The 72,089-nt window shown below is 30.0% G+C and overlaps 5 protein-coding genes, 1 long non-coding RNA gene and 1 pseudogene across 10 annotated transcripts; 4 read left to right on the forward strand and 3 right to left on the reverse strand.

The window, feature by feature from the left end:
* Positions 1–15,537: 15,537 nt before the first annotated feature.
* LOC130817420 (uncharacterized) lies at positions 15,538–16,043 on the reverse strand. The gene has a single exon (XM_057683113.1). The coding sequence runs from the start codon at positions 15,797–15,799 to the stop codon at positions 15,677–15,679; it is 123 nt and encodes a 40-aa protein (XP_057539096.1). The 5' UTR covers positions 15,800–16,043; the 3' UTR covers positions 15,538–15,676.
* Positions 16,044–21,113: 5,070 nt separating this feature from the next.
* On the reverse strand, positions 21,114–28,563 carry LOC130817421 (uncharacterized). 3 transcript variants are annotated; one of them, XM_057683114.1, is made up of 12 exons: positions 28,454–28,546; positions 28,331–28,377; positions 27,648–28,050; positions 26,981–27,055; positions 26,812–26,865; positions 26,613–26,691; positions 26,359–26,486; positions 26,109–26,192; positions 24,875–24,958; positions 23,786–23,937; positions 22,980–23,130; positions 21,116–22,285 (listed from the first exon to the last, which is right to left on the reverse strand). In XM_057683114.1, the coding sequence occupies exons 3-12, from the start codon at positions 28,020–28,022 to the stop codon at positions 21,854–21,856; spliced, it is 1,614 nt and encodes a 537-aa protein (XP_057539097.1). In that variant the 5' UTR covers positions 28,023–28,050; positions 28,331–28,377; positions 28,454–28,546; the 3' UTR covers positions 21,116–21,853. The 3 variants fall into 3 exon arrangements, with proteins under 3 accessions (XP_057539099.1, XP_057539097.1, XP_057539098.1); XM_057683115.1 differs by having other exon boundaries at positions 28,250–28,377; positions 28,454–28,517; XM_057683116.1 differs by lacking the exon at positions 28,331–28,377 and having other exon boundaries at positions 21,114–22,285; positions 28,454–28,563.
* Positions 28,564–30,518: 1,955 nt separating this feature from the next.
* On the forward strand, positions 30,519–32,171 carry LOC130818648 (extensin-2-like). Its single transcript, XM_057684808.1, has 3 exons — positions 30,519–30,598; positions 30,703–30,770; positions 31,225–32,171. The coding sequence occupies exons 1-3, from the start codon at positions 30,519–30,521 to the stop codon at positions 32,169–32,171; spliced, it is 1,095 nt and encodes a 364-aa protein (XP_057540791.1).
* A 1,577-nt stretch (positions 32,172–33,748) lies between these two features.
* Positions 33,749–38,237, forward strand: LOC130817423 (protein FLX-like 1). Of its 2 annotated transcripts, none has more exons than XM_057683118.1 (5): positions 33,749–34,003; positions 36,076–36,682; positions 36,791–36,954; positions 37,112–37,197; positions 37,823–38,237. In XM_057683118.1, exons 2-5 carry the CDS (start codon positions 36,102–36,104, stop codon positions 37,913–37,915), a joined length of 924 nt encoding a protein of 307 aa, XP_057539101.1. In that variant the 5' UTR covers positions 33,749–34,003; positions 36,076–36,101; the 3' UTR covers positions 37,916–38,237. The 2 variants fall into 2 exon arrangements, with proteins under 2 accessions (XP_057539101.1, XP_057539100.1); XM_057683117.1 differs by having other exon boundaries at positions 33,750–34,003; positions 36,064–36,682.
* Positions 38,238–39,396: 1,159 nt separating this feature from the next.
* Positions 39,397–41,654, forward strand: LOC130818649 (chaperonin-like RbcX protein 2, chloroplastic; annotated as a pseudogene).
* A 2,790-nt stretch (positions 41,655–44,444) lies between these two features.
* Positions 44,445–46,872, reverse strand: LOC130817424 (uncharacterized). The gene is made up of 3 exons (XR_009043782.1): positions 46,623–46,872; positions 45,350–45,416; positions 44,445–44,930 (listed from the first exon to the last, which is right to left on the reverse strand). It is a non-coding gene; the product is annotated as an uncharacterized LOC130817424 (long non-coding RNA).
* An 8,389-nt stretch (positions 46,873–55,261) lies between these two features.
* LOC130817425 (cyclin-dependent protein kinase inhibitor SMR2-like) lies at positions 55,262–62,356 on the forward strand. 2 transcript variants are annotated; one of them, XM_057683121.1, is made up of 3 exons: positions 55,262–55,552; positions 55,725–56,108; positions 62,219–62,356. In XM_057683121.1, the coding sequence occupies exons 2-3, from the start codon at positions 55,737–55,739 to the stop codon at positions 62,249–62,251; spliced, it is 405 nt and encodes a 134-aa protein (XP_057539104.1). In that variant the 5' UTR covers positions 55,262–55,552; positions 55,725–55,736; the 3' UTR covers positions 62,252–62,356. The 2 variants fall into 2 exon arrangements, with proteins under 2 accessions (XP_057539104.1, XP_057539102.1); XM_057683119.1 differs by lacking the exon at positions 62,219–62,356 and adding an exon at positions 56,189–56,967 and having other exon boundaries at positions 55,264–55,552.
* Positions 62,357–72,089: the final 9,733 nt, after the last annotated feature.

Raw genomic sequence — 72,089 nt, forward strand, 5'->3', positions numbered from 1 at the left:
TGGTTGTTTTTGGGTCCTAGTGTCTGCATATGCTTTGTAGAGCTTTGAGTCACGGTCGCGTAGCCACTTGAAACGTCCCATTTGATTTTCGTATGATTGAGTTAAGCCTGTTTTAGTAAGAGGTGTCCTGAAATCATACGGAATTTGTGAATTGGAATTACAAGCTTTAGATTTTAATGGGTGACCTACTAATCTGGTTTTTTTAGCTCATCTAAGCTTTTGATTGGGTTTTTTGGATGGATTAAAGTGGAGGTTCAAGTTTGTTTGAGTCAAAAGTAAACCAAATTGAAGAGGAAGTCATCCATAGTCACTTTCAAGTACATGCTTATGGCTTTCTTCTCAAAGCTTTTGTTAGAGTTGCTTGAAGTAGAACTTTAACCAAAGATTATCTTTAAAGTATTTAAAAGGCGTGGTGTAACTTGATTGAAAGTCCAAATGGGAGTTTTGATCAAGTTATATCATAATGTTGTGATTGCAATGTTTGATTAAAGATTATTCAAACAAAACTATTTGATATCAAGTATTTGATTGAGTTTAAATGTATGTCTAAGTTTGAATTATGATTGGGATTGTTGTGTTCTTTATTGAATTTGGATTTAGTTTTGTGTTGATTAAATTGTGAAATTTGAGTGATTTATGATTCAAATTTAGAGTGCACATAAGGTGTTTGTTGAAAGTACAATCAAGTTTGGAATTGTGTTGTTGTGTTCTTTAGTATTGATGGAAATTGAGTATGAGCAATGTTATGTATTAATCCAAATTAATTATATTTTAGCATATATTATATTGTTATAAGTAGGATAATTTATTTAAATGGTCATATGTTGAATTAGATAAAACTTTCGATTGAATTGGGTAAAATCGAAGAAGATTCGCGAGTCGAGAGTCATCTCGCGGGTTGCGACTTACGTGTCAGCCAAATTTTCCGTTCTTGTGTCAGCTCGTATTTTGAGCATAACTTCTTCCGAATTTAAAATTTAACAAATGACCAATCGTTACGACCGTATAGAAGTCCTTAACAACCTCAAATTAAAATTTCATTAAAATGTTTAGTAGAACTTGAGTTATAGGTCCATAAGTGGACAAAGGTCTAAATGAAAATCAATAAAATAAACCAAACATATAAATAACTTTGTTAAGGTCATAATTAGTAAAGTTAAGCCTTAATTAAGTTAGGAGTGTCACTTAAATTCATAAATATGATTATATGAGTAAGTTTAATTAAGTGTTTGAATGTGTGTTTATATAACCAAGTCATAGTTTGATTGATTAGTATATGTATGTAATAATATAGTTATATAAGGTATTATATATGATTGAGTTTGTTCATTTAATTGTGAATGTTAATTATTGAAAGGTATGTTATGTGATATTGTAATGTTGCATTTAGCTGAAAACAATAACATGATAATAAAAAGGCTTGATACTAAGGGAACGCCGAATCATGCTTCCGGCATGTAAAAAACGTGGAACGTGTTTTTGGGCACGTCAAATACGGCGAACACAGTAAGGTTATTTAACCTGACTTGTGGCTCGAGCAACATTGTACTGGAGGAGTGACGACTCCCACTAAGTTAGGGGTTTTGGTTTACCTCACCCTAACAGGCCCTTACATATATCAAACAAAGGTCATATGTGTTGCATTCATTAAATAAGTAATCAGATTCCATGCCCTAACACTCAAAGCAGAAGTGTTAGTAAATCACGCCCTGGTATTCAAGCAGAAGGACCAGAAGTTTAATATATATAAATAAATCTAATATAAAAATGAATTCCCTATACTACAGAGTAGCGTAGCGAATCATGGTCGAAACTTCTCTCTCGAGATGAATTGCGCTTTTTGTTTTCATTATAAACAATAACTATATTTAAGAAATTTATTTGTAACTTAATTGAAAAAAAACATTGTGTAAATTTTGTTTTTTCATAAAATTAAATAATTTATTGAAGTATATAAAACTCTGATTGGTTTGCTTAAACCTTAGGTCTAAGGTTGAAATAATCCAAGTAATTAGTCAAAAGTTTTCCGTGTGTCAGAAAAGTATTTTATTAAAAGTAATTAAGACTCGAGCTGTTTCATTAATAATATAATATAGATGATGAGGATGTTGCTCTAATTTTACTTGTTATATTACCTATTTTTAATGAGAACTTTTTTAAATCTTTAGAGGTGAAGAAAAAACTTTGACTCTAGAGGAGTGAAGTCAACATTACATACTAGAGAATTGCCTCATAAGGTGACTGTTGGTGGTAGTGATAATTTTTGTAGTGAGATATTTGTTAAATACAAAAATTCAAAGAAGAGGTGAGTTAACAATAACAACACCAACATCGCTAAATTTAATGGTACAAAACTTAATTTATTATAACTGTCGGGAACTTGGTCACAAAAAGCAATATTATTTAAAATAGAAGTCTCTAGCTGTTGTAACAGAAAAAATTCCTAAAATATTCAAATTTATATTGAATATCTTATAGGTGATGTGATTGATGTAACCACACAATAAATGCATTGTTTTGTGGATTTAACCATCCCTTGCAATAGTACTACTTTTGTTCCTTTTCCCTTTCCTAGTGCTATATATATGTGTAAGGTAGTGTAGTACTGAGATATAACAGATAATGAAATACAAGAGAAACTGATATAAGTTTATCTCTTATACTACTTTTCTCATTATATTCTCCCAACCTTCTTAACACGTTATCAGCACCATTTTTCGCTCTCAAAACCCAAGAAGGTAATATTTTTACGAACCTAATTAAGCATTTTTTTTCATCGGTACCCACAAATGGACCAACAATCAAATTGTGTCAACATCATCATCCAAGGTGTTTCTAACACATTTTTATATTTTATAATTGAGCATAATTCCATACCCTTTACTACAAACCCAGCAAGGACTGATTTAATCAGCTCCGACATAATAATCTCAATAATACTAATGGTCCACCTGTACCACCAACTCGTAATTCACATATACGACCAACTAATAATCCACCAGTTCCACCGACTAATATTCCACCGGTACGACCAACAAATAATCCATCAACGCAACCAACTAATAATGCTCCAACAACAACAGTTGAAAATAAACTCTCACCAAGTAATAAAAGAACCAAAGATGATGAGGGAGGAACAAGTACTAAACGTTGCAAGATAAATTTAAATGACCCATAAAATAATTTATTAATGTCATTAAATCTTTATGTTCGTTTTTACTTTTCCAGCCACCTATATGGACTGGCTAATATTATTTTGTAATGACGTCTTTATAGACTGGCTAATTTAGCATTGTTATCGCCTTTATGGACGGTTTTATCTCTATTTATCTGATCATGTCATCATATTATGTGCATATGCATTTAGTTATTTTAGTCTATAAATTATATAATCACTTAATAAACTCATAAAATTTAATTTCACCTTCAAATAATAATAAATAACGATTATAATTTAAGTAATATTTGATTCTATTTTGATTAACATTATAATAATAAATTGTCTTAATTTACCTATAACACAGATTATTAGCAGACATGACCACATTATTTCTACACAACATAAAATCCTTTTCTAAGTGTAAAAATATCACCTTGGGATGAATGCCATAGTGGTCCGAAAATTATAATTTAAGTAAATCGTCAAGGGTTCGATTCTGAAAAAAAAATAATAATAATAATAAATAAATAAATAAATAAATAAAGTTTACCTTTTTACCCCTATAAATAGGGACTTCTACCGTCACAAACTCACACACACCACTCACACCTTATCCCAAACACAATAAATTTTTTGTCTACATAAACCTATAATAAATTTTTTTTTTCCTTCATCTTCTTCTTCCTTCAACCATCCATGGCAAATAATACATCTACAAACACCTACATCAATCCAATTGCCGACAATATAAGTAAAATACTAGACGCATTTCTTATTACTATGGGTTTAATTGTATTACTCGTAGCAATTCAATTATTTGGTACGCAAGATTGGTTCGAGACATATGTTAACTTCAGGGGGAGAAATATGCTCACTGTACTCTTTTTCCTTTGACCAGTTTTTTTTTCCACTGGGTTTTTCCTGATAAAGGTTTTTAATGAGACAGTTTTAAGATTATGAATGTCATAATAAAATTTCCACATATATATAATGCATTCAAGGGGGAGTGATGTGATTGATGTAAGCACACAATGAATGCATTGTTTTGTGGATTTATCCATCCCTTGCAATAGTACTACTTTTGTTCCTTTTCCCTTTCCTAGTGCTACATATATGTGTAAGGTAGTGTAGTACTGAGATATAACAGATAATGAAATACAAGAGAAACTGATATAAGTTTATCTCTTATACTACTTTTCTCCTTATATTCTCCCTACCTTCTTAACAATAGGAGTATTGTATTCAAAGTCTATGATTATAACATTGAAGGATATATAGTGATTCTAAGAATAAAAGTTATGCCATAGAATTTGTACTTCACCCTTCTTTTATATACATAATGTTTTTAATTGTATATAACATCTAATATACTAAAAATAATATATTTAAATTCTTAATCAAGATCAAGCTCTCAAATAATAAAAACCAAAAATTGTAAAGAAAAATATTAGACCAATAAAACAAGAAGAAAAGAACAAACAAAAATGACAATAATTTTACGCGATATCGAGTGAGCGCATAAACCACTAATTCAATAATGATGGAGACCATTCAATTATGAAAAGTCTATTTTTATTAATTTAAAACATTTACAGGCAGCTATTAAATTTTATTTCTAATGTTGATCATCAATTAAATTTGCTCTTTAGTTATTATTATAATTAAGTATAATTTTTCCACTAAGTTGAATGATAAGTTCCAAAAGTGTTGCTCAATAATGCACCAACCTTTTTCTACACACTTAAATATATAATAATACAATACAATAATTTCATGACATTAATTTTCTTTTGTTTGAAAAGCTTAATCTCTTTATAAATTTTATATATAGATTTGTTTGGTTTACTTTCTTTTTCAAGTACATATGTTACTACATGATAATATAAGATCAATTTCATTAGTTTTTGAAGGATGGTAGTACGTTACTCCCTCTAATTCAGCGCAAATATTTAATTTTCTTTTTATATTAGTTCACCTTAATTGTCTCATTACTATTTAAGTAATGATTTTTTACATATATGGACACCTTCTTATTGGGTCACCTTCGTAAGGAGCGTTTGGTATGGGAATATAAAATGTAATGGAAAGGAAAATGATAAAGAGGAGTAAGGGTAAGGGTATGAGTATGGGTTGTAGTTATATGTTGTTTGGTATGAAAATATAAAGGAAACACTTAATTGATCATAGAAAGTGAATTTGTTACTTGACATAAATGTGTGGTAACAAAGTAAAGGTATCCATTACCCTCAAGAAAATGATTGAGTCAACCTAATATCATACCAAACAAATATGTGGAGTAATAGTAATTGAATCATTTACTTAGTATTAAAAAATTCATACCAAACACCCCCTTAAGTTTTAAATGTGGACACTTTTTGGTAGTGATCTTTTTATTAATTTGTACATATAGAAATATTTTTATTGTGGCCACCTCCTAATTTGTAGATGATCAAGAAGCTTTTTTTTTTATTATAGTCTCCTTCTTACCTTAATATTTGTGCTAATATATCATACTACTATTAGACATTTACGCTGAATCAGAGGGAATATTCGATATCTATGCCTATTATCAAGTATAACAAATAATAAGTTTCAAAAGGTGGAATATAATCATCCATGATTGTTCATATTGTAAATTATATTGAATGCTAGCTTTGTAATTTAATTATGATTTAAGTTGACACGCAAGGTTATTTTTAAAATAACATGGCCATGTTCAAATTCATGCCAATAGAAAATAAAAATTTGATCTTTTTTCATTTGACTGGTCAACCATTTACATATTTAAAATACAAACACACAATATTAACTAATTAAAATTAAATTTATTATTTTACACCCTTTTCAAGCTTCCAACTATATTTATAGAACACAATTGCCACAGTCTAAGAGCAACACTACCAAACAATTGAAATCAGCTTTATAGAAGCATTAAAAGCAATCCCTTCATTCCACTTTCAACTTACATAATCCAAACATTCCTTTTAAGATGGATATTGTAACATTTTTTACATTCTTTTCGATGTTAAATATGGATATTTTAAGTCTGTACCGCAATACGGGCCCAAAATGTATGGGGGCCTCTAATTTCGGTGTTAAATATGCGTAAATTATAGAAAAAATTAACATCAATAATATAATTGTTGTTAATTTCTCTATAATAATACCAACTATTGATTAACTATGAATAATACCAATTTAGGAGTATTTTTTTTAGAATAATAGTAACTTTAGTTTATTAAAACTAATTTATTAGTTTTTTTGTTTTATAATCACCTATAGTTTAATATTTAACATGTTAGAGATTTTCTAGAAAAATAACTCTTTAAATTAGTATTATTTATGATTAACCAAAAATTAGTATTATTGTAAGAAAATAAATAATAAATTTATATTATTCCTCATAATTCTTCCAAATTACAGAAAACCCTTATAATTTTCTTAATAATGTCCTTTGGTTCAGACTTCACTGGTTAATTGGTATGCACGATAGCGGTATGCAAGCAGTAGTTTAATACTTGAAAGTTTCAATTCATTTTTATTTGCTTTTTCATCTTTTTCCTTTTTTTCTGAAACTTTTACCCTTTTTTAACTCTTGTCCTATTCTCCATAATTTTACTCGATCATCATTCTACCCGGTATATCATGCTCATAGAAAACTAAGACTAGGGTTTGGGGAGGGAAAAATAGCGACAACTCATACCCATAAAAGAATGCGCGGCTAAAGGAGTCCCCTGGCTCAAGATAATTTTACTCATATTAATATTAATATTAATATTGACGTGAATTACAAACATAGGCGAAGCCACACTGGGGCAGGCGGTGGTCCAATCCCCCTTGCCGAAAATGCCATTTTTTGTAATTTTGACTTTGGCCCCCTTATTAATATATTATGTAATTTAAATAGTGCATAATAATTTTAACAAAAATTACCATAGGTTAATGGTTGAGATAACATATTTGTAATCTAAGGTTAATGGATAAAACCCCAATTCGAACTATTATTTTTTAGTAGATTATAATAAATTTAATTTATACTATAATGTTATTACTCATTACTATTTATTTCCATAATTTCACATTTATCTTTTTTTAATATGTGTGTTTATATTTTTGTTATTTTATTTTTAATAATTTTTTTTTTTACTTAAAACACAAATATATAGAATGAAAAATACTTAGTTTTTTTTCAAAAGGATATGACATGATCTTGCCACCCACAATACTTCACTTTCAAGTTAATTTTGGTAATAATCCTGCACTTGCATACGCTAGCTTGACTAGTGCAAGGCCTAATTTCCAAACGACTACCAATTCTATTTTTCCAAATTACTCACAAACAGAAATTGTCAAGAAGATCACTTTGTTAAATGATGGATAAATCAAGGAATTGAAAAGGGTCTTTGGTGGTACTAATTGAGAGTGAGAGCTTATTAGGTGAAATGAGTCTATACATATAAAAGGTTTATTATGCTAAAAAAATACTATTATTGGGCAATTAACCCAAATATAGGCACGATAAAACTGTCTCATACAAAAAATGTGTAAATTTAAAAGTTTTATGAAATTCTGATGATGAGTGTGAATTGTTGTTAAATGTACTAATCCCATCGTTCTTAATTGATATTTTCATTTTTTATTTTTAGATATATTCATTTTTTGTTCTCTTAAAAAATTTTCTATGTACTATAATATACAATAGCGGACGTAGGTTGAGGCCTACGGGAATACGTGCCCCTAGGCATTTTTTAAAAAACACTTAAAGTAGATTTTTCTATTGGTAAGAGTAGAAGTGTAAAATTAATACTGAAGTCTTTTAATGATAAATACTCCCTCATTTTAGTAATTTGTCTTATTTATTTATTCTCTCCTGCTTTTTTATTAGGTCAGTTGATTTATTTTGTTCTATTTTCTTTTATGGTATATCGTATTTAAAATTTAGCAAGTCTTGTATGTGATTATCTCACCGTGAGACGGGCCATAAAAACTAAATTTACACTTGTACAAGAAGCTGTTTTTTTAAAAATAATTTAGACTGACCTAGTTGAGGCCGGTTCACGATGAAAAGACCTCAATAAAGAAAGTGCACTATAATAGATCAATCTGCTATTTATTTACAGCATACACATTATTTCTAAAGTATATTTAATTTTTTTCTCTAATTACATTATTTTGAATAAAGAGGATTGAATTTAATAAATAAGTTCAAATTGTTTTTAATTCAAGTAATGCATCATATGATTAAGATAGATCTTATTACTAGCATTCTTTTATTCGAAAACACTACTTAATATGAGAAACTCTTTGAAGAATAAGATCATAATTTGATAAATTTATTGTGCTTCTACTTGTCATTTTGCAGAAATAAAAAAATTAGTTGTTAATTTTACAAACGAAACGCTGTCGAAATTTCGTCCACTAGTTGGTGCTTTCTGGGACTCCAAACACTGGATCCGCCACTGATAATATATACAACATACATCATCTGTTTGGATCACATTATGTGTTCCAATGATCTCTGTCATACTTTCTATGTTCCTTTATACTTTATACTTGCTACGTTTGACTTTTTATGCACTTTAATGTGTTATTTTAATCATCTATGTATTGAACTATATACAACTAAAATGTATAAAGGGTTAATATTATAAAGGGAAATTTCACATGGTAGCATCGAACTTTCATAAAATGCCAGTGGTAGAACTTTTGTAAGATTTTTCCACATGGTAGCATCCAGTTTATACCTTATCTAACTGTTGTAGCATGTTCCGTTAAATTTTTAGCAATTTCCGTTTAATTCACCATTTTGAAGTTTCTACCTTTATCAAGTGTTGGTTGTTGTATTTATAATTTGCCTAAACCATTTTTATGCTCTCAAATGTTTAATCACCTTTTAATTTATCAATACTCTCAAATGTTTAGGGCAAATTATAAAGACAAGAACCAACACTTAGTGGGGGTAGAAACATCAAAATAGTGAATTAAATGGAAATTGATAAGAATTTAATGGAAAATGCTACGATAGTTGGATAAGGTATAAATTGGATGCTACCATGTGGAAAAATCTTACAAAAGTGCTACCACTGGCGTTTTATGAAAGTTCAATACTACCATATTAAAATTTTCTATTATAAAAGTATGTGATTAGGTGATTCAAACAAGATCTTATTTAACTATATTCTTTCCGTCACGTTAACTACAATATACTCCCTCCGAACCAATTTAGTTGTCTCATTTCCTTATTTGACAAAGTCTTTTTAGTTGTCCCATTTTTATTTTTTTCAATCTTTTTTTACCTAAATATCCTTAGTTCACACAAGTAATTACGAATATACCCTCATATACCTTACTTACCCAACTACCCTTCACTACTTACCCTTTACTACTTACGCTTTTTCATGGATCCCGCCCCATCCTTAATAACCGTGCCCAAGCAAATGAGACATCTATATTGGTTCGGAGGGAGTATAAAATAAGTTGTTCGATGAATAGTATCAATAATAGTAATATAACAAGTATTTCAGACTAAAGAAAGTACTATACATGAATCCATGATCACATTAAGAAGAAAATTTTTTTTCATTCAACATGAACAGTGTGGCTTGGAGGAGTAGGAATTTAGCTATTTTAAGGATTATTGAAAAACGAATTCAATTTGTTAAGCCCTCCTATTCCTGATGAGATATCCCATTATAATTTACACTATTTTAATTCTAAATATTTTTAATTGAACTTGCTTAAAAATTATGAAAAAATATTATTAAAATTTATATTGAGATGAATCTAATAAAATTCTATTTGACTATATTTCAAATAATAAATTGTGAATAATTTTACAAACTCAATGTGATTGGTGTATAATGGTAAAAAAAACAAATTGGACATTTGATTAAAATATGAGAGAATATTAGAGAAAGGATTAGACATATAGTAAAGAAATAGTATTTTGTAAGGGTTGTTTGGCAAAATGGTTGTTGGCATTCCGCATATAGTTTTTTTTGTTAACTTGTTTGACCAACTAAAGGTATAATTACTTTTATCAGCTTTTAAGCTAGCTGGAATAGGTAACTATTTAAAAATTAATTTTGGTAAGATTAGGTATTGATTTTCGATTAATTATTAGAAGAAAAAGTGAATCAATAAGTCAAAAGTCATTTAAATATTATTTTTTTTGTTTTAACCAATCAATAAACTAGACAAAAAATATCAAATAAAAAAGTCAGTTACCAAATAACCCATAGTATGGCTAGATTTCCTCAAGGATCATTCGTGTTTGCCCATTTGTTATGGGCTTTATGGCGGTATGGTTTTGTTTCTTAGCATTTAGGGCTTGGTTATATGGCCCGATTAGTAAATGATTCGTTTTATTTCTTTTACCTAGATCACAAATTCTTACTCGAGACCGTTTATATAAGAGAAGTCTCAAGTTTGGGCTGGCCCAATTTATAAATTAAAAAAAATAATAACTAAATTTTGTGATTGTCACGCACTCCTCTTAACTTTTCAACTTCCATCTTCAGTTTTCATTTTACTTTTTCCTAACATAAACCACTAATGGTCCTCTCTCAAACTCCATTTGTGGTTTTCAATTTCTATTTTTCTCTCTCAAACTCCATTTGTGGCTTTCAATTTCAATTTTTCTCTCTCAAACTCCATTGTCGTTTATTCTCTGTTTATCTTCTTAAACATTTGCAAGACCATTAAAGGTATGTATTTATGCTTCATCTTCATCCATTTTTGTTTTCAAAGCTTTTATTTTCTTTTTTTTTTTTGGAAAAATTACCTAGAATAATCCAACCTATTCATGATTTTTTTTACAATAATTTCACCTATTGATTAACCATGAATAATCCCAACTTTGAGGGGTATTTTCCTAGAGTAAACCCGGTGACCGGATGACTTGTTATAGCAAGTTTTATTTTTTAAAAAAAAAGAGAAATTAAAATAAAATGTTGAAAAAAAATTTTTAAAAATGTTCAACAAAAATTTATGATTTTTTATTATTTAGGATTTTTATGTAAATTTTCAAAAGTTTTCTCTAATTTTGAATTAATTTACCATGTTTACTTTTTTGGTGAATTACCTACTATAGCAGGTCATCAGGTTACCCAAGTTTACTCTAGGCAAATACCCCTTAAAGTTGATATTATTCATCGTTGATCAATAGGTGAGATTATTGTAGGAAAATCATGAAAAGTTTGGATTATTCTAGGTAATTTTTCCCTTTTTTTAAGTTAATTGTGTTATATATTAGTTGGAATTACAATCTTCTTTTTTTTAAAAAAAAAATTAAGCTTCATCAATGATGGAAATAGTGATGTTGAAGAAGACAACAATGGTGGAATTAGTGATGTTGAAGAAGGAAAGTAAGTTGGTGTTTTAACCTAATTAAAGTTTGTAGTATAATATTTTATTATTTTAAATTTGTTTGTTTTTTGATTTTACTTGTTCTTGATTTTAGGGTTTAAAAATTGGAAAAGATAAGTGATGGTGCTGTCTTGGCTTTGGTATTCGCAAAGAAGATCAAAAAGATTCGTTCTAAGGATCAAAATAACAATTCTCAACAGTCAAAAGTGGCTGATTAAGTGCCCAAACAAAGGGCTTGTTGTAGCTAGAATTATAACATTATGTATTTGGATTTATAATATTGTGTATTTGGGTTTATAATAGTGGTATTTGTCGTATTGTTATATATTCATATTTGGGATTATGTTGGAATTATAATAGTGTGTATCTGGATTTATAATAGTGTGTATCTGGATTTATAATATTGTATATATGGGTTTATAATAGATTGTATTTGTGTTTATAATTGTGTATAGTTTATAATATTTTGGATTTATAAAGTAATGTATAATCCCAACTAAATAATGTTATACCCCCAACTAAAACAATGTTATAATCACAATTAAACTATGTTATAACCCCTAATAAACTATGTTGTATCCCCAATTAAACTATGTTATAACCCAATTAGACAATGTTATAACCCAATTAAACAATGTTATACCCAACTACATTATGTTATAAAACCAACTAAAAATGATATAACCCACACTACACAATGTTATACTCTCAACTACATCATGTCAATTATTCACAGTTATAATACCAATTATATTATTGCATAACTACAAATATATATTCTTATAACACAAAATATATTATATTATAACCCCAAATATATGTTGTTATAATCCAAAAGTATATTACGCTATAAACCCAAATATATTATATTATAACCCTAAAACTAAGTTATTATAACCCCAAATATACTATGTTGTAACCAATATATTATGTTATAACGCCAAATATGTTATATTATAACTCCAAATATATTGTTACTACACAATGTTTACTCTCAACTACATCAACCTATGTCAAATGTTCACAATTATAATACTAATCATATTTTGGTTATATCTCCAAATATATGAATATATAACCACAAATTCATTTATTACAATTCTCCAAAAATTAGTCATAATTGTCTTCTTCAACATCACTATTTTCCACCATTGATGAAGCTTTATTTTTTAAAAAAAATCACAATCGAATTCAAGCATCATTTCTTCCATTGTTAGACAATATTTTCAGGTTGTAGAAGATGTATATGTTCGATAATTGAAAAAGGGAGATAAAAAAATCTGATTTATTAATAAATGATGTTTTATTTTGGTTGGAAATAGGTAGTAAATCAGAAAACTTTTCATCTTTCAAAAAGACAACTGTTTTCTTCTCTTAGAAATGACACGGGCGTGGTTTTTTAAAAACAACAATTTTTTTTAATTAAAAAATATTTTCTAAATATAGTAAGTTGAAAATATGAGCTGGGCTTTTTTAAAAAGTATCTATACTATAAACGGTTTAGAGAGGGTCTGTAACTAGATTTGATTTCTTGGTGAATGAAATTCTTTCATACATGATGAAAATTAAATGTGATGTCATTGAATTAATAAAGTGAGTGTTTATAAAATTGATATATACCACAATTTTGCATCCTGTAGAGTTGGTTAGTAGTACGTACTATTCATTGCAAAATAGTTGTGAGATAACTATTTGTAGTCTAAATAAATGTGTTTATTATTAGATGCTATCTAAATGTTAGTAATCAACCTTTCTTATCAAAACTATTACTGTTTGCAAAACAAGTTGTTAGAATAGTGTTATACTTAATTTTAAATATTTTACTTTTATTTTATTAAATTTAAATTTATTTAATCAAATTTATTTATTAATATAAATATAAATATCAGTCAAAAATAACCTACATAAAAATCACTAATTAAATTTCAAATCAAAATAAAAGTCCATTGCAGAATACTAAAAGATCAAGAAAAAACATAACACCTAAATTTTTTTTAACATACCTAGTAATAGAAATAAAATGTAGTCGTTGAATTATAAAGCAAAGTAATGAATCGTGTGCAAGTCAAAATGAAAGGTATCCACAAATTAAGGAGTTTTAATGTAAAATTAATTTTCATGAGTTGTCTAGAAAATTATGAATTATTATTATTATTATTATTATTATTATTATTATTATTATTATTATTATTATTATTATTATTATATATATATATATATGTATATATATATTAATATGAAATTATATTTAAATGTTTGATACAAATATTGTCTACTAAATTAAGAAATATTTTCCTTGAAAAAATATAGTTAATTAGGCTTATGTTTCAAAAATATTTAATACTTGTATAAAAACCCGTGCAATGCACGAAATTTTTAGTATGAAGATATATAATAAAATTTTTAAATTTATGTAATATTCAAATCATTTAGTTTATAAAGATCGTAAATTTACAATATATAATAAATTCAAATCAATAATTTATCTAATCTAGCTCAATCTAAGTCATAATAATTCTATTTATTTTGTTTTTAAAAATGGTAAAATTACTCAAATCTTATTAATTTTTGAAAATAGCTAAAAATGTCAAGTTGATTGATTTCATATAAGCATGACACAAGGAAATTTTCAGTCTTTTTATTAGATTGCATAATAAGAACAAATAAAAAAAAGATTATGTTGAAATGAGTCTAATAAAAAATACTTAATTAAAAGATCATGTTAATAATTATGCCTAAAATTATATTTTGATATTTATTACAAGAATAAAATTGATTGCAATAAAAGATTTTCTGATCATATTTTTCTAACAAATATATTTTTAAGATAAAATTAAGCCTTAGATACAATTGTTATATAAGGAATTTATTTGGTAATAGTACAATCTAACATTTTTTTAAATACATGTTTTTAATATATTTGGAATTAGTGTTGTCACGTCAAATTCATTTAACCATAAGATTGCTGCATTTGACAAATGACTGTTAGACTACCATTTGTCATTTAGCACCGAAATTATTAATCAGTATGATTACAATAATTATCTATCTACACTCTATACTAAAACAAAACGCAACTGACATAAGCAACTCAAAAAATTGATGAGTTGTCATCTTCCCATGAGATTGTTTCCCTCATTTAAGTAAAGATGATGTCATTGAATAAAAATGACTATAGAAATCTTAAATGTTAAGGATGATTATAAGATGATTAATTTGACCATTATTAAAAATTTTAGTTGGGACTATAACATATAGTATTAAAATTTGAAAAACAATATAATAAATAGTAGTATGTAATAAAAATGCCCAAATTATTATCTTTGATATTTAATTTACAAAGCACCATTAATCTATATTTATTTAAAAAAAAACATTCATTCATTTACAAATTAATTATATTATTTTTAAATATACTTCTAAAAAATAGTTCATTAAAATGCTAATTATATTATACATACAATTTATAATAGCCCACTGCTTTATCATTATTATAATGATAACTATAAAAAAAAAGTTTGAATTCCAATTTTCATAAATGTAATAAAATGTGAATTAAGAAATAATTAAAATTAATGTAATATTATGCCAAACTTATTCAATTTATTAATATTTTATATCAAAACAACAAAAAAAAAAACGTACATCGTATAGGGATTATTAGTTCACTACTAAAATAATCCCTTAGACTCTAATACTCTAATTTATTAAATAGTAACGTTTTAACCAAAACAACGCCCTAAATGATGAGACGCCCGACAAACCCTCAATGAACTCTTCTGCCGTACTATCCGGACAATTACGCCTTACGTTATCAACTTTTCATCACCATCGTAATCATTAATCAATAAAACATCATAAGCATTAGCATCAACAAACTTGAATGGATCATACACAACTGTAGAAGTATAATCACAATTCACAATGATAACTATTGTAAATATTGAAAAGTGAATAATGAATCAATCAATCTTGTTTCAACAATCGAGAGAGAAATAATTCTAATCGCATACTCATTCGATCTAAGAAATCCATTCAACAAAGAAAAAACAAATTAACATAGGATTTGAAGATCTAAATTAGAAAATGATGAGCAATGTAATTGCAATTAAAATTGAAATCGGCAATCAAAAGCTGAGAAACATGAAATTAATCCTTCAATTTGTGGAAGCCATTCTTGAAAACGCCGAAACCAAAGAGAAATCCAATGGCGATAACAACCAGAATGAGACAAATGCAGAGCATGCAAACCTTACTCGGACAGCAACACATCTTGTGAATTTCAATATAAATGGCGATCGAATTACTGATTACTGATTACGGATTACTGATTATGACTTAAATCGAGTTTCTCGGTACGAAGGAGATGGAATATGGAGTAATTTTGAAATTTTATAATGAGAGAGAAGTGATGAAGAAGCGAAACCCAGAAAGCCAGTAGTTTGTAATTATGATGAATTGTTAATATAGTGGTGACTGGTGGGTGTTTCATTTTCTCAATTACACGTTATCTAAATCTATTGATAACTTCCCACTTCTCAGCGGTTCTACTTCCTTTTCTAACTGCTACCTACCGGCTACCGGTGTGTCAAGAATCCTACCTGTTTATTTGACCATTGATGACCTGCCTTTTTTTAATTGAATCAGCATATAAAAAAAATTGTAGAAGTGTAAAAATATGCATTAAATTTTGTTGGGTTTGGTTTCAAATATTTCTCAAAGAAATGATCTCTTAAAAGACTGACTGTTATATATTAAGGCAAATTCAAACTATTAAGCTGAATCATATGTATTTAGTGAGTTAAAGTGATTATTTATAATGATCGAGAAATACTTGACTAATAACTTATCTTTCGTGCTAAAGAAATAACCTCATATAAAAATGAGGTGAAAGTAAAAGAAAGTGAATAAATATAATATAAAAATATAGTTTATGAAATGTAATAGTAGAAATATAGAATCTTTTTCTTATATATTGCTTTTTTACAATATATTTTCAAGTTTACGTGGGTCAGAAAAATATTTCTCACATTACTGTTCACGTTGCATTGATTTTTTTTTAAAAAAACTGCTCTACAAAACCACCACCTGTAGTAGCGGTTTGATGCAAAGCATAAATCGCCACCTAAAGCAGCGGTTCATGAGAGTTTTAATTTTTTTTTTTAAAAAAAAAAAAGAAAACCGCCACTTCAAACGACGGTTTGGTCTGAGGATAAAATTTTTTGATAATATCCATCATTTATTCTTGAAAATCTGCAGGTGAAATGTCCATCATTTATAAATAGTTCAAGGACTGTTAGTATTTAGATAATTTTTGCCATCATTTATAATATATACACGCAATTATTAGAATTTTAAGATGATAAATTTTGTTAAGTGAATCTCTAAATAAATACATTTATAGTGTATTCAACGTTTTTTGAAAGAGCATGATAGTTATATAAACTATGTTCTTGATCAAGTAAAATGTCTACCAGTTGAAAAGTGATCAACATTTTAGATAAGTCATAAACATAATAGTAATAAAAACATCATTTACCTTATGAAAAGAATCATAACCATGTAATTTTTCATTATTCATGTAATTAAGAAAATTATTTTACTACTTTGGTTGAATGATAACACTTAATGTCAAATAAAAGTATAATTGTTATGTAAATATCACTTTGTTTTATGATCTTTATGTACTAGAAAAAACAATCAAATGTTTCATAATATTTTAAAATTACTTTTCCTTACAAAGAACTTTCCAAGTCACGATTAATTGCTACATTGTTGGCAAAAGACTTACATCGAAAAAAGAGCAAATTCAAAAGACAACAATGTGATTTTTATGGAGTAACATAGAAGATGAAAACCTCCACATGCAATAGGCCTCATCTACAATGATAGCATTCAGATAAATTGCGCAAATTTATGCCATTAATAATATGAAATTGCCAAATTCTATGAAGACCTTTGCAATATTAAAAATTATAATATTTTTTTTAACAATTTTGTATCTTTAAACACGTAATATATACTAAGTAATAAAATATTAAAATTCAAAAAAATTCAAGACCCTTTACAATCGAACATATTGAACATGCTCAAAACCTCCTATGTTAATTAGAGAAATAAAGAACTGATAAAGAAATGTAAAAGGGATCTTATATTAATTCCATTCGTGACTTAACAAGAAGTAGCTGCATTAAATTTATAGACAAACTGACAACAAAATCCTATACAAGCTGTCTAGGATAAGACTAATACCCTAAAGCTATACACGTGCTAATAAACTAAAAAACACATGTTGTAGAATAAAAAGACACGTTTTGATTAAGTCTTGAGTGTAGCCTTCAATCTGCTTCACAAAACTGCAACATTGGTCTTCAATCTGGTTCACTATCTTCAACAGGTATCCATTCATTTGATTTCATTACTAGCATTTACCATCCCTCACTTATTCTGCTATTTTATGTCTCATCTAAAACACTTTTTTGTGTTTTCTTTTGGGGATGGGGTGATTGATGAGGTGCATGTTGGTAGTTTTTAAAGATTGAAACATCGTTGAACCTCAACCCATCGTATTCAAGGAGATAATTGCAATGAAGTTGATTAGTCAAATGAATTTACCATTCCAAATAACGGTTTGATTTAATTTTTAAATAAATTCGCTTCGTCAAATAATGGCGCTTTACGAAAAAAAGGAAAAACAATTTGGCGCTTTACTTAAAAATAGGGGAAAAAAATTTTCACTGTAGGACAGTATGTCAGGAAATAATTTCCTGAATAACATAAAGTTGGAAATATTTCTTATAAAAGCTATATTTAGGAAAAAGGTCCTAGAATATATATATATATATATATATATATATATATATATATATATATATATATATATATATATATATATATATATATATATAATGAAATGTAAATTAAATGTGTGCATGAGATTAAAAAAAAGTGTGTTAGTCATAACTAAAATAAAAATGCGTCAATTTTAATAGGGCGAACTAAAATGAGAAAAAGGCTAATTTTTTGAGATAAGTATTTAACTATCACTTTGAATTGTTAAAAAAAACTATCATTTTTACCAGCAAATTCAAACAACAATATAACATTGTTCCAATTTACTTGCGACGTTTGCTTTTTTACGCAGTCCAATGCACTAATTCAATTCTTAATATCTCTAATTATACTTCCTCTGTTCCGTTTTAGTTGCAACATATGGATTTTTCACGCGGTCCAATGCACTAATTCCATCCTTAATATCTCTATTTATGTATAATAAAAAATTATAAAAACTTGATATTAATAATCTTTACACCGAGACGAGCTAAGTGAATAGTGTATATACTTCCAATGTCGCAACTAAATTGGAACGGAGGTAGTGTATAATAAAAAAATTATAAAAATTTAATATTAATAATCTTTGCAATGAGGCGAATCAAACAAGATTTCACTTGACTATGTTTTAACTTAGATTAAAAATTAATCACAAATAGTGTTGAATAAATAGTATCATTTTGCCTAAGCCCTAATGTTGCAACTACTACGAAACGGAAGAAGTATAAAAGAAAATTTGTCAAACACTGATTACAAAAACTCCACTCCAAAACTACCTAATATTTTTTGTCAAAAACTTTTTTTTAATAATACCTGATTTATTAATAAAGAGTCATACGACATCTATGTCAGAGATCAAAATTAACAAGTACATAACAATTTTAACCAAAGATAATTCAAAATTAACAAAACTACGATCATTGTATATGAGATCTGAAATTCTTAATATCCTCTTTCACATTGTTGTTTGACAGCCTTCTACGAGGGGGTCTTTCGATCTGTAGTAGTCTTGAGATAGAATTGAATTTGATGTAATTGATAATAATTGCAATTTTGATGTCTGCTGCATTATCGTATTAATCTCTACCAACAAATTAATTACGAACCAAACTTTATAACTCCAAACTCTCATGAAGAGAGAGATTAAAACCCAATATATGGGTAGAATCAACATAATAAATGGGTAGAACAACTCTTCTGTAGGGAGAGAACAAAAATTTATTCTAATCATAGTCAAAAAGCTTAAAACGGACAAATTTAGGGGCTTACCATCAACCAAACGGTTCTAAAAAGTTAGTGATAGCCCAAACCGATTACAGAGATTAGAGTTTTTCTAGAGAGAAGAGAAAAAAGGGAAGGGAGGCGGTTTTTGAAAATAGTAAGAGACAGATTTAACTTTTTTTTTTTGTCAAAAACTTTATGCTAAAATTTATTTGTTTATTTTTTTTATAAAACAAACTTATTTTATATATTGCGACTATTATGTTAAAAACATTTAAGCAAATGAGATCTTATTTGAATCGTCTAATCACATATTTTCATAATATTAAGTTTTTATAATTTTTTAATATGTATAATTTAATATATAAATAATTAAAACAATATATTAAATTACGTAAAAAGTATTTATTTGAAAGGCCAAAGCTACCAACTAAAAAAATTTCAGAAAGCATCTTTTATATAAAGGACAACATATGGATTTAAGGCTATAATTAAAAATTAATTAAATGAAAAAATTAAAATAAAAAAAATAATAAATTAGTTCAAATTCCACCTTTTTTATTTTTTTGTTGGTCATTTTTTATTTTCAGCTTTAACGCAACGCAATCCAGTCATATAGCAAAGGAATAACCACGGCAGTTATAGAGAGAACGAACCACCCACAACTACCACTAACCAATAACTTCACTATTATAACGGCGTACTACTTCATCACTTTCACTACAAAAATTCAGAATTACTCCATCTTCCACAGAAACAAACCATCGCTGAAAGTCAAAATCAATAATCAGTAATCAGATCTCCAGCCAAATTGAATTCGCAAGATGTGTTGCTGTCCAAGTAAGGTTTGCATGTTCTGCACTTGTCTCATTCTGGTTGTTATCGCCATTGGATTTCTCTTTGGATTTGGTGTTTTCAAGAATGGATTTCACAAATTGAACCATTCGCTCGATGTTTCTCAACCTTTGACTTCCAATTTCAATCGCAATTACAATTATTATAATGCTCCTCCTCCTCTTTTTTAGATCTCCCTTTCGTAGCGTAATTTGTTTTTTTCTTTGTTGAATTGATTTTCGTAAAATAAATTTGTATGTTATTAGGATGAATTCTCTTTCTCTCGAGTATTGAAACAAGATTGATTCATTATTTACTTTTCAGTATTTTGCATTGAATTTAGTTGATTGTATTTGTGAGGCTTATGATGATCATGACGCTGATAATAACTGGATAGGACGACAGGAGATTTAATTGAGCGGTTTTATCACGACTCTGGTTTTTTCTTGGAAAGCGAATTTCAGACATTATTATTGGATCAACATGGTTACAATATTTTGCTGCGGAATTACTTTGGTTAGGGGACTGTTGAGAAAAACGATGTCGTTTCGTCTTTGATTTAGCGGTAGAGGCCATCATCATATAAGTGTGTGCAGAAGAGACGGGCGGTCATCCGATTAAATAAATTGCCTGATTGTGTGTGGCAAAGTTTAAAACTTCGAAACCTTGTGACCTGACTTTATTCTATTATTTCCACCGGTTTTCAAAGTTTTAATTACTATCAAGCCGCTTAATGCTAGTTAAAAATCCTAAAATGCCGAATACAAATATTTTTAATTAAGTAGTGTTTTGGTCATAAACTGCTAAACACTACTTAAAACGACACCCCAAACAAACCATACTCTCAATTTAGGGTCTACTTTCCACACACACCCACTAACTTTTGCTTTCTAATCTCTAGTTCTCATTTTTCTTCCTTGATCTACATGGACAATGTATATTAGGATTTAGGACTTGTTTAGGGTGGACCAAGGCATACTAATTGCTGCAAGGGAGTTATTTTGATGAAGTTGCTATTAGCAGTTTCTGTTCACCCATTTCAATCCATCTGCACCCAATTCAATCTCACTTAGGTAGGGTTCAATGGAATTTTGTATGCACAAAGTTATTCAATTTCACACAAATATGAAGCATAAATAATAATTAGTCATTTTAATATTATTCACTATAATGGAACTAAAAAAAACTACCATAATTTTTAAATCCAAGAATGGACAACTAACATCTTCAATGTATGTATGTTGAATCAACATCTTTTTAAATATATCCACTGAGGTGAGGATCAAAATTCAAGATCTAAAATATAAATGTATTTATAAATCGTGCAAATACAACTACCATTTTAAACACACTGCTGATGCCTGTGGAACCTGCTACAATTTATAAGAACAGATATAGATATACTAGATACACAAAAGCTGGTAGGCCAATCTAAGAGAACTAAAACAACTGCAAAATTTTACGCTTGAGCGATTGCACCCAATTAGGTGATAAGCTAGTAGTAGTCTGCTGTTCAGCTTCCACTTTTTCAATGGTCATGCCTAATGAATCGACAGTAACGGGCTTCTCAATGGCACCCACAGGAGAACTTTCTGGTTTAACCTTGATTTTGACTGGTTTTCCTAGCTTTGACTTGTCTTCCATTCTAGCAATTTCAAGAGCCTTCTCGCAAACTGGGAAACCTTCATCATCCCAGGATTCGAGTATTATACCAGAGCCAATGCATGTTCTTCTTTGGTAGAAAGCTGCAAACTGCCCAGCTGCTAAACCTTGATCATCTTCTGATAGATGAACAACTGCAACATCTCCATTGCAATTATCACTAGGTTCCATTGTTAAACTGCAGTTATAAAAGTTAGGGCCATGTCGAACCTGAAAAGAAGGAATGATAGAAGGTAAGTAGAGTTGATCAACCCAGTCAGCCCGGCCTGCAGGCCCAAAGTTTGGGGTTTTGGCCAAGCGTTATTTTATTTTTTATGTGCAACCTTGTTTGGGCTGGCCAATTTAGACCAAGTCAATTTGATCACCTATTCACCTCCATAGGTAAGGTGACTTGTGATGTAAGAATAATGAAATATACTCAACAATATATCCTGAATGACCCCTCTGTTTAACAATACTGAAAACTCTTTTGATTACCATATGTAGAGGAGGAAGAAAGAAGGAAAATGTGAAAAATAAGATGACAGTAGGCACTATGACTTGAACTTAACTGCCTAAGATGAAGAATAAGGTAAATATTTATCATTTTCCCAGATCAAATGATCTTGATTCTTGAATAAACGAACCATTTTGAACTATTTTGCCCACTCAAGATGCAAACTTAATGTATTTCAATGTAAAGAAACAGTACAGCGGTCGCAAAGTAACCATGCAGCACAGAGGCTTCAGCAAATGGCAGGATCTGAGGAAGTTAGAACAGCATCACAGAAACATGTGTGTGTCCCTATCTAGTTACAAATAGACATTTTTAAGGACCCATTTGATTCCTTAAAAAAGTGAAAAAAAAAACATGAAACATGAAAATGATTGATTCAAATATACATTTTTTGCTCAGGGCCTTTACCTTGCACTGAAGCTCACTCACGTTGTTCAGAAGCAGCCCACTAAGCCATTTCAGAGACCCAACACGAAAGACTCGTCTTCTTTTATCAACCGAGTAATAGTTTCTTGAAACAAACACTACATTGTTTTTGGTGTCCTTCTGAACTACATACCTACACAGCCCAAAAGACTTATGGTTGGCAAAGATGCAATAATGGAATAATACACTTGAGAACACTAATAAGGATAAAGGCAAATAAACGAGGAAACAAATGTGCATCCTTTATGCTCTATTTTAAGCATGTCCATCAAAAGGATTTCCCTCATCATGAAAGGATAAAAGTCATAACTCGTAACAATTAACACAGCTCATAAACAAAGTTGAGGTACAAAATCTTTACATTCTGAAGGAATGTTTACACATTGATACCAACCAAACAACTACAATACCAATTCCATCCCAAAAATTGAAAGTCAGGTTGCATCAACTGATAAATCAGTACCAGTGATCATCCACATGAATTCTCCATCATTCATTTCATTATCTACAATCTCAATTTGTAACTCTACATTCTTCATATCATTTTCCATTAATGCCCCAAGGCCGTGTTCAGTCTTGTTCACCCTCTTTTTAAATCTCCCGAGTTTCAAATTTTTATCTTCCTTATCAGCTCCCAAACCACCTTAAATGATTCTCATTCATAATATCCCCAATATTTGCGACGCCAAAAGATTTTATCATGTCTTATCTTTGTTTTTTAGCCTTCAAAGTATGGTCTCAACAAAAGATAAGAGAAATTCATCAATCAAATTTTGATAAGGGAATACCATGGTCCCCCAGGGAGACGTAGACCTTGACGTTGACCAATGGTGTAGAACCAAAAACCACGGTGCTTCCCAAGGAAATCTCCAGTTTCAGCTTCCAGTATGACACCTTCCTTCTCCCCAATATGCCGTGCAACAAAGTCACTAAATTTAATCTAACATGTAAAAACCAACTTGATAAGTAGTCATTTTCAGATATAAAACATGGGGTAGCAAAGCAATGATGGTTCAAACTTCAACCTTTCCATCATCACATGTAGTGAATGCTTAAAGTCCAATTACACTAGTCAAGACAGCCAGAACTTGGAATATGAATACAGTCAAACCAATCATGCAGTAAAATCACAAGACTTTTCTCTTGACCTTATTTATGTTGAAGTAAGCTTTAATCTTTGCCAATCATCAAAAAATTATATCAACAAGGAGGATTTTTACTTTTCTAAATAAAAATTCAGCAATTGAAGATATAAAATTAGGGATCCAAAGACATGAGGGTGTAAGCATAGAAGTTATCTGGTGACAAACAAGATTTTCTGCCTCTTCCAAAATCCAAGGCCCTAAGGATCGTTATAGCCTAGGCTCTATGTACCAGATGGAGGCGCTAGCTTTTGGGTGTGAGGAGTCCCAAAATCTAGTAAAAAATAAATTAAGAAATTCTAAACAAAACCCAAAAAGATCCACAAAAGAAGGGAACTAAAATAGAAGAGAAAAGAAATAAAGAAAAGAAAGCATATGTGATAGGTGTTTGCATCAAATAATCTTCTTCAAAGACTAAGACCAATAAGCATTTTAAGGCCCTTTGGGGTGCTTGCCTTTAGCGCTCCATAGTACTCTACTTAAGCAATCAGATCGCCTAGCCTATTAGGTGTCTAACCCATCGCCAGCAAGGCACTAGTCTTAAGTGAGGCTTGCTTGAGTTTGTCAAAACTAAGTTTGCACAATAATCACATAACTCAATACTAGATAATTTTCATCTTGAAATGAAAATAAAAAAGCTACTAGCAGACATCTAAAATTTCATTATTTCGTTGACGAATAGAAAGACATAAGTCCTCAAACAACGAAATGTAAATCAACAAATGATAAAATTACTTTTCCAAGAAAACATATCCCTTGTGAATCCTTCCTATCTTTGTTTGGTAGAACAAAGTCAGTGGCAAGTTTACGAACTTCATCCTGAAAGAAAAGTAACAATATCATTGATGAGAAAATCCATATCACAACATAATTCAAGAATGACAATAGATCAAGACGTGAATTAAGAAGTGTTAAATCAATGGCTTTTAGGTATAGCATTTTCTCTCATTAGTAATAAGAAATACACTTTGAGGAGACATAATAAAGAAAGGAATGAAGAAACCAATTACGTTTGAACAACTTAAGTGATAAACATGGCACATAAATTAAACTTGACTTACATAATAATACTTAAATCACTTTGTAATCTTGTTTTCCGACTCCAAAGAGATAGCCATCAAATCTTAGTTCACTTGTTGCAATTTAGTATCACTTATTACAGAATGATCAGAGTAATTACATTTAGTTCAGATATGGAATAACAGAAAGTCATAACCTTTTCAATATCACTTATACAAGCTAGGTTCAAAAATTCATATTTGCATGCCACTTTGTTAACATTCTAGTATCGATCATTGAATGAGTACTTGAGTAGTGTTGTTATTGGTATACAAAATAAATTAAAGTGTCATCATTTATCATTATTAAACTTTCATCAACCCAAGATGCGTTTATTGAACCAGGTTGCTTAGTTGAGAACACACATTTTGTGACCCTCAGTCATCACATCCAATATAACAGTAATATAAGTGTTATCACTACTTGATTTTCATCAGCCCATTATGTGTTTTAATGAACCAGCATATTGGTTGCATAATCTGCTAAACATATCTTGGCCATCAGTCATCATATCCAATGTACGGTTCACATGTTATTATCAAGGAAGAGAGCCATAAGATTATGTTTTAGAAGAGCTGAAGAGACCCACAATGCAACAGCTTGGGAGAATTAACGAGAAAGAACAAAACAATCTCCAAATCTAAATCTAAATGGATAAACATGCAAATGATGTTGAGATTTAGTGAACATTAATCATTTTCTTCAATGATAAAAAGTTTGGGTGACTAATACTGGGAGCAAGCAGTATCCCCATGGCCACTTGAACCCATGCAAAAAGCTCTCACAATATGTTTCAGCCTCAACATTTTGTTTCAAGTTACTAAAGATGAAAGAAATCCTATTTAACTATTAAGAGATATTAAGAAATCTTACCCTACGCAAACAAGTAAAAACATGATTAATATCCCACCTTTGATAGACGGCCTAAAGGAAAAATCAGACGCTTAAGCTGACTTTGATCGAGATGTGACAGGAAGTAAGTTTGATCTTTAACCTGACATACCAAAAGTTCAAATAGTCCAATTAGCTTAAAATTTCCAAGGAGGTTCAATATAAGTGAAAGTAACACACAATGAAGCACTAGAGTGGTAGCTACTGCTAAAAAAATATAAGTCATAAGTAAGCAGATGAAACACTTCCATCTGGTATAAAATAATTACCATATCACTTGAAAGCTCTAGAACAGAAGCCTTATTTACTTCACCACCTGATGGATGAATTACATTTGCATAATGTCCTGAGGCAACATAATCAAAATCCATACCGCTGATTGCATCCATGAATGCACCTGATAGAGAAAATTTGATGAATGGTTAAGATGAGATAACCTTCAACAACATTAAACTCATCCTAATCCCGAAAACCGAAGAACCCTTTACATAGAAATTTTCTCAGGCACTGTCAAACCACTAACCAAATTTTATTCGTGTATTGCAGAGAACATCAGGATTAGGAGTACGACCATTTCGATACTCTTCAATGATGTAAGAGACCTATTAGAGAGTCCCATGAGTCTCAAGCCTTAGAGCACATGAAAAGAAAAGGACAGCTAAGAAATGTGTACAAAGCATATGGCAATTAAAATTATCCCTATGATCCACAAAATATAATACCACTTTTTCCCAGTACTCATCGGTGAGATGGACAACTTCCAACGGAACATCAACCTGTAAAGAAAAAGTACCTTTCGAATTCAGTTGTAATGCAATAATGAGTGAAAGCAAGGATTAAAAAACCTACAAACATTCCCTTGCCATAACAAAGACTTGAGAGAACAATCACCTGATCACAAACAGCCTTAGCGTAACCCAAATCATCTTCCCAAGGGCATTCTGACCAAAAGTTTTCAAAATCCTCCTGCAACAATCAAAATTCAAGTCAAGTGCATGTCATTAAGCGTGGTGAAATAAGCAAAGACAATGTAGATGCCAACTTTGATTGTTGAGCCTTTTCATAAAGCACGTGTGTGATTCAAACCCCTCAACAAGAAGTGAAAAAATCCAAAACCAATGAAGTCTTTGATCTCTTAAAGATCGAAAACAACCTCTTTTTAAACAAGGCGCGGTAGTATACATCCAAACCCCAAACTCCTCCAAAGTGGGAGAAGCTTGATGGGTATTCTGCATCTTAGTAAAGGACAATTGACCAACGATCGAAACCAATGGGCATCTAAGTAAAGGATTCAATTAACCAAATATATACATTGTTTGGTAAGAATTTGAGTTACCATAATCAATTACGCGCAATTCACCAATATCCATCAACAAAATGCAGGTCCATTATCAAAAAACAATTGAAAAAACACATAATCCTGCTTTCTAACCACCATTAACTTTAGTCCAGCCATATGAAAAACACATCATATGACACCAATACATACAGGCATCATATAAAGACATTACTTCAATAAAAATGGAGAAGAAATACTAGTTAGAGAGAAAAAGAAAACCTGGAACCAAATTTTGAGATAAAAAGCGGTGCAAGAGTGACCAGCTTCATGAAGAAGCCTCAAAGCGACGCTACTATCAACACCACCGCTAACAAGAACAGCGACTTTAAGGCGCTTACCAGGCATAGAACATGACAAATAGGGTTCCAAATCCGAAACTAGGGTTTGGGTTTGAAAATTTGTTGAAGAAATTGGGGAAATTGCGGAGGAGATAGAAAATGATTTGCAATTGACGGTTAGGTTGAGAGGTTTTAGGTTAAAAGGATAAGGTTTTGGGGAGGAAAAGAAGAAAACGAAAGAGGAAGAAAGGGAAGGGAGGAGAGAAATCGGAGACACTGCTCTGACGGTGGTTTTCAGTAGCATTGCTCGGGACATGCGGTGGTTTGGTCAGTGCTCGGGATACCTGCAACGCAAAGGAAAATGTGAACCAGAATCCAAGCCCGCATTTTAAACAACACACCAGTAAAATACAATCATTCAAAAATGATGGGAAAGAATAGAAATTGAACAGCAACAAATTATAGAAGAAAAATCAAAAATAAAATTAGTGGAAAGCAAACCAGAAAATTATCAATTTCAATTATAATTGTGAAAAGAATGACCTTGGAGACACCAGACGGGAACGAAATGCTTGATAAATACTCACAGTAACCTTCAACACTAATGGCGTGGGAAGAACTTACCGAAGATGAAGGATTCAAAGCAAAAAACCGAGAAAAACAAAGAGAACCTAAAAATGTCCAAACACTTCCAATGAAATAAAGGAAAAAAAAAAAACAAAAAAAAAAAAGCAGAAAAAAACTCACGAAAGAGAGAGACAGTGATGGCCGGTGAGTAGAAGGCTGCGGCCGGCGATGAGGAAGAAGGAGGGTAGAGGCCAGCGGTAGGAAATTGAAAGTTAGAAGTTCTCTATAAAAAAAAAAAAATAAATAAGAAAAATTTAATTTTAAAAATTACACCTTTTATTTTACTCGTTGTCTTTCAAAAATTTTACATTTAATTATTTTTTAAAAATTCGACTTTATACTGCATTTTCTTTTAAAAATCCAACTTTTATACTGCATTTTTTCTTTTAAAAATCTCATCTTTCGATTATTCAAAGCAAACAAACAAGAATTTTCCTATAATAAAAGAGTAAATATTACTGATTTTTCAAAAATAAATCCAACTTTTTGGTTAACCATGAGTAATATCAACTATAAGGGCTCCTTGATAAGAATACACTAAGGTAACCTCTTACCAATATAACAAGTCATTTTGCATAAAAAAAAATAATAAATACAAATTAAATTATAAAGAAATTTGATAAATTTTAAAAATTCGAGTAAGTTTATTTTTTTTGATTTTAACTTCTAATTTTTAAAATTTTTTATTTTATTTTTCTTTTTTTTTTTGTAATAATTAACCTATAAAAATCGGTCTAAATAATTCAACATTTGTATGTTTTTTGCTTACATAATCTTTTTTTCACATTTTAATCGGCTACTGTAAGTATCTACTAGCCGTTATATTCACTTCTAAACCCTCACCTGAGATAGAATTTGGGAGGTTAAATGTACGTAACATTACCCTTGTTAGTATTATAAATAATAATGTGCAAATTACAATTTGGAGGAACTTGTATTTCCCCTTAGTTGATGACTAAAACAAATAAGCTTACAAATTACACTAAAAGTATTTGAAGATGATTTTGTAACGAAGAACGTTATTCAAAAACTTGATATTAGTTGTAGGCGTGTGCTCGTTTTCCTTTTGTGATATTTCCCCTACAAGAGTACTTAAATTTGAACTTAAAAATTCACAACGAAATACAACAACTCAATATACCCTTAGTACTCAGGGTATATCACTTAATAAAAAAGTATTCAAATGATTATAAACTTTGAAAGTTTTAACAAAAGTTTATAACTCTTTTGAAAGAACACAAGAGAGAAAGTAAAGGTAGAATAGAATTCAGAAATTGGTGTATTTTACATCCTTTTCTAAGACCCTTATTTATACTAGTTTTAGTATACTAAAGCGTCAAGGCTCACTTAATTTCCATTGATCAAACATAATGACCATCCATCAAAACCATTCAAATTAAGGTATTACTGGAGCATATTCCTCCACATATATAAAGCCATTGTAACATCAGAATTAAGATGGAACAAAAGAAGGATTTCAATGCTCATAATTTAAAAAAGACGAAAAGGCAAAAAAGCTGGTTAGAACTTAAAGCCGACTCGGCTTTTTTGTGGACTCGGTTCCTGTTTTGCCTTTTTGTCTTTCCTTTTGAACCCCTTTGGACCATGTATTTTTTATACTATTTGTCTCACTACTATTTGTAGTACTTGGTGATATTTTTTAGGATTAATATACACTAAATATCCAACAATCAGTGACATCAATAATAAAGAAAATGTTTTTGATCAGACCCTTAACCTAAATAATAAACAACATCTCATTGTCCTAACGTTATTGACGACCTCTGCATACGCCGAAAGAAATTATCCGACAAGAATTAATATAGCCAAAATGTACCCAAACCTAAGGAGTACAGTAGAAGAGATACAATAAGTATTAAAAAAATGGCAAATGAATAAGTCTATAACGTTGTCGAATGAAGAGAAGCTATGCTTAATACTTGATAGTTTATAATTACAAATGACCTGCCACTTTTACCGGTTCTCGGAATTTATTCTAATATTTCGCATTCAATTAAGTAATGTTTTCCCAAGAGGCCTACTCATTCGTGTTGATTTCGAGTTAAACGTTTGATTTCGAGTTAAACGTTTCTAGTCGGTTTAAAATTAAGTTTTTTGTCCATATTGATTTTTACATAACTGTAAATCTATTTTTAAGTCGGGTTAAATTGGTTATGTCACAAAGATGGGTGGAAATCGGATCGTTGGGTCTATTCATAGAGTAAAAATAAGGCCGCATCACATCGCATCGGCCGCGCTGCAAAGGTTTTCAAAATAACCAAACCAATATTTCCCGCGTTATGAAGGCGTAAAAAAATCGCGTTTTGGGCTGCATCAAGGGATATCTTATAGTTTCGACGGATTTTTAGGCAATATGATAACCGCATCACTCCCATTTCCATATCAGTGTTCCGTTACCGTGATCGCGACTGTTACTGTATTTTTACACTATGAATTTATTTTAAACACCTTGTAAATTAATAAATAGTCAAGTTTAAGAGTCACGATCAATATGACAAATTAGCTAAAAGACATGGACCCATTCATATGTTACTACCAATTCGATCTTCTTATTAGTTGAACCTAATTAGTAAAATAAAATGAAATATTAATTTGATCATCTTTTGAGTTAGTCTTGGGTAATTTTTGACAATTTCTACAAGTAGTAGTTGCTAAAGAACAATCAGCTATGATGTTTCTCAAGGTAGAAAATTTCTACAATTATAAAACAATTCACCAAGTTGGACTCAAAGTAAGCTATATAAACTGTAACAAATCTTCCCATATTCATAAACAACCCACAAAAAACAAAAAAAAACAGACAACACAAAAAACCTTTATGCACACCCAAATGGCTACTAATTTAAGGCCTGCTCTTTTTTGTGTTCTAGCATTGCTTCCACTACTCACAAATGTAGTGGCCAACTCCTACGTGTACTCGCCGTACTACTCGTCTTCATCGTACGACTATAAATCTCCTTCTCCATATTACTCACCCCCGTTATACGATAAATCTCCATCATACAGTTATAAATCTCCTTCTCCATACTACTCACCCCCATTATATGACTACAAATCCCCTACTCCATACTACTCACCTCTATCATACGATAAGTCTCCATCATACAGCTACAAATCTCCTTCTCCATACTACTCACCCCCATCATATGATTACAAATCCCCATCTCTATACTATTCGCCTCCATCATACACTAAATCTCCATCGTACAGCTACAAATCTCCTCTTTACTACTCACCTCCATCATACGACTATAAATCTCCATCTCCATACTACTCACCTCCATCATACGACTATAAATCTCCATCATACAGCTATAAATCTCCTTCTCCATACTACTCACCTCCATCATACGACTATAAATCTCCATCATACAGCTATAAATCTCCATCTCCATACTACTCACCTCCATCATACGACTATAAATCTCCATCATACAGCTATAAATCTCCTTCTCCATACTACTCACCTCCATCATACGACTATAAATCTCCATCATACAGCTATAAATCTCCATCTCCATACTACTCACCTCCATCATACGACTATAAATCTCCATCATACAGCTATAAATCTCCTTCTCCATACTACTCACCCCCATCATATGACTATAAATCTCCATCTCCATACTATAAGTCTCCTTCATATGACTACAAATCTCCATCATATGACTATAAGTCTCCATTTCCATACTACTCGCCTTCATCATATTCTTACAACTACAAATCTCCATTACCATACTACTCACCTCCATCCGACTATAAATCCCCATCTCCATACTACTCACCTCCGTACTCCTACAAGTCTCCACCATACTAAAATTTGCAAACTACTACATTACCATGACTCACTATTATTCCCATATGACTACAAGTCTCTTTTGTACCACAAAAAATGTATTATACTTCAATAAAATGCTTCCACACACAATTGTTAATTCTTGTAATTTATGTTGCTTATACGTGTATTTAAAAACTCCAATAAACTGATGTAATAAATTTGTTTTGCATGAATTTATAATAAAATCAAATATAAGTTGGTTAAAATTTTATCATTGATTTAATTACTACAACTAGTTTTCAATTTTTTCTATTTACGACAGAGTTGCTTTATGTTTCATATGGATTCTAACTTAAATACTAAGGGTATCAATTTTGCTATATACACACTTGTCATCGACTAGATTCATTTTGAATTCAATTGACATTTAAGATGTTTCTCCGATCACAAAGTGAAATATTGCAGCTACAATGTTTGTTAGTTATGCGTTGTTAGAAACATGAGATGGGTTTATGAAGTTCACATATGCTTGATTTGTGAAGAAGAGACATAAAACCTGAGTGAAAATGTTTGTTACTACATCGGCCAATTTGTTTTAAATGAAATTAGGTCTACTTAGCTTTCTTTTCTTAGTCGATTTTAATTGGTTGGGAGTTTTATAAAACTATCTTCATAAATTCATCAATCAGAAATCAGAATTTACATTTTGTATTTTATGTATGTATAAGAAAAAATCATTATCAAGTAAATTTTTCCTAATTTGTCTGAATATAACTATTTTCATAGCATTAACTTTTTACAAATGTATAATAATATACAATTAAAGAAATTAAGGGACATTGCAATATATAAATATAAATACTTTAAAATTCAAGAGAATTCAACTATTAAAATGTAAAGGAAGTATCAAACCCACCATTAGCTCAGTGTACTTTGCTTGATGCAAAGTAACTAGACTTGTTAATATTGTATGTGATCTAACATTGACCTAAAAATCAACCAAGTATTGATGGGTTATGATTTACTGATTAAATAAGTCAAAATATCAAGTCAAACTAAATGATAAACCAAAACCGTACATTTAGCACATTTTTCAAATTTGTCAATATTTTTCCGGTTCCACGCATCATGTTTCGATTGAGACCCAATATATTTCTAATAAGTTTTTGTATTTGAGCTTATAAAAGTTCTTTTAAGCCCTAAAAGATATATTGATCTAATTTTTAATATTTTTAGAAATTTTGTTAGTGGTACGAAATCTTTTGAATTCGATTGTACAAATTCGAGTAAATATTAAGTCGAATCTATTTTGAACTTCTCATTCTAGTATTAGATATTAGCTCATCTTGTATGAGATCGTCTCACCATGAGACGAACCCATATATTAGCCCATTTCTTTATTTGATCATTTTAAAATCGTAAGTGATCATTTTAAGGTTATAAGTAATCACTCTAAAACTATAAAAAATGATTTTCTTAAAATTATAAGGGATTACTCTAACATTATAAGTAATCACTTTAAGACAGAAAATAAGTATTGTGTCAGCCTACTAAAAATGATCTCTGAGACCGTCTCATTTAAAAATGAGCGATAGATTTAAGTCTTAATTTTTAAACTCGGGTCAGACACCATACCAGCCCGAGTTCTACCCGGAACCTTGAAGTCCGAATTTTTTCCGGACAAACCACGAATCCAACCAATTGCACAATTTTCCAATTCCTTTCTGAGAGACTCTTCCTCCACCATCATTAGGTCGCCGGCGCAATATTCAGGCAGCGCCGCCCATAATCGGAGCAGCTAACTGCTAACAATCAGCACGACTTTCGACTCTCACTTCTTCACCTTCTCTGTATTTTAAACTATTTTCGAGGTAACTCCTGCACTCCATCTATATACGTTTCTTCAATTGTTAGAATTATTTACATAAATAATTATATATTATTCTTCAATTAGATTTTTTTTTTTTCGGGGGGGGGGGGGGGGGGGGGGGGGGGGGGGGTTGGGGGAGAGGGGGGGGATTCCATAAAATCGGGGGGAAGAGACGAGAGAGGAAAGAAGGAAAAAAATTGTTGGAATACCAGAAAACTGCAAAACAGATGTTGGTATGAAGAACATTGAGAAAGAAAACAAAGGATTATTGAAACCCTGAAAACAATTTGATTTGTTATTGTTGAAACTTGTTGTTTGGGTAGAATTGCATAGCCTTTTGGCTGTAAATGAAATATCAAGGCTGAATAATCTATCTTGAATTCCACAAGGATCAGTGGTAAATAAGTGCCATGATTGGGTGAAAACACAAAACCTGAAAATTAAGGAATTAATTCAAAACAATGAAAATCAATCCAATTAATTAAAACGATGAGAGTTAATGAGATTCACCCAATGTGGCTCCATCTTCCCTAGGCCTGATATGTGTTGTTGATGGATGAAAAAGAGGAGTTATTGAAGAAATGAATTGACGTCTACAAATACAATGGAGGTTCTGGCTAGAGTTTAGGATTACAATTGAGAGATAAAGTAAATGCTTAGAGTAAGATTAGTATAGCTCCAAGTGTATTGAGGATTATTCATAGATCTAATCCCTAAATACAAGTACATTAGACTTAAAATAAAAGATAGAGCAAAACCCAACTCCCAAGCTGGCTTTCTGGTGGCCAATCTAGAATGCCTACTCAGCTTTTTGCTGCTACCTCAATACTGTACTTCCAAAACCCTAAAGCCGACTCGAGTTGAAGGACACTTGAAGGAACTTCTACCTCCTAAACTTCCACTCTTGCTTCCCTTCAACTAATGCTCCTTTTGACTTCTCAAGCCATTCCTCATATATAGCCAACATAAACTGGACACTTAGATTTGATGCTCTCAGTCACCAACTCAAAGGCATATATAACACTTTTTTGGCAAGTAGTACTTTATTGTCGTGTGTGGTTATTGGTATTAAATGGTGAAGATGAGAATGAATTTTTATGTTAATTGATAAAATGTGCTATTTTATTCCCATGATAATGAGCTCTCATCATCAATTTTTTTTCATTACAAATTTGCTTTACCATCTAATACCTCCACATTTCCATGTTGTAATTGATGGACATGAATTTTGTAAAGAAAAAATATGATTGGGTTAGGAAAAACGTAATTGTAAACTTTGTCAAGTAATTTTTCTAACTAATTCATATTATATCTTCATTACCTTTCCCTTAATATAAGGGAAATATAATATAGATAATCAAAGGGGCATTATATATAATGAAGAGGCACAAAGTTATGCACATATGTGTGTAAATCAACTAAGACGCAGAACGAAAAGCACCAAACAACCCAAGTTATCCCTAAAACTCCCAGTGAACTACACTACAAGATTTAGCTAAGTATCACACTATTAACGATCATCTTCGTTGTAGTAGCTTTCTTTTCACAATATAACTGCTTTTGCTGTCTCCATATGACATAAATTATCTAATCCAACAATCAGAAAAAGCATAACCTTTTTGCTGTACTTTTCTTTTATCACTTGACTTCTTGAAAACTTGTATTTTCCAGCTTTAATATCAAGAAACTGAAGACTTTGGATTTAATCTCAATTGCATTTTCAAAAAAATGAACATAGTTGAATGACTGTTTCCTTTCTCGAAAACAACTTTAATTTTTCACAACTTATTGAAGAAATTATATTATACTCATTGCTGCATTATGTTTTTATTAATTTTGATTTTTTACTATGGAATTGTTTCTTTCTTAGTCCATTTAGTCATATTATTGGGATTCATTTTCTTACTAATGCAACTATATATTAGATACATCTATATAGAACACCTAAAGTGAAACAACTAACGTTTATTCACTATCAGTGTGTTGCTCATTGATGATATGTGGTTATTGTTATCTCTCTGATGACTTTTATGTTTGGATATGACAAATTGGAATCATCAGTTACAATGGCAGGCCGAAATCCAGGTCCACCATTGCCGATGAAGAACTTACCACGTGGCAGAGTTCCATTTATGCCTCATGAAGTTCCATTTGGTCGAAACCTGGGTCCAATGCCTCACCCTGCACTTATTGAGGAAATGAGGGAGAGAGAGCGGGAATCTCAGTTTGGAATGGCCCCTAGACCACGTCCCCCTCATCCTGCAATCCTTGAGGATCGTCTAGCAATTCAGCTTCAAGAAATTCAAGCCTTACTAGTTGATAACCAGAAGGCAGCTGCTACACATGTTGCTTTGAAGCAGGAGTTGGAAGCTCAGCGTTTTGAGTTGCAACGTATGACTCATTATGCTGATACATTTCACATGGAGAAGGATAAAGAGATGAGGGAATTGCTCGAGAGGTCTGCTAAATTGGAGACGGATCTTCAAGCAGCGGACGCAATGAAGGGCGAACTAATGCGGGTTCAAGCAGATATTAAGGAGCTTTCTGCTGCTAGGCACGATCTGATGGCTCGAATCCAAGCAATGAACCAGGATTTGGCTAGAGCATCTTCTGATTTACAGCAAGTTCCCGCGTTAAAAGCTGAAATTGAGCTCATGAGACAGGAAGTTGACAACGCTAAGTAAGAGGAGAATTCGAGTCATAGAGTCATTTAAAATGCTTTATTTACTTTGTCTTGAATGCTAGTTTCCAATCTCTTTTTTTCAAATTTATGTTTTAAACCTTGCAGGGCTGCTATTGAGTATGAGAAGAAAGTTTATGCTGATAGTTATGAGCAAGGGCAACAGATGCAGAGCAATTTGGTCTCAATGGCCAGAGAACTAGAGAAGCTTCGCGCGGAAGTTGCTAATGCAGAGAAGAGAGCTCGTGCTGCCGCTGCGGTTGGCAATCCTGGTATGATTATTTTGCAGGCTTTCTCATTTTTTTAGCGTTGCTTTCTGGCGTTTTGCGCATTTCGAAAGGGGCTTGCTGCCGCTGCAGTTGGCATTCCTTGTTTCTTAATCCTGAATCCTGATTCCTCTCTAATTATACTTGGTTAATTTTTTTGCAGCTGCGGCTGGTTATAATACTAATTATGGCACACCTGAAACTGGATATGCTGGAAATCCGTACCCTACTGGCTATGGTGTAAACCCGGTAAGTTCTCTTGTGAAGTTTTCTGTGCTGGCGTGCTTCTTGTTTGATGAGTCCGATTTTTATTATGTTATGATTTTAACTCATTTTTTACATTAATTATTATAGTCTAGTTTTTACATTAACTTATAATCCTAAATAATGAAGTAAATGTTGTTTATTCATTTTCAAATACTCCTTTATTCATAATCTCATATTACACCATTTCTCATGGGAACATAAATAAGGAGAGTGTGTTTTTTTCAAACTTGTTCATGGGAAGATAATCCAAAATAATTAAGAAAATGATGAAATTTTATAGAAACTTAGCTGAATTAATTAAGAATTTAAAACTTTATTTTATTCTTAGTTATAATTCCATTGTTTTGCCTTTCACAATTTGTTGTGAGAGACGCATTAGATATATATGGGCTAAATTGCCCAATTAATACAGATTAAAAGAAAATAAGAATGCGGGCGTCTTGTTTTGAGGTCGTCTCTTTGAGAGACGGTCTCTCACAAGAGTAGCTATTTACCTTTTATGCGTTATACGCAATGAAAGAAATGGCAAATATGACAATAAAATTGTAAAAAAGACTAGTAACACCCTTCAGAGATCTAATATAGATATTGCTGATCTAATTTACAGATGCAGGCTGGTATGGAGAATTATCCTCAGTATGGGCCTGGACATGGCAATTGGAGTGCATATAACATGCAACATGGTCAGGGTCATAGATGAAGTTGCATCTTGATCAATGAAGATCTTGGGGTTTTATGCATTAGTGTAGTGAACTGTAGACTCTTCATTTACCTAGCTAAATAGCCGATCGAGGTCGTATTCCTTGATACTTAGACATGGTTTGGATACTTGCACAATTCATTTCAGACCAAAATCTTATATTCGGACTCTTGGAAATTTACCGATCGTTCGCTTGTTAAATAGATTTCAACAATCTATAGTCTATTTTGTTCTATTACTGTGTTGTCTAGTGGTTGCTATCAACAATCTTATATCATTTGGGTTATGTAGATAAAAGAATTCCAAAGCTCCCAGTTATATACATCTGTTACAATAGTGTAAAATTGTGTTAATTGGTTGTGATTGCGGTAACGGAACGGTGATACAGTAAAAAGAGATGGGTTATCGTATCGCCTAAATATCGGTCAAAACCATAAAATATCCCTTGATATGGCCTAAAATGCGGATTTTTTTACACCTTTACAACCCGAGGAATATCGTTTCGTTTGTTTTGAAAATTTTTACAACGCGGATGATGAGATGTGATGCGGTCTTATTTTACGCTAAATTTGTCACTCTTATAGTTAAAAGTAGGATAAATTCAGCTCAATTTTGATGAATGCGTTGATAACAAAAATAAACTTGGTTCCTAAAGATATGTTTTCACGAATAATACAGCCCCAAGAATAATGATTTTGATGAATAAACAAAATATGCAAGTAAAAGATGAAACCTCTAAGCTCGATTTCTCATGTCAATGAATATCTGTTCCAATATTAAACTCTTAAAATCCAAAATTTTCACCATCTTCTACCCAAAGAACACCTTAGCGTAACTCTCAATAATCACCTCATCCGCATCAATGGGCACCTTGCGAATGATATCGATCATCCATCTGGCCTTTGATGCACTACCTTGTGACATATCATCAGGAGGTCGTTGTTCCAATACCCACTGAATTATGTCTTGCCAGCTATGAAGCTGGCGACTAACTGTGAACGCAACATGCCCCTCAATGAAAAGCTGTGAAAGTACAACGACATTCAAGAAGGTGATCGACGCCTCATACAATAGGAGATGGAAGGGATGTGTCGCATTGGGCCATCTCTCAACCAACTTCGTGACCAAAGTTTGATCAACACGGGCATAAGTGACTTGATGAAAATCGTTTAGTTTGCCATCTCTCAATAATAATGTTGACAACACAATGTGAAAATATTAGACTTTAAGCTTCGAAAGATTAATTAGAGCATATTAGACTTCATGCATAATATATTTACATATACAATATATATAATCTATGTGATAATGTAAGTAGATATATACAATATATATAGATAATACATATACAATAAATATAATCGATGTATAATGTAAGCGATATAGAAATACACAATATATGTTAGATTTCATATATAATATACAAACATATATATAATACATATAATATACAACATCACAACAAATTGAATATGATGTAAATGATTTACGTAGACAATAATCGCGATCTACATTGGTTGTTGATAGTGGTGGTTGCAAGTGTAATCAAGTTCATCAAAAATTCTTTTGGCTTTAATTTATGTGAAAAAGATTTATGATAACATATTTACTTTAGTGTCAAATATGATAATTGATTTATTGTTCTTGTTATGAGAGCAATTCATAAGCTTAGTAATAATGTTGTTACAATTTAAAGAGCTACTTGGTAACACTTTTGAAACTCAAGTTGGGTTTTAGCCAAGCTGAACTCAAAATTCCCCGCAAACTAAGCTGAGTAGCCCTAGTCCTCGAGCGTAACCTAGACTGAGCACCCGTGAGCGAGAATGTAAGTATGCATATATCCAATGGCTCATTCGATTTGATTCATCATATGCATGAGACATTTCAATTTTTTTGGCATATACAACTTCATCACTTACCGAAGAAATAACGTCCAACCAAATTGGCCAATGCCAAACAAAACAATACCTATCTAAGACAAAACATGCCATATAAGCTGCAAAAAACATTCATCGCTTGTACTAGCAACGAAACTTAGTATCCTCTAGCAACATGTAGACATTTCATTTCAATACAATTTCATGGAAATTATCCCCAAACAAGTCACTCTTATCCGTTGTGAACGAGAAATTACTCATTCATTTCCACAAGCTAAGCTGAGCCGCCCACTCCCTCGAGCTTGAGCAGGGTTTGGAACCTCTGAGTGAGATTTTATATGTGCATAGTTCCAGAGATTCTTGCTATTCACTTCATCATAAACATACATTTTGAAGATTACCTTAAAGAAAATGTCTACATACAAGTCTTTCTTCTCCCTTGTGATCTATACGACAGTTGATCATGCATCTTGATAGTCATGATTAATAAGTGATGATTCATGAATATGTTTCCTGGGGAAGATCTTGCATCCTTACTTAATTTCACCAACATTTGAGATTCCCGGCAATTGTCAAACAGAGGAGCTTATGATGTATTAGCTAGGGTACACCGTTAAGTTATAATCTCAACTGAAGTAAATAGTAACTAGAGGATAAATGAACAACCCCCTCCTCCTCCTCAATATACATCTGATATTTTGATTTGATGAAGAAACTTGGTTGATTCTGCTTGCAGCAATTACTCAAGTATTTTACTATCAAAGCTACAAGGACTGTTTAACACCAGCTTTATGAAATGAAACCCCCTCAAAATACATGGCTCTACAAGTAAGTAGGTGATTATCGTGTGTGTGTGTATAGGCTTTCAAGATCCTTGAATATTCATGAAACTGGTGTTCCTTTCAAAAAATTTGCTTTTATCTATGCAGTTTTCTCCTTGCTAACAAACCTGGAGAGGGGAAGTTTTTCATTCATAAACTTGGGAAGGTAATATCAAAAAAGAAACGTTCATTTGTCCTTGTATTGATATCAAATTGAAACAAGGGACAGAGTGTGCAAGGAGAACTCATCACACTTTTATAAATTGACAGGAAAAACAAGACCTTGCTGAAAGAATAATGGTCACACGCCTTCATCTATATGGAAAGTGGATTAAGGTGCTTTTTTATCTCCTCTTTCTATTCATGTTTTTACATACACGTAGATTTCCAGTGGGATGACATTAGCGATTGGCGGCCAGCTCAACCTAGACTCTTTGGAATGTAGGCCCCTCTCCGACCGGTTATTTAGCTTAAGTCCTGTACCCAATTTGTGATGTATGTTCCAAGCCGAGTGTTAGTTACTCATCGATGGCTCCCACCTATACCAGCCCAACCTGGACTCATTGGACTGTAGGCCCCTCTCAGACCATTTATCTAGCATAGGTCATGTGCGTGATTTGTGATGTATGTTCCAAGCTGAGTCTAAGTTACTCATCGATGTCGCCCACTTACACCAGCCCCACCTGGACTCATTCGACTGTAGGCCCCTCTCAGACCGCTTATCTAGCTTAGGTTATGTGCCCAATTTGTGATGTATGTTCCAAGCCGAGTCTTGGTTACTCATCGATGTCGCCCACCTATACCAGCCCTCGTGCCACTTACAAGTTCAAGTCTGACTGAATTGTGTTGGGATGTATTCTATAACATGTGTGTCTTTCTGTCCTGTTGTAGAAATGTGACCATGCTGAAATATATCAGTACATATCAGACAAAAACTTGGAGCTGATGCGCGAAAAGCTTCTAGAGGCCATTGTATGACCTTCAGACGACAGCACGGAAAAGATCGGAAATTCCATCTTGCTGATGCAAATAATGCATTAATTCTTTGATGTTGTTTTACTTAATTTAGGTGTGAAGCTTTTCGATTTTCTTTGATGTGAATCTTTTCGATTTTCTTTGCATTTGATGACAACAAACACATACATAACAACCGAGATCAAATAATAATCTAAATAACATTTGACACCTTTGCATATTCTCTTTCAAATCGTTGTGTGATACCGATTGAGTTTAGCCTTTAAGTGGAGGCCCAGGTAGAGTTCGACTTACACTCTAAAACCATGTATACATGCGCAGGAGGATTTCATGACCTAGAAGAAGTCAAAGCCTTCAAAGAAGTCTGTATTATTACTTTTTTGAATAAGTAAACTACCTTGTTTTGAAATCATAATTCTCTTGAGCTTCTAGGGTTCTATACCCTAAGAAATTTCTTAAAATATCTTCTTTGCCCCTTGAGGCACAACATTAATTCTTTAATGGAAATACAGAAGAGGACTATAAACATTGATTCTCTTTAGCCACCACTAACAAAAATTCGAGTTCATAGTTGAAAGGGGGAAAAATTACCGTAAATAATATAAACTTTTATAGATTTTCTTATAATAATACGAATATTTGATTAACCATGTAATACCAACTTAGGGGGTATTTATCTAGAATAATACTAACTTTTGTTTATAGCAGGCCATTTGAAAAAGATATAAAGCTAAATTAATGGTTAAACAGAAATTGGTATTATTCTAGGAACACACCCCTAAGTTGGTGTATTCATGGTTAATGAAAAATTGGTATTATTGGAGAAAAATCAATAAAAATTTATAATTACTCACAGTAATTTTTTCATTCAAAGAGCCTTTAAATACCACTTAAGACCTTACATCCACCATAAACTCTTGATTATAGTTTCTCCATTCCTTAAAGATGTTCTATTTATTGTTTCCATAGAAAATCTTTATATTTATATCACAAATTTTGAACAAAAATAACCTTATTCATCCTCATTTTAATATTTTAATAATGCTTATGATTCCTACACATCTTCCACTAACTTCATTTTAATATTTTTATATTCTTTATGGTCTCCACATGTTTTCCGTTAACTTTATAAAAATATTTTTTTATTAGTACTGGTCTCTATAATTTTTACACTAACTTTCTTTTAATATTTTTTTAATATGTTTTTACTTTTCTTCCATCAAACTTATTATTCAATAAAATAGTATATCTATTATCTAAAATATTCAATTTTTCTTGATTCCCGTTAACATTTCTTATGGGAACTTCATTAAGGTTCTTTGAACCAGGGTCATACCACTTCTCTACCTATGTAATCAACTTAGGCATTAGAAATCACAATCTTTAAATATCGCCACCCTCTTCATTTTATCGCCACTGTAACACCCGAATTTCCTCCCTTCCTTCACGATTTCTGGTTTCGTTTAAGGGGTTGGAAATTCAGAGGTGTTATAGATTCCTGAATTTCCAACCCCTTAAACGAAACCAGAAATCATGAAGGAAGGGAGGAAATTCGGGTGTTACAGCTACCCCTATTTTAATGAATTTACGAATTTGCCTGTAGACTTAAAATTTCTTATATATACTCCAACCTCACTAAATAACACCCTTATCACTCTTAAAACATTAAATTACAACATAAAATTCGTGGATCAAAAGCTAAGAAATTCAAACCGCAAACAAATAATCGAGGTAATTTTCATTCGAATTTAATTAATTGTAAAAAAAAAAAAAAATTTTTTTTTAAAGTGAGTCGCGTGCGACTGAGCCACGGCCGAGTCGCGGGTTTTGTGCGACTGACCCGCGGCCAAGTCGCATGCGACTCACTATTTTTTTAAAATAATATATATAATATTATTATTATTTTTTTTATTTTTGTTATTATTATTATTATTGTTATTATTATTATTATTATTATTATTATTATTATTATTATTATTATTATTATTATTATTATTATTGTTATTATTATTATTGTTATTATTGTTGTTGTTATTATTATAATTATTATTGTTATTATTGTTGATGTTATTATTTGTTTTATTATTATTGGTTTTTTTTTAAATGTTATTATTATTATTATTAGTATTGTTTTTTAATTTATTTTTTTAAATATTATTATTATTATTATTATTATTATTATTATTATTATTATTATTATTATTATTATTATTATTGTTAACTTTTTATTTTCCTTTTAAATATTATTTTTATTGTTGATATTGTTGTGATTATTGTTATTGTTAGTAACACCCACGAATGACACAGTCGCCTCATGCGACTACCCTCCATCTCTTCTCTCCTTATTGATTGCTTAACATTATATATCTGATTCATACTAGCAAAAAAACCAGGAAAATTTTCTCTAATTGAAGTGATGATAAAGGCAGGTTGCATGCCGGTTGCACTAGGCTCTCGTATGTGCTGCCGAATATCTATATTCAACCTATTTGCCCTTACATGACCATCTTTGTACACTAAGAATCGGTGTTTATGTCTACCTTTTTCCCCAGGACACACCCTCACCGTCCAAGGTCTTTCTCCTGGTTTACGACTACTTGCTACAATCATAAATTTACACCGACATGTTCTACTTTTAGAACCAGGTCGGGCAGCATTATCTAGCTTATGCAAATCACCCTTAATATTACCATAGCGGTGACATCTTAAATACAAACTGACTTTAGAACGTTCTTTTTTTTTGTTTATAAGAAGCACGTATAAATTGAAAACCAATTCTTATTGCTATATCATCGGCCCAACTATGTAATTTATCTACGGAATCAAATTCTCTATCTGTATCAAATCTACCAGAGTAATCTACATTGTCCCCTAATTTTTAAAAGTCCTACAAATATAAAATATGAAATAAACGATACATTGGGTTAATAAAACATTATACAAACAAACATTAATAATAAAAATATTCAATATTAAATAAAAAATAATTTACTTTAATTGTAACAACCCAACTTACTGTTGACTGGGTAAACAGGGTCATCACTGGATTCGTTTCCCAAGAAATCGAAATCACACTTCCAAAACTCAAGCAAAGGAGTCACGAGCTCTTCAACGTGACTAACGCAGCTAAATCCCAAAACCAACATCTAACTAATACACAAGATAATCATACAATTCTCTACAAGTCCGATATAACCAGCACAACCAAAACAAATTTACATTTATCCAAAATTCCTAATACAAATTTATAATTCCTAAGTACTCAGCTCAATTTACATCCTTGAAACTCTATTCAATCACCGCTAACCCATTGTTCCCGACCGGTTCCGATCTGTAATCAAACTAAAAGATGGAAACAACAGAGGGTCAAATTAAACTGAATGAGAAGTAACAATCCAAAACAATAAACACAATAGTTTCCAAATAAGGGTTTAAAAGCAACATCAGTTTGCTAGATCTATGTGCGCATAGGGAGTCTAGTTGAGAGGAACATCCATAGCTCTAAGGCTATGTCACTCTCGGGTGAAGCTAGTCAATATCTCAATGACAATTCGCTTCAAACAGGGAGCAGGGAACAATGTTCCTGAACTCCGTCAATGACCAGCTCGCAAGCCCGATCCATTGACCATATCATAGTATCAACATAAGCATTCACAACAACATTTGTCTCAACAATTTACAATTTCAAAAGAGCTTTAGTAAAAAGTTTATGTTCAAGAATGTAGTCTGATCAGACCCTTTAAGGGACTGCTACTACTCACCGACGATGTCGCTTCAAGGTAACGAATCCAGCTATCAACTAGAAGGGTTCTTCGATGATATCGTCTCCTGGAGCATAACATGATCACAACATCACTAGAGAGCGTTTGATACTACTATACTAACATGTAACTTATTACATCTCCTCCTAAGACCGCAGCTTAACCAAGAGTTACGCTAGCATTCTAATCTTTAAAATCTCATAGTCGATTCAAGAATATCAATTACCCAATACTTTCTTATAAACAACCATGTTCCACTAATTTCGTAAATTCAATGTCCATCCATCTCATACTTACATATCAAGATTCACAAGGATTTAAGGTTACACCAAGACCCTTAATTTATTAGAATGTATTTGATTAAACACAAAGGTCATTGTTCTTCCTGCAATCAATAAGTCTCAACAGAATCTAATACTTCATCCAAAAATATTTAATTATCCAATTAATTTCCGTATCTCTTTATCCCAAATTAGAAATCTCGTAATGGTTTTAGGACACCTCTTACTAAAATAGGCATAACTCACTCATACGGAAACCGAATTAGACGATTTAAGTGGCTACGCGACCATTACTCAGAGCTCTACTATTCTTATTAAGACACTAAAACCCAGAAACAATTAGAACGATCCCAAAATAGCCAAAACAGAAGGTTCATTATGGATTTTCAGGACAGCCTGCTAGTATTTCACTATTTTGAACATAACTCTCATATAAACTCATTTTGGATCGATTCAAGAGCCCACGTGATCGCGACTCGAAGCTCTACAAATCTCATGAAGACACCAAAACCCCAAAACGACTCTAACTATTTCAAAAACAGCAACACAAATTCGGACAGAACAAAACGGAACCTCATTGTCGATCTTTATGACAGTCTAATAGTATTTTGGACATAACTTCCTCATACAAACTCATCTCGGGGTGATTCAAGTGCCCACACGACTGCGAATCAAAGTTCTACAAATCTCAAGAAGACATAAGAACCCAAAAACAATCAGAACCCTCCCAAAAATAGCCAAAACAGAAAGTTCAGTTTTGAAACTGAAATTTCAAAATCCACAATACCAAGTTTTATACTAGAAATCAAATAACCCAAATAACCAATACTAATCAACACTAGCAAGAACCCAATTACTAATTAAACCCATAAACTCTAATTAAATTCAAGTTGATGCTTAAATTTGATTTAAAAACCCCAAATTGAATCCACAAATACCAAACTACTTTAAAACATTCAATTAATACTTAAATAGAATAGTTTGTGGATTACCTCAATCACCATTGAAGGACCTTTCAACTTAAGGTAAGATTGTAGGTGGTTGTTGTGCTGGTGGTGGACCAAGGGAAGGAGTGGTGGCACTAGGGACAACCGACTGTTGTGAGGGTACACGCGGCCTGCTCTGTTGCTTGGAAGAGACCACGCAGCCCCTGCTGCTCGTGATTGTTCGTGGGGGAGGGCTGTGCGGCTGGTGGTGCGCAGGAGTGAGGGGAGAGAGAAAAGGAAAGAGTAGAGGACGAAGGGAAAGGGATGGGTGTGTTGGTTGGATTTCAATGTGAGGGAAGAGGTATGTCGGTTTATTGATGGTAAATGGGGTTTATTTTTAGCTTTGACCCATTAAATTCTATTAAATCCGTCTCATTGTAAGACAGTCTTATATAAGACATGCTGTAAGGGTATAATAGACGATTTATGAAATAAGTAATTGGTAGTATGAATAAGGATTGCATTTAGGAATTTATTTTTTCAATACTTTATTTAAATTTAAATTTATTTTTATAAAGATAAGATAGTAATCAATTAATATAATATAATCAAAATACACTTTTATCGAAGTATTCTTTATACGAATTTTATACATTAAATAAAATATACCTCTTTCTTGAAAATGTTAACAAATGAAATACTTGAGTCAATATTATCAAAATAATAATATTATTACTCGAATTAACTTACTTAATAACCCCAATCAGCTTAATAAACTTATGATTAAGCTTTATTAAATGCAGTCTATTTCATTAATAATTAAAATTTCAACTACATTAAAATATATATAATAAAATAATTATAATAATAATAATAATAAATAATAACAAAATAATAATGATAATAATATAAATTTAAAATTTTTTAAGTTAATAATAATAATAATAATAATAATAATAATAATAATAATAAATAATAATAATAATAATAATAATAATAATAATAATAAATAATAATAATAATAATAATAATAATAATAATAATAATAATAATAACAATTACAATAATAATAATAAAAATAATAATAAGAAGAAAATATTAAAATTATTAAAATAAATTATAAATTATTTAAATTAATAATAATAATAATAATAATAATAATAATAATAATAATAATAATAATAATAATAATAATAATATCAATAATAATAATAATAATGATAATCATAAGAAAATAATAATAATAATAATAATAATAATAATAATAATAATAATAATAATAATAATAATAATACTAATAATAATAATAATAAGAATAAGAATAATAATAATATAAATTTTAAAGTATTTAAATTAATAATAATAATTATAATAATAATAAAATAATAATAATAATAATAATAATAATAATAATAATAATAATAATAATAATAATAATAATAATAATAATAATAATAATAAAAACAATAATAATAATAATAATAATAATAATAATAATAATAATAATAATAATAATAATAATAATAATAATAATAATAATAACAATAATAATAATAATAATAATAATAATAATAATTATAATAATAATAACAACAATAAAAACAATAATAATAATAATAATAATAATAATAATAATAATAATAATAATTATTATTATTATTATTATTATTATTATTATTATAAACTATTTAAATTAATAATAATAATAATAATAATAATAAAAATAATAATAATAATAATAATAATAATATGAATTATAAATTATTTAAATTAATAATAATAATAATAATAATAATAATAATAATAATAATAATAATAATAATAATAACAACAACAACAATAATATTACATGTGTAAAACGCATCTTACAGTTATACTTGTGAGAAGTTGTCTTTCTGTGAAACGATTTTTACATAAACAGTATATATTTTTATAATTTGTCATAATTAAGTTATTTAACACATGTGTAAAACGCATCTTATTATAAGATCGCCTAATAAAAAAACTTGTGATAATAATTTTCCATTGAAAATTATTTTCCACAAAAAGCTTCAAAGCTTTGACTTTACTATTAGTCATCATTTTAAATTTGTTTCCTTTGACCAAACAATTGGGGAAGATCCTAAGAAGGTTCCTTTAATGTTGTCATGTTGTATAATTGCATTAATTTTGGGTGCTTGCGTAGATTATGCCGTTCATTCTCATTGTAATTAGTCCTTGATAATCATGTGAATCATCTATCGATAAATACTTAGAAAAACATTAATGTGTTCAAAAATCAATCCATTTTAAGACAACAAAATAACCTTAGCTTAATAAATCAATCCATTATGAGACAACAAAATAATCTCATCTTAAACATTACTTATAAACAAATAAGTAAAGAGCCATAAGAGTGGTAATTTAATTTTTATTAGAATTCCAAGAATTTGATATAATTTGAAGTTGTCAACCTTTATAAGGGTGTTTTGAAGATACTTAGATAATTGTCTGAGTGAATTCCAGTGGTCATCAATCAAACGAATATTAACTCTAATAAAGAATTAAGGGTCAACCATTGAATAAGCGTATCAAAAATAAAACCTAACAATTTCTAATGACTAGGACTTGGCATGTTTCATCTGAAGGGAAGACACCACTATATACATAGGCGTATCTATATTATAACAATGGGTATACCCATTGTTATAATGTAGATACGCCTATGTATATAGTGGAGTCTTCCCTTCAGATAAAACATGCCAAGTTCTAGTCATTAGATACCCATTGTTTTTTTAAAAAAATTAATTTTCTATTTTTGTTACCTTATATTTCCTCTATATTCACTATACTTGTTATATTTAACTTTTTAGGCAATACAATATATTATTTTAATTATTTATATATTGAAATATGCACATCTAAAAATTCTAAAAAGTTAGTTTTATAAAAGTAAGCAATTAGAAGATTCAAACAAGATCTCACTTGCATATATTTGTTCATTGATCTCGTTGTAACTTGTAACTTGTAACTTGATGCGATGTAGATGAAATTTATCTCCCTTTTTATTTTATAGTGGCAGTGACATGCAATTAATATTGCGAAATTTTACTTACAGATTAATTTGAAATAATGAAAGATTTTGGGATTGTTCATTTTACAAATAAAACTCTGCCGAATTTTTTGATTAATATAATTCAACACATTGGTGTTACCCATGAGTAACTAATGAAGATTAAACAGTTGCGGAATTTAGGGTTTTGGGAATAATTTTTCTGTGTTATTCAAGGAGTAAACCATTCTCCAATATATACATGAACACTAGCTTCTATTCTAGGAAACTAAATATTCTATACATTAATTAAGGTAATATAAAATAATCTAGAATAATCTAGATATATGAAATATATACTTTCCCATACTCCCCCTCAAGTTAGGTTGTGGGATCACCGATGCCTAACTTGCATAAAGTACTATTGAAGATCTCTAATAAGACGGCTTTTGTGAGAATGTCAGCTAGTTGGTCTTTCGATCTAATAAAGGGAAGACGGATGATCTTGTTCTCCAGTTTCTCCTTGATAAAATGTCGGTCAATCTCTACATGTTTCGTTCGATCATGTTGAACCGGATTCTCGGAGATGCTTATTGCTGATTTATTATCACAATATAGAAGACTTGTTTGTGTCTGGTGGCAATCTAGTTCTCCTAAAAGTTTTCTAATCCATAGAATCTCTGTGACCCCTTTTGCTATTCCTCTGAATTCTGCTTCAGCACTTGATAAGGCAACTACCTTCTGCTTCTTACTCTTCCAAGTGACCAGATTACCCCCTACAAAGGTGAAGTATCCTGAAGTAGACTTTCCGTCATCCCGATCACCAGCCTAGTCTGCATCTGTGTAACCGATAAGATTAAGGTTATCATTCTTTGAGTAGAAAATACCTTTATTACTGGTTCCCTTTAAGTATCTCAAGATCCTCAGGACTGCTGCCATGTGTTCCACTTGAGGTCGATGCATGAACTTACTTACAACTCCTACTACATAGGCGATATCTGGTCTCATGTGAGATAGATAGATTAGTTTCCCCACCATCCTTCTATAACGATCTTGATCTGCCATTTCTGCCCCTTCAACAATCTGCAGACCATGATTAGCTACCATAGGAGTCTCTGCCGGTTTACAGTCTATCATGCCTGCTTCTGCCAGGAGATCTAGGGTGTACCTTCTCTGATTAATGAATATCCCCTTCTTTGACCTTAAAACCTTTATTCCAAGAAAAGTATTTCAATTGTCCCAAATCCTTCATCTCAAATTCTTGGAATAATTTGCTCCTGAGCCGATCAATTTTCTTAGCATTGTTCCCAGTAATCACCATATCATCAACATAGATAACAAGACATGTAATTTGGTTTCCACTCTTCCTGAGGAATAGAGTGTGGTCTGAGTTGCTCTGTCTGTAACCAAATCTCTTCATTGCTGTAGTGAATCTTCCAAACCACGCCCTTGGAGATTATTTCAAACCGTATAGCGCCTTTTTAAGTTTACACCCTTCTCCTTGGTTATATTCATCTGAGTAACCTGGTAGAGGTTTCATATAAACTTCTTCTTCAATTTCCCCATGTAGAAAGGCATTTTTCACATCAAACTGATATAGGGGCCATTCTTTGTTTGCTGCTATAGAGAAGAGGACTTGGATAGTATTGATTTTAGCCATAGGTGAGAATGTTTCAGAGTAGTCTATCCCGTATGTCTGTGTGTACCCTTTCGCGACAAGCCTCACTTTATACCTCTCAATGGTTCCATCAGCATGATACTTGACCAAAAAGACCCATTTGCATCCAACAGTCTTTTTGTTACTTGGTAACATACACTTTTCCCATGTCCCGTTTTTCTGGAGGGCCATGATCTCCTCATTCATAGCTTGTTTCCCCTTCGGATCTCGGAGGGCTTCTTCAGTGCTTTTTGGAATAGTACTGAAATAGAGAGAAGTATTGAAGGCAACAGCTGTTTGTGATAGTTCATCATCTCGTCTACAAGTAGGATATCGGGATCTCTAGGATTCAAATTCAGGATCATATCTTTTGGGAGGCATTCCTCTTGTACTCCGTGGGGGCAATTCATATTTTCTGGGAACAGCAACACTACTTGGCACAATATCGTCAGTAGATATATTAATGAAAGGAGAAGGAGAACCTGGTGTTAGCTTTTGTTCGACCGGATGCTCAGGGACTGGAATAGTCTGAGGAAATGGTTGATCGTTCCGTGTAGAATGACAGATCGTTCCGTGTAGAATGACAGATCGTTCCTCTTAGTTTATTGCCAAACACCAGTAGGAGAGAAAAAAAAAAAGACTACAGGGGCTCAAACAAGAAACCTCCAAGAACAGGTGCAGCAGCACCTACCCACTGAGCTCCTTCACTTTGATGATGCTTCTTTACGCGGGATGGTTATATCTTCACTTCTTAAAAAAGGTTTCGAATTGAGGGGAGGCAGTAGCATTCTTAGCTTTTTTTCCCACTTTATTCTTATAAACCCTAACTCTCTTTTCTTAATTTTTCCTGGGTTAAATTTAATTTCTTCTGTCAACATTTTATTTTTATGGTTTAGTTTTGTTAGATTTCGTTATTTTCATCTTTTTGTTGATATTTATTTAAAGTCTAAAGCCATTTTCATGGAGCATGATGGATTTTTATGGATTTTTATTATTTATTCTTGAATCCTTCCTAAATTTTATGGGTAATTTTTAATCTTATTTATTTTTAGTATTTCATTGTCTATTTATTAATTTTAGTAAGTTTATGATATTTCTCGATTGCTCTTGATTATTTATTCCTATTTTGTTTATTTTTATATTTTTAATGTTTGAATGCTTAGAATATATGTTGTTAATGGTTTTGTTGGTTGTGATTATGAGTAGTGAATAGTTAGTTAGGGGTTGGGGTTAGCTTAACCCCTTATTGATGGCTTGATAATGGTGGAATATTGGTTTATATTGATTTGAATGGAGACGTAGTAGAAGAGTTTCTCCATCCATTGCTTGAGGGTTGCCATAGTTGCTTTTGGGAGGCCAACGAGGGTTGGATCTCGGAGTAACCTAAAACCCTTGCTCAATGAATGGAGACGGATGTAAGGGATCAACGAGAGTTGAATCTTGCAATCGCCCTTTCAACTAAGAGTTTTTCCTTCCGCCTATGAGAGTATGGGAGGATTGACGGATAGTGGACTTTTGTTGCCCGATTCTCTTGTCTTTACTCATGAGAGTGAGGATGATGATATTATCGGAGGTGATCCCAAGCCCGATTCAGGATCGGATCACTATTTGTATTGTGTTCCACTTCTCTCCAATTAAACCAAATGAAATCAAAACCTCTACTATAGGATAGCCATCACAAGTGGGTTAATCCCATCACAGTTCCTCTTTGTTTGTTATTTTCGTAGTTGTAGTAGTAGTCTAACCCGTATCCAATCTTCCAATACATGATCCCCCAACACCTAAAGAGACCCTAAGTCTCGCAACTTGTCTCCTTGTAGATCGACCCCCTACTTGCCACTACACTTGTGTAGAGTTAAATTAGGGTGTTTATAAATTTTGTTTGATTATAGACTTTAGCAACAACACTAAAAAGGTCCTCTGTCATGGTGAAAGGACGCTCTTTCCAGGTGTGTTTAAAACCTAAATATTATCAAAAAAAAAACCATAATTATATTTTCATAATTAGATAATATACCACAAACATAAAATAAAAGAATTAGATAAACATCATCATTTTCGATTTTCGTGATAGAAAAGAATATATCGTACATAAATCTTATCATGCACATAGTAGCCAAAATCAATACAATTTTTCCTGTGTGCACTACATCGAAAAGAAATGAAAAAATATATGTTAAAATCACTTGGTATGCTCGTGTAAAGTATAAAGGCCCGTAAAACATATATTTATGATGTAATTTCACATCTATTTCAATTTTTTCAAACCTAACCATTTAAAAACTATGATAGGTACCGATTAGTATTGCATGTGAAGCTCCATGTCAAACGAATCAAGTTTGAACTAATTTTTGTAAGTTAGTAGCTTAAAAAACACTTAAAACGTCAACTTATGACATAATTTCTCCACATCTAATCCAATTTTTTCAAATCTAACCATTTCAAAACTTTAGTATGTGGGAATACTAATTAGTATTGTATATATATTAAGTTATATGTCAAACAAATTAAGTTTCATCTAGTTTTTGTGATCTCATTAGGAAAAAAAAGTAGTATAATAATCGATATTGCTTTATTTATCTACTGATTAACAAACCGTAAATAATAATAGAATTCAACTGATTAATAATTATATTTTATTTATTTTTTAGTAGTCGATAATTTAGCAGCGTACATTAAGGTTTTTCCTTAGGATAACTACTAGTTGATGAAATAGCGTACATTAAAGTGAGAAATCCAATGAGCCATGAATCTTAATCCCAATCCCTTTCTCTTAGTCATAGTAAAAGCAAAAATGGTGCTTTTCACAAAGTAAATGCAAAAGATAGAAATAAATGTTTACTTGGAAACAAATACTTCCTCTGTTCCATAATACTTACTACATTTTTTATTTTTGGTAATTTTATATTACTTGCTACATTTTCGTTTTTAGTAATAAAACAATTATTTAAAGTTCTATCTACCCCTATTTTTATCCTACTCTATACTCTATACTGTATAATAAAATACTATACTATATTCTATAAAGTAACCTAACAATTTATTTTTCCTTTTTCTTTTTCAATTAACAATAATAAAATACAATATTCTATAAAGTAAACAATCAACTACAGTGTAAGTCAATCACTTTTTTTAATTTTCGTGTCAATGCAAATGTAGCAACAATTATGGAACGAAGGAAGTAGTATGGTGGTCGGAGGGGCATTGTTGGCAAGATTAGTGACACTGCTGACACTATGTCTACAAATACCGACAATAATATTAACTTTTTTTTTTTATATCACTATTTATTCACAAGGCCAAGAAATATCTATAATAATTAATAATAATTTTATTTACTCTCCTCGGAGAACAGTATCTACATTCCACTTGCCTCCTCCATATTTATTCTTCTTATTTTTTTTCAAATAGAAACTCGTAATTTTTTTCTCTTTGTCAATATTTTTATTTTTAGACATTCTATTTTTTTTTAAATAACTTTATAACACTTTGATATCTATTTAATTTTATTTATTTTAAATAAAAAGATCAAATAACATTAAAATGACTATATTGTGATATACTCTATCTCCTTTCCTAATTTTATTACACTATATTTTAAAGTCTCTTCACAGTATTGTATTTTTATGTTTTTTGTTGTCTTAAATAAATATTTACTTTTTAAATCTTATAAATTCATTCATTAATCTTATCTAATCTAATTTTTCATTCACATATTTTACTTTTAATAAAATAACTTCAATTTATCAAGCAAAAAAAAATGTAGTATTGATTTAATAAGCGATCTTTAAATATTTATTCAAAATAACATATGGTAAAATAATAACTTTAATACATTAATCATTATTAATACATGATAGCCTAAGAGAAAAAAAAGGAATAACAAGAATTGAACTCAAATTTCCCCGCTAACATGAGATAAAATTCGATTTGTGGTATTATAATTAATTTTAATCATATATATATATATGCTCAAATATAACTTGCAATAGGTCGAATACCATCATATATAAAGAAATGTGAGTTGTGGGGACAAATTATTAATAATGAACCTAATTTCTTTCACTTCTAATTCCCACCACTCCACTTTTTTTTTTCTTCTCTTTTCCTGTCTCCTTTCTTTTTCTTTCTTGTTCTTGTAGAGTTACTTCTATTATTTAGGATTCCTTACAAAAGTCTCTGATCATAAAACTTCTTCAATGGATCTCTGTTCTTCTAAATAATGTTATGTCTTCTTCATTAATAATTTCCATACAAAAAAAATCTATTTTTAGAATTTATATTTATTCTGTTTAATTTTTAAAAAAGGTATGTTCTTTAAAGAACTAGTCATACTCATACTCCATGCTTTTTTTTTTTTCTCATCTTTCAAGAAAATGTTAATTATTTCAAAATAAAAATAAAAGGGTATTTTTTTCTATCTTTTTGTATTGTTTATTTGTTTTTGATCATAACTATAAATTTGTTTTATGTGTTTCAGTTTGTACCAAAAATGGCACCAACAAGTAAACGAAGAAGATCAGAAAAAACCCAAAAAAATACAACAAATAATACAATAATTACAAGAAGGATTATTACAAGGAGTATTCATAAGAAGGAGCAATTATTGTTACTTAGCCAAACAACACCTAAGAAAAGTGGTAAATCCATGGAAGATGATTCCGCCATTAATAAGAGCTTGGATGATGTTTGTTCAACACCAAAATCTGAGAAATATAAGATTCCAGAGATTCAAACATGCCCACCAGCACCCAAGAAGCCAAAACATGATAATTGTTTGAATCAAAAAAGAAGGGCCATCACCTTTTTTGCTCATCCTGATTTAGATAAATTCCTCATGTTTGCCATGACTGATAGTATCAAGGTTTGATTTTTTTTTTAATTTAATTTTTGTAGTATTAGTGAATTTTTATCTTTTATTTAGTGTGTTTTTTGTCGGGTTAGGCCGAGGAAAAGAGAGAAACTGAAGAGAATCGATCTTAGATTTCTCAAGAAAAGTAGTGGTATGTAAACTGAGAGAGACCTGATTTTCAGAATCATGGGTTTGTCTAGTGGTCGATAATTTTTCCTTTCGATCTTGTCGGGCTAGGCGGAGGAAAGGGGGAGCTGATTAGGAGAAAAGCAACGAGAATCAATCTTAAATTTCTCAAGATTAACAGAATCATGGGTTTGCCTACTGATCAACAACTTTTCCTTACAATCTTATTTCTGACCATTTACAGAAAAGATTAATTTCTTCGCCTCAGTTGTCTATAAAGACTCTGTAGCCTACACTCAAATCAAAATTATTAGTTCATAGAACTACTTCTTAGGTTGAATCAATAGAAGTAGATTAATAACTATTTTTTTTTTTTTTTTTTTAATTGGGGGTTTAAGTCCCTAATAAGTGTGAATGAGGTTTTAGCAACAAAAACCCTTTTAGGTGAAAGGGGTTTTTTTTATAATTATTTTGGGAATTTGAACATTTTATAGATTATGTTAAATATTAACTCTCAAAGAGGTCACAATATGTTACTAACCAAACCATTTAAATCAAGCAAGGGCTTGTTTGGTTAGATTATTTTGGTTTTAGTTGTAGTTTTTTTTTTAATAGAAGTGTTGAGTTTGTAGAAGAGAACAAGAATCTTACTTTGTAAAATTATGGTGTGAAATTGTAAATTGTTGTTTTCTTAATTACTTTATATTATGTGGTCAAATCAAAGAAAGCAAAATGCTTTTTTGAATGTTCTTTTTTTTTCTGCCGCCCATACTACTAATTTGTGAATGCTTATCAATCTTTTTTCCCGCTTTAGTTTTATTGTATTTAATTAATAGTCTATTGTCATTGGTGGGAAATTATTTGAGATTATGTTGAGCAAAATAAAGTCAATTTTGAAATTAAATGATTCCAAAGCATCAATATTAAACTACCACACAACTTAAGGGTCATAAATTATAATCTTTTAGTTTCTCTCTAATTTGCAATTACTCATAACTTAAGGGTCGTAGAGGCTATAATTTTTTTTAATAAATAAAAATATGTTTATAACTTTAAACAATATATACTTGATGATAAATAACTTAGCTACGAATATCAAATTTACTCTGTTTTTTTTTTTTAACCTGTTGTAAAACTATTTATAATATTTATTTGACGATAAATATAAGTTTCTAGACTTATTATATTTTCCTCATAATTACCCTTTTAGCATTGATATGATTTTTTTCACTTTGTTTCATAATTGAAAGTTTGTTGTTAGGGATTAAATTTGCCAACATGTGAAATATGAAATCTAATTCTACAATCTATCATATCAAACTAAAGAGAGGAGAATAAATGATGTGCAATCCATAGTCTAATAATTCAATCTACTTTATTATCGTTTGCACTATAAAACTTAAATATATAAAATTTTTTTAAGTTTTTAATTGTATGGTATAAATTCAGATAAATATTAAAAAAGTGATGATAATGATTGATGATAAATCATAAATGGACAAAAATTATGAATATGAATTGGTCCACACCATGTAAAATATGCACTATCAAGAAACATATCATAGCATATTGAGATTGTGTTGTAAAGAAATGTTTGTTACAAGTTACAACTACTATACCAAATGCATGCATGCCTATCTTCTTCTTCCTTTTTGATCAATAAAAAGGACTTCCATATTCCACTAAAAGTGAACTAGTCAAGTATTCTACTTTTAGATGCTCAATTCAGCAAAATATGTTGCAGTTGGAATTCAGCTTTATTGATCCCCACACGAGTTTGGAATATTATTTTTCTACAAATAAAATTAAATAAAAATAGTATAATTATTGTTCATTTAAGAACATCAATTTATTAGATACTAACTATTGATAAATTTTAAAATGGTTGTTATTGCTCATATGTGAGGTGTCTTATATCGAATAAAAGAGAAATTTGGATCAATAGTAAGGAGAACTAATCTCCAATCGCTAAATGGCTCGGTTAGTCTTTTGCGAGATGGTCTTAGTCGTGCAACTGGTTAAAGCTCAATAATTTTTTAAAAATATTTTGACATACTAATTTTAAGATTTAAAGGACAATTTTAAGACTTAAAAATCTAATATTAAGATTTAAAAGGTCAATTTTAAAATTTTTAATATCAACTTTAATGTTTGAGTTATCCTATTTTAAAGTTGAAATGAGAATTTAATGTCCTGCAATTGGTCCTTTAAGTCTTAAAATTGGTTTTTAAGTATTGAAATTGACCTTTTGAGTCTAAAAACTATCAAATTTCAAATCTTTGAAATTGGTCTTTTAAGTCTTTAAATTGCTCTTTTAATTCTTAAAATTGACATTTTAATTTGTAAAATTGGTAAAAAAAAAATATATAATTGGAACGGCCCAATAAGACATGTCTCACAAGTGAAATTTCTATCAACAAAACGAATTTTCTTTGAGCTTGTAAATGGTTTATAAGGTAATTATGATTAAAAAAAATAAGTCTAATTCAACATTTAGTAAATAAACTTGAGTGCTTCTCCTAATGACGAGATAATTTTATATAATAGGAATTAGATGATCTGAAATCAAATAACATTCTGATGATAAAACATAAAATCTATCAATAAAATAATTATCAAGTAACAACTCAATTTAAGTTCATGGTTGAGGCCCTGATACGCCTTCTCACATGCAACCTCTTTGAGTTAAAAGTGTGGATGCAGCATAAACCTTCCTAATACATTGTGCGAAATATTCCACTTAAATTTAAGGTGTGATTGAGATTTAAACTTATGACATTTTATTATTATACTCGTTCTGATAACACTTATACGCTAAATTATATTATATACTCTAAAAATAAATTCAATTTAATAAAAACTAAAATGACAAAAAATACCTTGGAGAAACACATCACACAAGCACAATGACACAATATAGCATGAAACATTCTTTTCTATGTATGGAGTATAAAATAATACTCTATCCATCTTTTTGAATTTGCACTATATAATTTATAATACAGATTTATATACGGATTCAGAGAATAAAACATGTACATGAATTTGCATATTAAACAGTAATAGGATAAGATTAACATATAAAAACATTGAAAATTTCAACAAATAAACAGTATAATTTGCAAAAGATAATCGTAATCCCAAGGACGGCATAAGTAGACAATATTTTAAGCCTCCTAATTGGACCTCTACACATTATCTTAGTCTTTTTGTGAAGTGGTTGGGGGTTATTACAATAACATTTCATTATACTTTTGTTTACGCGTGGGACATGATATCATACTAACAAATATTATTGCTTTGCTTATTTAGAGGATTAATATGAACTATAATAATAAGGTACTAGTACAATTTATATAATTTTTAAAACACTAATTTGAATTAACAACTCATTTTATATGAAATCGTATTATTATAAGATGAACTTATATAATTTGTCAATTTCTGTCATTCATCAATTTAAAAAATATATATAATAATCACTTTAAAATTATAAGTTTATCGTTTTAAGGTTATAAGTAACTTTAGAAAAGTAAATATACGTTGGACTAGTCAAATAAAAATTATATAAATTGTAATATTACTTTATTATTATTATTATCACAAATATAGTCTAATTAAATTAATTAAATTATCATACTTTAAATTTTCACTTTTATTTGTTTTATGTTTAACATGAAATTTTTTAATTTGGACTCCTTATATGGACATGTAGTATATAAGATGGAATGCAAAATTTCTTTTTTTTAAAAAAAATAGTCACTTATAGAGGAGTAGATATTTCTACTCCTTTCCCTTTGAGTTTACACCACAAGACTAAAATATATTAGAACTTATTAAGCCTTATGGTGCAAACTAAGAGGGCCAGAGAAAATATAAATAAATTTATAAATGTCAAGTTGATAAATCACACTAATAAGTAATGACTCAAAAATGGTTTTAGGCTCTAATTAACACAGTTTTTCTAAAAAGTTGTATTTTAAATGTTTTTTTGTTGTATTAGCAAGATTGCATAGTATTCCATTTCCAGCCATACCTCATATGATTTTTTTAAAAAATTTGTAGTCGAGCTGATAATTTAATAGATATGTATCTTGGTTGTACTAGATCTTGTGCTAATAAATTTGTTTTGCTTATACTTTTTTGTTGTCCACCTATTCCTATTTTTTGAGTTTTTAACTTATATATATTAAAAATTAAACATTAAAACTAGCTTTTATATATTTTCAAATTATATTCAAAAATTCTTTCTCCATAAGTAAAATATTTAAATATAGCAAAAAAATGAGCATGTAATCTATTTTGTCTTTTACTATTACGTGTAAAAATTTATAATAATAAAGTAATTAGAGCATTTGCATGTGCAGCAGATTATTTGGGGTCAATCTTTATTGGGCACAGGTATTAGTTGCGGAGTTTTTTGACTGTGCATCTTTCTTTACTCCCTCTTTGGAAGAACGGATATAATTTGTCCACATCTTTCAGGATACTGGAATACGGGTATGGTTTGGGATACTGGGAGTGTACTAAAGTAATTAGATGAGCTTATTATTTATATAATAGGTTGTGTTTGATTTATCATATGGAGTATTTCATAATATGTTTGTATTTCTCTCAAGGGATTCGCTATATAGGCATGAGCATACTTGGTTAAGAGCACTCGTGAGCACGTGCTATAGGAAAATAAAAACAAAAATTTAAAATTTAGATTTCAGTTTAGAAGCGATTACAGACAAAACAAGGCTCCACTGATAATCCAACTGTTCAGAATACAACTCTATATGACATGTGTCCTTAACAAGATGACTAAATATCATCACGACCTAATCGTTGTAACTTCGACAAATGATATTTTTGTGAAATATATCTGAGTAAATCCAAATTATATGAACTTTGTTCTCTTTTGTTTGTTTCTTTGTATTTTACTTTTATACTTTTAAGTTTAACTAAATTTAATATGTGATAATTTTAGAAATAAAAAGTAATCTTTTTGAGAAGAAAAAGATAAAAGCTTCTTATTTTTTGTATATAGTTTTATATAGAATACTTACAACAACTATTTAGCTTATATATAAGAAGTAATACATCCTCTATTAAACTCCTTAGAAACTCAAGTAGTTGTTAGAAAAACTAATCAACTTTCACAACTTATTATACGTTGTAATAAATTAATACATGCTTTTAGAAAAAAAAGTTAATGTGTACATATATTACTTGTATGAACTTGTCACGTACGTTGTTATAAGCTACTCACTTCAAGACTTTATTTGACAAGGTTACTTCATATTCCTTCTGTTCTTTTTTGTTCTTTATGTTATATTTTTGTACAGTTTTTCAAAGTAGATTTTAAACCTCACTCTAAATATACATGATTAAAAACTATAAAAATACATAATAAAAAAATATACATTAAGACTAACGAGATCTCACATGGATATACTTTATCGTCTAAATATATGTCAAAGACATTAATTAAATGTCTCTCCCTTTAAAGCGGAATATTCCAAATATAAAGAAAATTAAATAACGAAAAACCACTTATCAGTTGTCATCGATATGAACAAAGTCATGCATACACTTGTTTCCCTCTAAAAATTTTGGATGCACTGCGTTTGTATATGTGACATCAAAGCTCCTCTCAATTAATCAATGATGGGCTTCTATTGTTTGTCTCATGCTAGAAATGGATGTTGTGAGGATTCTAATGAAGGTTAAACCTTCTTGAAGCTTAAATTTTCTAATATGTTAATTTTTGGAGAATTTAACTTGCAATGCCTAAAGTTTCTATTTTTGGTGGATGTGCCTTGAAGTATATGATATGTTGAAGACAATAGTTTTAGATTATAGACTTAATTTTTTGATGTTGTAATATAGAATATCCAAACATGTATATGTACAAATTTGATTATGGTTGTGAAATGGAAAAATATATTTGTCTTGCCTTTGCTAATTGTCATACATATGGTGTGTTTCGCGCCCTTTGTTTTCTTTTGCAGGTCTATTTCAAGTTGAGGGTCTCTATGGCCTAACCTTTTCATCTTTGATAAAGTATGATTTGTCGTCTTTCATCTCTTTTAAACTCTTAATTTCCTTTGATTGGCCGAATATAAGAAGAGAGAATCACTACGAACAGTGATCAGTGTGTTGTTCGTAGTTCTTAGTCTAAAACTTTTCTCATTTTATCATTATTAACAATCCTAGTATAAATTGCCCATTATACATTCTATTAATTTTATTGTATAAGAGCATAAGGTATTTTGATTGTGAGTATATCATTTGTCTTTTTTTCATTGGACGCTATTAATGAAATTTGAGTGATTGACATTTATTTTTGGATTTACCATATTTATGAATTGCATTTTTTGAAAAATTTATACATTAACATATTTAAAAATTCTTGCATTGCACGGATTTCTATCCTAGTATAAGCTATAATCAGAATCTATGGAGGAAGGTTCATTGCGGTTAAAGGCCTCTTATCTCGAGAATGACGACCTATAAAAGAAAAGCTGAAGACTTAGAACACAGTCATACACCATATGCACGACAAAGCAAGACTGGACAAGATAAATATTTAAGACTATTAACATAAACCAACGAAGCGTAAATAACAAACCTAAAGCACAAACAATAAGCACGACAAAGATAATTACCTATGATTTAGGACACAAATTCGACGTCTTTAAATAGTTTTATCTCTATTCAAATAATTATGGCCTTTTAATCATTGTAATTTTTCTATTTTTAATATTCCATACTTGTTTGCATTCTAAGCATTAGAATATATAAATAGAAATTTTTTATTACATGGTACGCTAAGAAAACATAAAGATTAGAAGAAAATCAAATTCATGACTTGACTTTAAAAAAATTATCCTTGATTTCTCCCGATATATTAAATTAAAATATCAAAAAGATTGAAAAAAGTAGACTATAACTTGAAAATACTGACATAAAACTCAAAAATTCACTAATTTTGAAAAAATGAGTTGAATAATATTAGTCTGGGCCTAAAAATTTTAAATGGGATTAAAATTTGTTTAATGGGTAGTGTTATGGAGTAGGAGACCTAACCTAATTATTGATAAGGTTTATGGATGACCATCATGGTTATATCTTACAAATTTCTATACTAAAAAATTGAATAAATATGAGTATGCCATCAATATAGAAGGGAATCCAAAGAAGATAGAGGGGCTTATGTGGGATGTGATGTGATCAATGGTCATTGTCCTTATTTGTATATGTAGGGATACTCAACAAATACTCCCACTCGCACTCTTTCCCGCTCAACTCATTTTTTATTCATTTTTAAATTTCTTTTCTACTCCCATTAAATTTGTAGCATTTATTATTTTAATTTGTCTCATTTAATTTGTATCATTTTTATTTTTAGATAATGATCCATTACTTTCTTTTAATTTCATCTATTTATTTTAATTTTCTTTTAATTTCATCCACACAATTCATTCTCTCTCTTTATTTATTACTATTATCCACTTTTTTTTCTTAAAAAATATCAATTTTCTCCTTAATTCAATATAAGGGATAGAGTAGTATATTTTTTCTCTGCTAGCTCTTGTAGATAAAAGAGATTTTTCGTTGTTTTATGCAGGGTTGCAGGCTGCAGGTAGTGTATGAAAATAACTACCAATAAATATGGAAGTAGTTTCCAAATCTTTGCATTTGCTAAGGAAATTTACTATTGACTAGTTTGCTATTTTAGTGTGTTTTTAGATGGCTACATTTGTCTTGGCTGCAATGCAGCATTTAATTTTTGAACAAAAATGAATGGAAATGAAAAATAAGTTAGAGAATAAAATAAAAATATATAGTCTGTGGATGACAAAACTAAGTAGATAAGATGGAAAAAAAAATAAGTATGTGAATGACGTTAAATGAAGAAAAATGAAATCATTGTTAAAAAGAGAAAGAGTGCAAAATCAAAGGACATATTAAAATAGAAAGTGGTGCATATTGAGAAGGACGAATGGAGTATTTTATAGATGTGTCATTTGCAAAATGATCAGAGATGTTCATTCGGGTCATTGGGTAATCAGGTCAATTTCGGATTAGGGGTTTTGAGTTGGTTTAAAATTAGGTCTTCATCTACATTGATTTTTACATAATTATAAATTCATCTTGATGTCGACTCAAGTTGGCCTTTTTTATTCGTTTTTGGCTTGTTAACCCGCTTTTTTTAATAAACAATCAACAACAAAATACATAATTTTACCAACCTTCTTCATATATAGTTGATTTATCTAACTAGCGTAGAAGCCAATAAAAAAGCCAATACACTCAACTGACCAAACAAGTCAACTAAAAAACCAACCATCAACGAGTAACAACCATTTGTCAAATATCCACTTAATTTACATATCTAATTAGACATCTAAATATCTAACATCTATAATTGTACAACTACAACTTTTGAGTTTTGAATAAAGACAAACTTAATTGACAATAAAACTTATTTTATTAAAATTTAATTTTTTATTAAATTACACTTATTTTAGAAACAGTTTTTTATCAAATAAGGAAAATAGGGCCATAGTTTTTAGATAAGACCCTAAAATGATGAACAATTTCAATTTGTCATCAGTACGTATTGTTCGTTCAAAGAACATATTCCAATTTCCAATATCCTCACGCACGAATAAGTTAGCTAATCCGCTAGGAAACCAAACCTAGAAGGCTAAAATGCTCTTAATAATCTTCAACTAAGCGATGGAAAGTGAATATAGTGCATATATATGATTGTTAGAGCTTGGAGGAGTATGAAGCCACTTGATGAAGTAGTAATGCAAAAGGCGAGAGCTCGACGAGTCGTTGAGGATACGAAAAAATGAGCAAAACATGAATCGGGAGTATGTCACGGGCTCAACGAGTCATTGAGTGCTCGGCTATACATTCTTCATTTTGTTGCAATTTTTGCGGTAATTGGTCTTTGCGTACTTAGTGAGTAGTTGATAGTTGATAGTTGATACCTTGCCCATATTATAATCCAAGGTCTTTAGATTGATTAGGGGAAGCTGAAAAGTTATTTTTTACCGTTTATTTATTTATTTATTTTATTTATGCAATATAAACCTGATCAAAGACAAAAAAAGGGACATTCACAAATTTCTGAAAGGTACAAGCTCTTTGTAATTTGCAAATTACAACTGAAGTCCAATTAATTATTTCCAAGTGCTAAGGTTTTGAGTAATTCTCTCTCTTGACCTGTACGTAACTAGTTTAAAATATGTGAGTTTGGGTTGAGATTTTTGACTCAATTAATTAATTGGATTGATTCGACCTGATCTGTTCATTAAATAAGCTAGTTAGGTTAAAGTTAAAATTTTAAACCTTAAACCAAAATATATAACCTATTTAATTAAACAAGATTTAATTTTGAGTTGAATCAATAAGTATAACCTAAACTTAATTCATTTAATATCATCCTATTTTTCATAGTAAATACAAAAAACATCTCATAAACAAAAAGTTTAAAAATGAGGCATAAAAAGCAAGATGTAGTCAATTTTTAAAACCTAAAATATATGAAAACAAAAAACTCTAAATCGGATAAGTGGGTTAAAATCAGGTCAACTTAATCTGCTGCAGAAATTTCTGCGTGAAGATTTTTTTACTCAATTAACTAAATAGATTAGGTTTGGATGAAAGGATTTCTAACCTGCTTATACATGATTTAAATCTGATCAACCTGACCTAACTTAATTTATTTGATTGAACTAATTTTAACTTAGAATCTCAAGTGTATCGTTAAAGTTTATTCATTTGTGATCTTGATCCTTACTTCCCAGAACCCAACATTAGTTAGTTTAATTAGTTGTTGAGAGGAGTTATAAGCCAAAAACTCGTGAACTTAGTTAGCTCCTATAATACTAGCAGTCCATGTAATTAAGGCATGTATAGACAGTGATCGAATATCTCTTAACACGTGATAATCTAATTTAGACTTTAGATTAGCCTAAATAACCACAAATATACACATGCACCTTAAAATTAACACATTTTGTTAAGTATATGTTACTACTGTACATATGAACCTTCACATATGAATACAACAACTACAACTGTGCTTAAGTGTTAATCCTAAAAGATTAAGTCGGTTATATAAACCAAATAGATCAGTTTTAATAGTCGTTCACAAAAAAATTATTCAATATTATTCAATCTCAACTAATTGTCTAAGTCCCTCATATAGTATTTCTTCCTATCCTTTGGATCATTTTCAATCTTTTTACGCCCTTTACGAAAAGAATCGTCATCGCAGCCACTATCAAAAGGTTAAGAGCCTTGTACTTAACAAACGAGGCATAAGAACAAATAACTATTTTCTAAAATACCACGAGGAAAATAAAAAATAATAACCTAAACGCCTTATTTGATAAAAGACTATAGTTAATAGGTTAATAGTTGGTTTACTTGACTTATTTAACCCGCTAAAAGTATAAATATGTAAGCTAATTGTTGTGTTTTGTATAGCTAATACTAAATGTTAGTTATATTAACATAAAATTGAATAACAAAAATAAACTACACTTAGTACGTTATCTGTACAAACTTTAAATTTAAAGTTAGTCTGAGTTGATTTAAAAGAAAACTAGTTCTCATATTATTTTAATATTTACTAATTTATAAGTTTCACTCTTTGATAAAATTTTTTTTATGTGATAATGATGTTGCACCAAAAATAGAACAAAGTCTTAATTATGTGTCTACTTTGTTAACTACATGGAAAACATAACAATTATCATCTCTTCTTGGATTTGTACAATTACCAAATTTTATATTTTTTATAATATAAATATAATGGGGTTCCCACACATGCATTTAATTACATTTATGTGCAAGAAAAGAATGCATAAATGAGCTTCAATGGTTAATTTGTACGGAATTATTATTTCTACTATTATTGCTTTATTAGTTATTCTTTTGGTGCAAAATTCTGAATCATTCTCAAAGTTAGAGAAGATAATATGTTGCCTCTCAAAGCTAATTTTAAGTACAAATACTGGCCTTATATGTAACAATTTGGGATAGTTATCTACACTTTAATTACTTTATTCTTTAAGTTTGCAAATTGAAACCTTTCACTAACTAATGTCTAGGATTTTTAAATAATCACAAATCCTCGGTTTTATTAAGTTTGCTATGTTTTAACTAACTAAAATTTTTTACAGTTTTATAGGGATGAAGCAAAAATTATAAAGGTCCTATTTACTTTAATATTGGTACATTGCGAAACCCTGAACAATAATATTATAAAAAGGCACGTTACCAACTGAGTTACACTTAAATGATAAACTTTAAGGAACGTGTTCATATATGAGGCTATTGTTTTTTGGGCTCCTAGGTGGTTCTAGCCTAGAACCGCAAGACCCACCACTGTTGTTTTAGTCAAAGTGTAATTAACTTAACGAAATAATGGGAGTTTTTTTTTTCAATCATCTACAATACACTACTCCTTCTGTTTCATTTTAAATGTCTCATTCTCTTTTTGCACATTTACCAATGCACTAATTAAATACTCCATCCCTTCGTTTCTTTTTATTCTTCTCATTTACTTTTTGCACAGTTTTTAATGCAAATTTTAAACCTCAATATCTCTAAATACACATAATAATAAATTATAAAAAATAAATAATAAAAAAGTATACATTAAGACGAATTTAACGAATTTCACATGGATATATTTTATAATTTAAATATGTGTCAAAAATATTAATTAAATTTTTCTCTCCTTAAGGTGGAATATTCCAAATAGGAAAAAAAATTAGAGTACGGAGGGAGTACTTAATTGCAATAGTTGTGTATAATTAAAAATTATAAAAACTAGATATAATAAACATTATATTGAGATGAATTTGACTACATTTTAATACATGAATTAAGAGTATAATACAAATTAAGAATAATTAATGAGTAATAACCCAAAAGCAAATGGAACATTTGAAAATTAGAATAAAGTGGTAGCTAGGTTGTAGCTTAAGTATATATAATTGAAATTGAGTGTGATACCTCGTATATTTACTCTGATGCATGTAATTTCTCTGTTCTGAAATGCTTGCTACATTTTGGATATGAGCACTATTTATTGTTTAAGTTTGTTTTGCATATTGCGGTTAATGTGTAAACAAAATATAGTCAAGTGGGATCTTGTTTGAATCATCTAATCGCATACTTTTATATTATTAACTTTTTATAATTTTTAGATGTGTATAGCTTTATATATAAATGAATAAAATAATACATTGAATTGTGTAAAAAGTCAAATATAGGAAGTATAATGAAAAGGAATAAGTATATATGATAAGGAAATATGATAGACTAGGGATCGCTTGGATTGAGACAAATATTTAGGGGTTAAATAAAAGTCAAATTAAGAAAACAATGTTAGTTAGATTGATGATTAAAGAAATTTGATTGTTAGAGAGGTGAAAGAATAATTAAAAGGTAATGAAAAATATAGAAAATAGCAACAAGTTCCCCTACTTTGGGGTATAAATTTACCCTATAGGAGTATGGAACAATTCTTTACTTCCAAATGAGAGAAATCTTATCGTTTTTTTTAATTTATTCTCATTCTACCTCTATCACAATTATTTCAATAACTTTATTTGTATTTTTAATTACATTTGTTACATTAATTTGACTTTTTTTATCCTTTAAACATTTACTTTCTAATAACCTTAAAATCATGAGTCCAAATCCCATAATTTTTATTTTGGTAAAACATTTTTTCCAAATTCCATGTATTAATTTACCAATCAAACATATTCTTCAATTCAATCCCATTTTACTTATGTTATTTATTGACCAATTATACATAGTTATATGTTTTGTAGATATGAAAGGCAAGGAACATTGCTAGATGGGTCAAAGTAAAATTAAAATTGTAAGAGTATATTATAATATATGGGCACTTTATCATAAGTTTAAGCTTTTGGTTGAGCTGGTTTCTTAACATGGTATCAAAAGCCAGTATTACATGAGGTCACGAGTTTGAACCTCAATCACCCCTTATTTAAAATGGAATATTTAAAGTCAATGATGAGGAGGACATGTGCTGCATTCGCACTTCTAGTCCAAAGGACTTTTATATAAGGGGGTGTATTAGAGTATATAACTTATTTTGAGGCATTAATCATCAATTTAAACTTTTGGATTAATTAATTTCTTGACAAAAATATTTTATGTTCGACAAGAAAAACTTCAAACTTGAAACTCACCCAATCGACTATTTTAAAAGGTCTACATAATTGGAAATGAAGAAAATTACTTATCTTGTCTCAACTCTACCTTTCATTGAAGTGCATCTGACATCAACCTTATGATTTTTAGTACTTCTCAAATAATTAATATAAGTTGTAATTAATTAGTCACTTAATACTTTGTCAACTCCTTAAATAAACAATCTATTATGAAGAGAAATTATTTAGAAATCAAAATGCACAAAATAAAACAAATCCAATTCACAAATAACAAGTGGACATAGTACAATTATTTCATTAAAATAAAATTAGAAAAATAATTGTCCGTAATTTCTCGGAATGAGGGTTGACAAAAATATTGCAATGCATGGGAGGGTATCAGATACCACCGGTTAAAATTGCATTTGGATTGATGTCTTTTTCCTAAAGTTCATAAACTCCTTTTACAGTTCCAATGATGTGATTAATGTATAAAAATAAATAAATAAATGCTTCCTCCTCCGTTCTAAAATACTTGCTACATTGCGATTATTAAGACTATTTATCGTTCAAACTTATTTTATATATTGCGGTTAATGTGTAATAAAAATAAAGTCAAATAGGTTAATATTGTTTGAATCGTCTAATTGCATACTTTCATAATATTAACATTTTACTAATTTTCAGATATGCATAGTTCAATATATAAATGATCAAAATAACATATTAAATTGCATAAAAAGTCAAATATAAATAAGATTAACTATCATTTCTGTCTCTAAAAAATTACATCACAAATTTACAAATTCTAATGAGGATAATTTGTAGATAAGATTACATATCAAAGAAAATGAAATTTAAAGATAATCAAAGCATTATTCAAAATAAAACGTTAGAAAATAATAAAAAACTAATTATAATAAAAATATTGACAAACTTATGATTACTAAATAAATAAATTTAGGAGTGTTAAATAAAAGGTAATGCTTTTTTTATGTGCTTTCATTAAATTAAGGGTTGTATCATAGGAAATTTATAATTTTTCTAGAATCCGAGGTTCTCTTTGCTCCTTTAGCAAAAGGTTTTATTTCTTTGGCTTTTGTGTCAAAACTATTGCTCCCTCTATTCTTTTCATACTCCTATATACTATAATAAAGTATATTTGTAAAGTTTAGTGGAAAGAAAAAATAAATTAAATAAATATATAAAAATAATTAAATGATAAGAATGAGTGGTTAAAATGGGAATGAATAAGTTTGTGGATGAGATAGATCTTTGTCAAAAAAAATTGCAATTAGTAAGACAAACTAAAATAAAAAAAAATAGTCAAATTGAGAGGGAGATAGAATATCTTCCTTTTCATAAAATTTGCAAAAATAATTAGTTGAGTTATTTTTTATGGTTGAAGAAAAAAATACATATTTTCTATGAGCCCCATTTGTTATTGGTACTAAATGATGGTTTTAATGATTTGTAATGTGAATTTTTTTGAAATGTAACATTTAATTTACATAGAAATAAAATTTTGATCATGAATAAGTTTTATTGTTAATAATTTTCCATTATCACTTAATACCACTTCTCCAAAAGTTAATCCAATAGAATAAACTTCGTGAAGAAAAATGAAATGATTGAATACAACAAGAATGACCATTAAGTTCCATATATTTGACATCATTTATGAGAAATCATACTGTAAATATTTTTATCCGATTTAGCCATGTAAATGGTTTAATCGGCGCCTGTTAAAAATCAACAAATAATGAAAACTATAGCATGTTAATGATATTTAACGATGGTACGAGTATTGAGAATGATTTATAGTGTAGTTTCCATTAACGTTATATCATTTCTACAATAATGCAACAAGTTGAGGGTGGGAAAAAGACATGATTATAGTTGTTTGAGAGGCCAAAATTCATAGAAGTTACTTATACGAATACCATAAAAAGAAAAATTAAATTTTTGAGGAAGGTTGTTGCTGAACCCGATTCTTCTAACTCTGCCACTGAATATTGCGTTGATCCTTAAATTAACATATAGTGTTATATTTTAGATTTTTTCATTAACATCTATTACCACATTCTCTACTGATAATGAATAACAATTTTGTGATGAGAAAAAAAAAATAAAGTATAACAAACATAAAAATAAACCTTGTCAAGTAACAAATTACAACAAATTTTACTTAAAATTGTGTATTACTAAAATTAACCATAATTTGAACATATATACTATCATTGTCCTTTTAGATGCTAGAGGTATAACATATTATGGATAGAAATATTAATATTAATAGCAATCTCAATATAATATAGTAGTAATATGTATAAAATGACTATTTGTACATCAAAGTATGTTAGCAATGTTGCATGTGAACAAGCTAAACTTCACGCCCATCAACTAATGCGATTACCTTATATATTTATTTTTGTGAGAGATCGTTTTTTGATAAGACAATTTCAATGTAAGAATCTTATATTGTTTAATTTTAGTTTATATTAGTTGTGTATGAGTTTATATTAGTCTCGAGTCGGGAGACTTTTTTGGTCGCGCTCTCCTCTATGGGTATGAGTTGCCGCTGTCTTTCCCTCCCCAGATCCTGTCCATAGTTTTTCTATGAGCGGGATACACTGAGTAGGATGATAATGATGATGATTAGTTG

The sequence above is a fragment of the Amaranthus tricolor genome, chromosome 7 (assembly GCF_026212465.1).
Source record: "Amaranthus tricolor cultivar Red isolate AtriRed21 chromosome 7, ASM2621246v1, whole genome shotgun sequence".
Classification (NCBI taxonomy): Eukaryota; Viridiplantae; Streptophyta; class Magnoliopsida; order Caryophyllales; family Amaranthaceae; genus Amaranthus; species Amaranthus tricolor.

What these genes read in the sequence shown, in the direction of transcription:
- LOC130817423 (XM_057683117.1), top strand. Translation starts at nt 36,069, where the DNA reads ATGGCAGGCCGAAATCCAGGTCCACCATTGCCGATGAAGAACTTACCA. An exon ending in CAGGAAGTTGACAACGCTAA is followed by an intron (nt 36,683 to 36,790) that starts GTAAGAGGAGAA and finishes TAAACCTTGCAG; the next exon opens with GGCTGCTATTGAGTATGAGA. An exon ending in CTGGCTATGGTGTAAACCCG is followed by an intron (nt 37,198 to 37,822) that starts GTAAGTTCTCTT and finishes TCTAATTTACAG; the next exon opens with ATGCAGGCTGGTATGGAGAA.
- LOC130817420 (XM_057683113.1), bottom strand. Translation starts at nt 15,799, where the DNA reads ATGTGTTGCTGTCCGAGTAAGGTTTGCATGCTCTGCATTTGTCTCATT.
- LOC130818648 (XM_057684808.1), top strand. Translation starts at nt 30,519, where the DNA reads ATGGGTGGAAATCGGATCGTTGGGTCTATTCATAGAGTAAAAATAAGG. An exon ending in GCATCGGCCGCGCTGCAAAG is followed by an intron (nt 30,599 to 30,702) that starts GTTTTCAAAATA and finishes ACGGATTTTTAG; the next exon opens with GCAATATGATAACCGCATCA. An exon ending in CCGTGATCGCGACTGTTACT is followed by an intron (nt 30,771 to 31,224) that starts GTATTTTTACAC and finishes TTTGTGTTCTAG; the next exon opens with CATTGCTTCCACTACTCACA.
- LOC130817425 (XM_057683119.1), top strand. Translation starts at nt 55,737, where the DNA reads ATGGCACCAACAAGTAAACGAAGAAGATCAGAAAAAACCCAAAAAAAT. An exon ending in CCATGACTGATAGTATCAAG is followed by an intron (nt 56,109 to 56,188) that starts GTTTGATTTTTT and finishes TTGTCGGGTTAG; the next exon opens with GCCGAGGAAAAGAGAGAAAC.
- LOC130817421 (XM_057683116.1), bottom strand. Translation starts at nt 28,022, where the DNA reads ATGTCCCGAGCAATGCTACTGAAAACCACCGTCAGAGCAGTGTCTCCG. An exon ending in ATCTCAAAATTTGGTTCCAG is followed by an intron (nt 27,056 to 27,647) that starts GTTTTCTTTTTC and finishes TGATTGTTGCAG; the next exon opens with GAGGATTTTGAAAACTTTTG. An exon ending in GGATATGTTTTCTTGGAAAA is followed by an intron (nt 23,938 to 24,874) that starts GTAATTTTATCA and finishes TTTACATGTTAG; the next exon opens with ATTAAATTTAGTGACTTTGT.